The following is a 69299-nucleotide window of genomic DNA, read 5'->3' on the forward strand; positions in this document are numbered from 1 at the left end:
GAGAGGGGCTAGGGTGGAAGTGAAGTCAGGGTTTCCGGCTACTCGGGCCCTTGTCCTAGCTGGAGCTGGGGGAGGCTAGCATTCTCTGCCTTGGTTGGGTAGCTACCCCCACAGATGTGTGAAGGAGCCCCCTGGAGGCCAAAGAGGCCCGGGCTGCGGTCACCTGCCCGGGCCTCCCAGGCGGGATGCGGAGGAGAATGCAGAAGCAGCCACAGAACCCAGGTTTCCGGGTTCCCTGCATCCTTCTATCTGTCAGGGCTCTTTGCAGCAACTAGTGGGGGTGGTAGCGGGAGGGTGGCCAAAGGGTGGAGGAAGAGGCACAGAGGGTTGGGGTGACAGGGGAGGGTAGACAGTTAAGATGTGGCAGGAGAGCGGACTGGATTACGCAGCTCTCAGGTGCCGGGTTAGCAGCCTTCTAGGGCTCTGACAAGCCCAAGTTCCGAGACTGCGTTCTGGGCCACAAGGTGTTAAACTGTGGGTGGGAGTAAGGTCGGGAGTCCCTCCCTTCTTCCCTCCCTCATAGCGTCACCACCTAGGAGTCCACCGGGCTGGCGCGCAAGGAGTTAAGTCTGCCCGCAATCTGCAAGACTGGAGCCGGGGAGGGGGAGGAGGGGGAAAAGGAGGGGGTAGAGAAGGAGAAGGGGGAAGCAGACTGCGGGGAGACAGCGCCAGGAACCCCCTCCCCAGGGACCTGGCCCCAGGGCCCCCAGCCCCAAAAGAGGCCCTGCCCTCCCCGGGGTCGTGCTCTCTCCCCCCGCCCTGCCCCCGCCCTCCAGCTTTGTGTCCCCAGGAGGGTGGGCTGCAGGATTTCCAGCCAAGCCTTGGCTGCCTGCTCAGTTTTTCCAAACCCTCCAGTCGGGGAAGGCGGGAGCCCTGTCAGGATAAGAGTCCCTCCCCCACTGCCCCTGTCGGCCCCCTCTCCCAGCCTCCCTTTTCCTGCCCCCGCATCTTTTCCAAACTCCTTTCGCTGTCCGACCCTGGCCCCTGCGCCCCCTATCCCCACCTCTACTGGCTCCCAAGTTCCAAGTTCAGGTTGGAAGGGGCCAGCTGGGTCCCACAGTTCTGGAGAGGCGCTGGTAAAACCATACTCCGCAGGCCAACCCCGAGACCTGCGGGGCGCCGGCCGTACTCCCAGCCTGGCGCCCGCCCCATCCCAGAAAGTGGCCCCAGGGACACCAGGGAGGGTGGCCCCGGGGTCTCCCGCCCTGGAATGGAGCTGGTGCTGGGGGAGCCGGCAGAGCAGCGCGGCAGGCTCTGTGCTGCTGGTGCCAGGCCCTGGGGCAGGCTTCGAGGAGGGGCAAAGTGTTCCGAGGGCTGGCACGGTTCTGTCCAGCAGGTCTATTATGTAATAATCACCATCTATCAGGAAGCCAGGCAGCTGGAGTGAGTGGGGAAGCCAGGATGCCCAGATCCGCTCCTTTTCCAGGGCCCAGGAAGGTGTCTCCGTCAAGATGGGGGGCGTGGCAGCAGCCCAGAAGTGAAATGAAGTGGGGGTCGAGGGGCAAGTGAGGGTCGCTGGGCAGTCCGAAGGCGGCCCCACAAGCCCCGCCGCGAAGCTGACTGACAGTGCCCTGAGCCAATGATTGAAGTCACTGTGAGGCTCAACGTTAACCCTTTCTTGGGTCCTTGTTTGCTTTTGGGGATAGAGTCCCTTCCCAGGAACTGTTCTCTAGTCCTGAATCCCACCTGCACGAGGTCGGTGATGAGTACCAGCCGGAAGATCCTTTCGTCCTAGTCACCCCAGGTAGTAATCTCAGATAATCTGCAGCCCTAGCTCCTCCGACCCCCTACCCCCACCCCAAAAGTAAACTGTATTACAAAATGTGGTTGTGTGTGTACACTCTGTGGTTCCAGAAACAGGCCCACGTAACGCTGGCACACCCACACTGCACCACGAACAGGCTATACCCATGCCCGAACTTCCACCGACACTCGACACTCGCTGACACACCTGTGACACTCCTCGTGACACAGTGACACACAGATACGCGCCAACACACGGTGATTCCCCGAGTTCGCCAGTAGAGGGAGCCACTCCATTCCAGCAATGGGCCACCGGCCTCTCTCCTCTCCCCCTCGCTCACTCCAGCGGTCCACCCAGAACTCGTGGCTGCCCAGAGCTCGGGCTCCGCATCCCAACCTGGGGGAATGAGTCACAGCTCCACCCAGGGGAGTGCTCTACATGGCTGCTCCACAGGACATGCCGAATACACTTGGTTGTGTGCCACAATTAACAGACCTCTTGCAACACAGCCATCACTCACCCCTACAAACATTGTTTTCTGGACCTGCTATGAACTGGGCATCGTGCCAAAGGGATCATCACAAGCCCATGCGGTTTGTGTCATGTATGTAACGGGAAACTGACCCACATAACTGGGTGGACCCTTCCTTTCAACAAGCAATCCTGTTTGAGAAATGGCCTTCTTGTCTTGTGGCTCGTCTTATAGCAGGACCCTGGGGAGGGGAGAGGAGATTAAACCCTACTTCCACGGGTCAGGTACTATCCTAGGCTCTGAGATCTTTCACACCAGAGCTCAGCCTCTCTGGGCTTCAGTTTTCTTTTCCTTTAAGTGGGGGCAATACCTATCTCATAGGGTTGTGATGATTCAGTCCCTAACCCAGCTTGGTCTTGGCATAGCAGTTAATAGGCAATTGGGGAAGTTTTGTTGATTGGCTCAAAGCACGATCAAGAGATAGTGTGTATGAAAATGCTTTGTAAACTTCTATGTTAGGCACCCATAGAGGTTGTTATGTTATCTTCTTTCAGGGTTTCTCCCCCTTTTTCACCTGTGCCTCCCCAGACCTTGCCCAGTGCCCAGCTGCAGACACCATCAATCCATCAAGTGAGTATTTACTGAATCCCTACTATGAACCTAGCCCTTGAGTGCTGTGGGGAATATAGAGGCATAGGAGACATGGTTTGGGCCCTCAAGAATCTTTTGGGGCAACCAGACACACGCACAGGAGAATCAAGATAAAACATACAATTAGGTACTCAGTTGGGTGGAATAGATGTAGTAGATGTCAAAAGAGAGGGAGGTCAGTGAGAGCTAGAGCTATCTGGGGACCATCTGTGAGGAGGGGCAGGGGAGAGCTCAGAGGAACCAAATAGCATGAGCAAAGGGGCTTGCTAGTGCCCTTCAATGGTTGTTACTTGTTGGTATTAATCCTGGGTGGGTGGGGGTAGTGGGATACAGGGAAAGTGCCCTGGGATAAGGAGACCCAAACTCTAGTCCTGGGCTTACCACTTTCTAGCTGTGTAACCCTGAGGAAGTCCTTAACTAGTGCAAGCCTTTGTTTCCTCATCAGTGTCATGGGGCCATAACATCTTTCTCACAGGTTTGTGGCAAACACTGAAATAACATGTGAAATGCTTTTTAAAACACTTTATAATTTTTTTTCCATTGGATCTATTCTCCTATAGGGTCTTGTGTGTGTGTGTGTGTGTGTGTGTGTGTGTGTGTGTGGCACTTTGAGCTTAGGATAGAGTTCTTTTGGGAGAACAAAGGTTTTACTTCCACAAACATTTTCTTAGTATCCACTTTGCGCTGCTGAGGATTGAAGTGAAAAAGTTCAGTCTACATCCTCAGGGTCTACTAGGAAAGAGAGATGAATAAAGTGAATAAAGAGATGTTCAGTGCATAATGAATGTGGGTGGATACAATGAAGAGGGGACCCAGTAGAGAGAGAGAGAGAGAGAGGGAGGGAGAGAGAGTGTGTGAGTGAGTGTTGGGGGTTGGGGGGAGTCAACTCCCACTGCTTCCAATCAGCGTAGATAGGAGGGTACGTTTGTCAAACCTCTCCCCAGCCTGAGATGGTGTTAGCCCGTCTCCTCCCCAGTCCTCGGGAATGGGGTGGAGAGTGGCATAGAAGCCCCCTCCCCGCCCCCGGGCCAACCTGCCTCCCGCTAGCCGGCCGGGCGCCTTACCGAGTCAGACCACTGGGAGGCTGGGGGAGCCGGGTTGGGCGAGGAGGCGAGCGAGATGGGGGAGCTCTTATTTTGACAGGGGCCTCTCCGGGCTCTGGTATGAAGGCAGAAGGAGGCAGCCAGAGAGCCCCGATGCTTATTCAGGCTGGGGAGCGGAGCCGAGTGGAGGGGCGAGCGAGGCTCCGGCAGCGCAGGGGACCCCGGGGAGGCGGCGGCGAACGGCGGAGCCAGTGGCCGGACATGCCCCGGACTCGGGGCCGCTGCACCACCGCCGCTGCCCGGAGCCAGCCGGCCGGACGCCCGCACGCCTGGGTCCCCCGGCGCCGCGCCGCCCGGGGACTGCAACCCGGACCCTCGGCGTCCGACCAACAATAAGCGCCCAGACAGCCCCCTCCCCGCCCCGCGCCCACCGTCCCCGCGGGCCTCGGGAAAAGTGAAAGGAGGAGGCGAAGGAAGGAAGGAAGGAAGGAAGGGAGGAGGAGCAGGAGCCGGAGCCGTGAGGTTCGGGGCTGAGACCCCAGCCCTGAGCCCAAGGCCGGGCGGGTGTGCGCGCTCTCCCGCCGCTGCCCGGCGCCCAAGACCATGCTCCGCGGTTGGAAAGCAGGAACCCAGGCGCCCAGCGACCCCCGGAAACCCACTCCCGGGCCGGGCTGGTATTGAGATCAAGGCGTCCAGGATCAAAAGATCACCACCTGCCCGCCCTCCTCCTCACCTCCAACTGGCGAGCAGGAGGACCCCAATCCACCCACCGGCCCTGACCTGGTCATGGCGTCCAACTCCGGCCTGGCGTGAGGACCCCCGACCCGCGCGAGGTGAGGGGAGGGCTGGGGCCGAGGGCGAAAGTCATGCCAGGCCAGCAGAGGCGTGAGGAGGGAGATCCAGTTCGAATTGGGGAGGGGGAACACAATCTGATTGTCTCTGGCCCTCTGGCACGCACCCCCAGGCTGTTTAAGGGGTCGGGGACGCCCCCAGGATTAGTGGAGGCCACTCTTGGGCCCCCAATCAGGTTGGCAGCCCCAGCGCACAGAGGGGAGGGCTTAAGGGCAGCCAGGGGACCCTGCCACCCTAGCACAGAGAACAAGGCCGGCCTTGGGCCAGCTGGAGCAGCAACTCTGCCCTGGGGGCTTCTGGGAGATGTAGTCCCCCTCACAGGCTCACCAACCCCTTGGGTCTCAGCACCCCAGCACTCCTCTCCTGGCTTATAGGAGCTTCCATAAGGAGGTGCGTGGGGACTGGAGATTGCTGGGGGTCACCTCTGCCCCCAAGCACTGCCTAGGAGCAGCGGGGGCTGTGACTGGAGGAGTCTCCCCTGCCTAGGATTCTTAGTGATGTGGGCTTGGCAGGGGGTGGGGGGGTGGGGGGGCAGTCACACAGTTCCTTGGAGGTGTCTCTGCCTTGCTAAGCGGAGACAGCCCCTGCCTTGGTCTGGGGGAGCTCTTGGGGGAGGAATGTGAGGAAGAGAGGGGAGGCTTAGGGCTTCTTGCTTGGCTGGACTATGTCCTGTCCCAGGGCTGCTGGAATTTGGTTTCAGGGGACACCGAGGTCTACTCTCCCCTTCTCCCTCTTGGGAGCTGAGGAGAGTGTCCCTTACAGTCTGGGAGTCTGGAGGGTGTCCCTCTGGAGCAGTGAAGCCAGGATTGGCTTCTGTCTGTCCAGCTTCCTTCCTTCCGGGTTTTTCTGACACCCCCTCCTCCCTCCTCCTTCTGTCTGTCTGCTGCTTGGGGTGTGGGTCTGTGTCTGTGTCTGGGGGCCTCTGCTACAGGGAGGAAAAGTGTTGCTCTGGGAGAGGTGAGCTGGGCATGTGACTGAGCCCCGGGAAACGGGCTTGGAGGCCCCCTTGATCTTTGGCCTTGGTTTCCTATTTTACCTAGGAAAGCTGTCTTCGCACAGTATCTGCTGTAACCCTACTGATGCCTCTGGGCAGCTCGCTGAATGAGACCCGCAGGGTGGGTGGGCTTCCACTCGCCTTGCTCTCCTCCCTCCTCAGCCTCTCCAAGGTGCAGCTACTTTTTCTGGGCTGGGGCTGCCTGGCTTGTCTGCTGCCCCCCAGCACTAGCTTGGCTGCCTTCTCTGGGTCAGGACCATGATTTCATGGCCCCAGGGGAAGAGCATGTTCAGGCCCTGTCTTTCTGGTATCAGCTCTGAGGTGCCTGCTGATAGGAGCTTCAGGACAGGATGAGAATGGGAGAGAAAGGAAGGTAAGGGAATGGGGGGGGGCGGTTCTGGTATCAGGACGGAAGGTGCTGCCCTCCCTCAGCTGATCAGGCTCCGTGGCCTTGGAGAACCAGGCCTGGAAGCTCACCCTTCTGGCCACTTGCCTCTGGAGGCGTTCTGCTTACCTGTGTTGCTTCTGATTGGGGTGGGGCAGGGGTTAATGCTGGAAGGGGTGCTCCTGAAGGGGAGAATACCTATATAACCTTGGATCCAGTGTGACTCTTGTGCTCGGGGTAGCAGGGGCCTCACGCTAGAGATGGTTTCTGGAGGTCCGTATGGAGGCTCCAAGTCTCTAATTACTGAGGTTGAGGGTCCAGGTGGGAAGAGATTACAGAGTCCTGGAGAAGGATTAGTGTTGGTGGTCCACAATCGATCACAGCAGTGGTAATGTACGACCTAGTGAACTTGCTTATTGAGTCTGTGTTGGGCACCCGTGATTCCCCTTGGGTAGTGTCTGCCTCCCAACTTCTGGGTATTTCAGTTAAGCAGGAGCCCTGGGCCGTAGACTCAACTTCCATGAAGAGGCAGGGCAATAGCCTTCTGGGCAGAGGCCTAGTGGGTGGCAGTGTCGACTCAGCAAGGGCTGGAATGCCTGGCACCTGCTTTAGATTAAAGGAGATGCCTGCAAAGGGGGCTGCCTGCCTGTAGGGGGAGGGGCCGGGATGGAGCTGCGTGGAGCCCAGGAGTGGGGTGGAAGGAAAGGAGCAGGGTTGCAGGCAGCAGCAGCTCTGGCAGGAGTGGAGGGAGCCAGCAGTCCCCCAGCTCAGCAGCCCCTCCTCCAGGGAGTGCAAGACAGGAGCTGGGGGCCGCCACACTGCCTCTGGCGCCACCGGCTGAAGTTCTGTCCCAGCGCCCTGGGGGGGCAGCTGCGGGGAGCCAGGGTGTCTGAGTGTCCAGTCTGCCCAGGACTGGAGGAGGCCTGCGAGGAGGTAGGGGGCACTTTGGGGTTCCTTTTGGCCTGATGCCATGTTTACTCTTCTGGGGGCTCCTTGGTTGCTGGTAGTGAGGCACTCCAAGAGCCTGGGCACCCAGGGGTGACGGGGAAACGGCATCCTTTCCCTGTGCCAGGAACCCTGGGCACTGCTTGCTTGCTGACCTCGGGGGAGGGGGCAGAGGGGATGGCACCGTGGGAAAGTGGGCAGCCGTGGGAGCCAAGCGGGTACAGGCTGGGTGCCGCGGGCAGGGAGCCTCTGCCAGGCCTGCTCTCCCTGGGGTGGGGCTGGCTGTTCCAGGGACTGGCTCAACCTGTTGAGCACCTGGCTGCTCTAGCTTGGCATCTGTGCCCCTGCCTGCCAGCCCCACCAGCTGCCCACCTGTAAGCCACACTGTGGGGGCTGCCCCCAGGGATCTGGGGCGAGGACACTCTGACTGGCCAAGGGGCCAGGATGAAGCTGGTAGAGGCTCCTCCAGGGGTGCTAAGTTTCCCCAGGTCCCACCCTCTAACTACCAGAGCTTGGGCTGGAGCCAGTTGGAGGGCCAGGTAGCCAGAGGCTAGGAGCTGAGGGGCAAGGGGAAGAAAACTGCAGCACTAGAGGTGCCGCACGTCACTTGGATGGGTCTCCCTGAAGGCAGCCTGGAGTTAAGGCCTGGCATTTCCTCTGCTGGGTGCCAGGGCCAGGCCTCCAGAGCCCCACCCCCAGCCTGGCTTGACCTCCCCTCCCTGGGAGAGAGCTGCCGACTTTCCCTGGAGGTTGGGGGAGGGGCAGTAAGGGCATCCTGGTGCCCTGGGAGGAGAGGGGTGACTTCCTGGATGTGGGGGTCTGTTGTAGTGCCTCAGCCTCCCGAAGAGCTCCCCTCTCTGGGAACCCAGGTAGGAAGCTCTGGCTTCCCAGGGAGATGTCCCCCACCCTGCCCTGAGTGTGGGTGGTCCTGGGTCCCCTGGAAGGCCCTTGCTGTCCTCCCACACCCTCTGACCCCTAGCTTTAGGCCTGCCTTGGGGCTCTGCTAGCTGGCGGGGAAGGGGAGCCAGCTGCCACTCTGTAGGGGGGAAGGTGGCCACCACCACCCACCCACGGGTCGGGGAAGGGCCCAGGTAGGTTCCTTCGCCTTCTTTCTTCTCTAGTCAGTGGCTAAAGTGGAGGCCTCTCCTTCTCTGCCTCCTTTCCACCCCAGGCCCTCCCTGCTTGGCCCTGGGCCACCTGCCCCTCCTAACCTTGGTGTCTGGCCTAGTCCCCATGCCCAGGGGCTGGGATGCCCTCTGTCCAAGTCCCTCTTCCAATGGGCTGGTGGCCCTGCGCTGGCCTGTCTTCCCCCTCCCCTTCACTCTCCACCCTCCAGCCTCAACTGAGAATGGCCCTGAATCCAGCATTTCCAGCATTTCGAAACCAGGATTGTTTTGAAATCCCTGAGTACTTCTCCACCCCACTGCTCTGACTCCCCTCCTCCCCACTAGCCCAGAATTTAGTCCTCTAATCTGACTTCATGCTGTGCATTGCGTGTGTGTGTGTGTGTGTGTGTGTGAGTTTGTGTGCTAACACATGGCCATGTGCATACTACTCTGTGTGTGTGCTCATGTATCCCAGTGTGGGTCTGTCTTCTGTCTGTCAGTAGTTCTGTGTGACTGGCTGATGTCATTTGTGTTTCTCGAGCTCTCTTTGGCCTTCTCTGAGTATGGGAGCCTCTATGGGTCTTAAGGAGTCATTTTTGGGGAGTTTGGGTTATTTTAAAGAGGTCTCCTGGATGTGTGTCTTTGGGGGTTGTGTCTGTTTCTCTCTCAGGTACACGTCTGGGAGTATCTGAGGAGTATGTGTGCTCGGGATTGTGTCTCTGATGCACGTGCATGTGTGCGTATGTGCGCACACTCAGTGCGCTCCGCTTCTGTTGCCGCCTCTATCCTCCTCCCTCAGAACATGTCTGGGGTGCGTAGCCACAGGTCTCCCCATAGCTCCCTGGGACATGGAGTCCTCTGTCCTTTGATAGGGAGGTTTCTTGGAGCGAGGCCAAGGCTTCTGGCAGTTCTGTGGTCCTTGGAGAGAAATTGTGCAGTGGGGAGACTTTGGGATAAACTGTCCCCAAGGCTGGGCTCTCTTCCTCTGCCCTTCACGGACACCCGGCACCTTAAGGGATCCCAGTACTCCCAGTCCATCCTCTTCTTGTCCTAGTGATATCGTGGGGGCTGTCACAGGGCAGCCCAGTGCTCTCCAGAAAGGGCTGGGGAAAGGGAGTTAACCCTCTACCCTTGGGGTCACTTGCTTCATTGGGGACAAGAAACAGCCAGCCACATCAGACCTGGGAGCTTGGTGGCTAAAGTTCAGAAAAGTTGACTTTGCTAGCTAGGGGCAGACAGCAAAACAAGACAAGACACTTGTATTTCCAGCCTGAGCAGAAGACAGAGGGGCCTGGAACGCTGGGGCGGGGGGGTGGTGATGTGCCACCCCAGAAATATGAAGCATTGGATGCGAGGCCGGCTACCATTGTAGCCTTGACCCTGGGAAGTCCTTCTTGATGTCTGACCTTAATCGTGTTTTACAGGAGGGGGGTGGGGATTGCTAAGGGGAGCTTTCTTTCTTTTTTTGCCAAAGCAAGAGTTGTGTTAGTAGAGTTATGTCTGCATGCGATGCGGGCCCTTGGAATCCCTGATGCCTCGCTGTGACTCAGTTTCCCATCCTGGGATCTCAGGCTATAATTGAATACTTGAAGCACTTGTAGCAAATCAGTGAAGAAGAGGGTTGGGGCAGGGGCTGTTTGTCGGAGTCAAGGGCCTATGGAGACAGCAGCATGAGGTGGGCAGAGAGAAAAGTTGTCTGTTTATAAACCCCCTTCCCATGGCCTCTGGTCCCAGGACTCAGTGGGAGGAAGGGAGGGGTAGAGGCACAGGTTGGTACAGTGCTCAGTGACCCAGCAGGGGGAGGGCCTTGGCAAGGAATTTTCAGTTTGTTTCTCAATCTCTGTCTCTGAGACACGCACACACACACATCACTGCAGACACCTTCAGGAGATGAGCCCAGAAAAGTCACCCAGGTGGCGGCAGGGCGGGGCAGTACCAGATGGGGCCAAGTGGTACCGTGTTCTGGCAGACACCCTGTGCTTGCCCCCTAGAACTGGAAGTTGAGCCCAGCGGGACCTTCCCCAACTCCCCTGTCATGTGCCTGGGAGCACCACAGGCTGGAGAGGGTTAAGTCTGGTTGGCAGGGACACCCCCCCACCCAGTGCAGTGAGAGAGAGGGAGGGGTGGTTAGCAGCTTGCTCTAGTTGGCGTCTCTCCCAGAATTCTTCGGAAAAGAACTCCCCTTTGACCCCCAGTACAAACTGAGCCCAGCCACCAGCCTCCCTCCCGCCTGCCTGTGGGAGCTTCACCCAGCCCCCTCCTACTGAACTGCTAAGCCTGATTCTCTCACCCTAGGCCCTCCCAGCCAAGCCCGGTCCCCAGGGGCATCTTCAGGGGACAAGAGAGACCACATGGGGACACAGGACCCACACCATTCTTCTCCTTGACACAGGATAACCCCGGGGTGGCTGGGGCTGGAAGCTGGGGTCCTCAGGCCTCCCCATCCATCCCTCCACCCGGGTCCTCAGGCCAGGCCGTGGGAGTCCTCCCCCCTCTCCCTGTGGGCTGAGCTCTGAGGGAGCTCTAAGGCATCTCCAGCGCCTTCTCCTTTCCTGCTTGCAGGGGAGGGAGGGGGAGCTGTGCGGTGGGGCCGCTGGGTCAGGCCTGGCTCCCAGCCAATCCACAGAAGTCGTGGAGGGGGGGTGGTGTCCAAGTAGCTCAGGGACTTCCTGGAGCTGCAGGCCCGTCTGTGTGTACAAGCTTAGTGTGTGCGTGCTGGGGGTGGGGCTGGGGCTCTGGGAGGAGCAGGGGTAGAGATTGCTGGCCTGGGGCTTCTAGCTGTGACCCTCTCTCCACAGGGAGCCCCAGCCCAGATCACACCCTTGAGCCTGAGCCCGACACGCATTATCCTGAGGTGAGAGGTCTGTGTGCTTATGTGTGTCCTCACAGCCTCCTCGCTCAGCTCTGTCTGCCTCTGCCGTTGCCTCCTGCTTGGCTTTTTGTCTCGGGCGCCCTCCTCCTGGCTCTCTGCCCCCACTTCTCCTTTCATTCTCCTCCCCCCGGAGGAGAGGGTGCTGACTGCCTACAACCTGGAACCCGGTAGGGGATGGGGGCGGGGCTGGGGCAGGAAGGGTTAAAGCGCCACAGCTGCTGCTCCAGTGAAAGTCCCAGCCGGGGTGGGTGGTGGGGAGCCCCAGCCTGGTCACCCCTGGAGGGCAAGGTACGGTTTCCTTCCCGGGCATCCCAAGTTCTTGCTCCCCTTCGCCTGCTGGCTTTGGCCTCAGCTGGCTGAGTCAAAGCCAGGGTGGCTACCGGCCACAGTAATGTGGTTTCTGCCCTGGCCCCTAGACACACACACACACAGACACACACACACACACGCACACACAGAGGCACACACAGAGACACACACGCTTTCTCCCTACTGCCACCCCCACCCCCTCCCTCCCTCCCTCCCTCCCTGCCCCCCCTCCTTCCTTACTTAGCAACAACTCCCTGAATTCACAACAAACACGCCTGCCTGTAGGCTCCTGGTCTGACTAGGGAAAGCTGGAGAAAGCGGAGGACTGCGAGGAGGCCCTTCTCCTAGACTGTCCCCAGGAGGGAGGGGCTTCGAGTCCCCCCACCCTCCCTGCTGGAGGCCACCACCCCTCAGGGACACAGAGGAAGTGGTCCTGCTCCCAACTCAGGCAATGAAAAAAGTGGGGGGCAGTGCCAGGTGTGGCTGAGCAGGTGCGGGGTGGGGGGGGCAGGGCTGGGACTCCACTCGTCACTAGTGAGTCCCACTTGACCTTTGACCCCCACCTGCGGAGACTCTTCCTGCCTCTGGGCCTCTCAGCAGGGGCCTGTGCTGTTGTCATGGTAACTTGCCTTGCTCCTTCCCCAGACTCTTAGGGACCAGGATGGGTGACGATGTAACAGATTGCGGGTAGATGGGGCTGGGGTGGCCCAAGAACTCTGCTTTCAGAACCCCAGTGGGCCAGGCACCTGTGTTGAGGGGGTGGGGAGTGGTGGCCTCTCTTTGATCTCTTCCCTGGGCAGGAACTGTGGCCTCTAGCTAGGACCTGGTGTGCATTGGGGTTGGAGGGAGTATGGAATGAGGGGGTGAGGCACCAATTCTTTCATCATAGCACAGAGGGCTGCTACCAGGGTGAACATGTATTGTGAAATGGTTAATAGCCCAGCTGCTGGAGTGTCTGAGTTCAAATCCTGACTCTCCTAATTTTGGACTGTGTGCCTCAGGCAAATTACTCAACTTCCCTGGGCCTCAGTTTTCTTATCTGTAAAGTGGGGATAACAAGAGAACCTCGGCTTTCTTATCTGTAAAGTGGGGATAACAAGAGAACCTCGGTTTTCTTATCTGTAAAGTGGGGATAACAAGAGAACTTTCTTGTAGAGTACTAAATTAGAGGATTAAATTAAATAATGCATGTGAAGCCTTCAGGACAGCTTGATGTTACAGAGTAAATGCTCAATAAACGTTAGAGCTCCTCCTCGTTATTATTAGTCATAGCTCTTCACAGGAACTCATGGTCCACCCGGGGGCTTTAGCAGGGGAAGAATTGATGGGGGTGGGGAGAGTATGGACGGTGGGAAAGAGACAGCCTTTCCAACACTTCAGACTCCTAGATTCTAATACCCATCCAGACCCACCTTCTTGCTGCCTCAGTTTCCCCACTGAGGGGAAACTAACATCTTGGTTGCAAGTTTGCCGAATAGCCATGCGCCTGGAGAGGGGTCTGAGGTCTTAGGGCCTGTCTCCCTCCACATCTCCCAGCACTTCTCAGGGCTGAGCCCTCCCTCCCCCATGCTATTAGCTCAGATCAGCTTCAACACCCCTCCCACCATCCCATCCCCTGATGCTCTGTTCCTTCACCAGGCTGAACAGCCATTAAGACACTCTGTTCTTAAATGGCTTAGATGGCCGCCTCCTCTCTTTCCTGGCCTAAGGGGTCAGGGACCTTCTTTGGGGAGAAAAGTAGCAGTGTGGGGCTGTTATATGGATGGCAGCTGTTAGGCCTGCCTTGGGGCCCAGGGTCCACTGGATTCCCTGTACCCTGCCTGGGCATCTTCTCTGAGCGTGGCAGGGCAGTGCCCAGGCCTGTGATATGTATAGAAGCCCAGATGGGCATGCCTGGCACCTGCTGCACACAGATGGGCAGAAGCCCATCCTGAAGCCCAGAGGAGGGGTGGGGTCATACCAGCATCCAGAGGACACCCCCAGAATCCTTTCCTCTGCGGCGTGGGTGAGTGTGGGCAGGGCTGGGTAAAGTTCTGTTTCAACCCTGTGTTACCTGGGGCAGGCCAGGGGAGAATGCTGAGTGACTCTGGGTGAGCAAGGCTCCGAAGGGCCCCGGGATGAGAGTCAGATGATGGAGGGGGTAAGGCTTGGGAACTTCTGGGTGAGGAGCCCAGCACTGGGCAGCAGGGATGTTGTGCCCACAAAGAGGGACGCTCTGCAGATAAGTGGTTTGGTCTTCTGGGAAGTGCGTGTCCAAATCTCTGGAGAAAGTGGATTTAGATGTGGCAGAGTGCCTGGGATACCAGGGCTCTTGGGTACCTTCTCTGGCCTGGTACCAAGGTGGGTGGGCTGGAGCCCCTGGGTCTACTGACCACCTCCTTCTGGGAACAGAGGGAACACCTCCCTTCCATGGGCCTGGGAGTGAGGGCTCAGTGTTGGCCTGGGCCATGCCTCACTGCTGGGCTGGCCATGCCGCTTTTGCCCAGCCCCTGGGGCCTGTTCCTTGGGCAGGCTGGGGCTATTTTTGGGATCAGGCTGGGGCTCTGGGGCTGGTTTCAGATGTTCCAATGTGAACAGGAGAAAATGGGAACAGATGGCTGGAGGGTTCCAATCAGCAGGTCCTGCTGGGAGCAGGTTATTTTTAGGGCCTTGTTAACCCTTTGGGGGCTGTGGAGCCACCCTGAGAGGGACAGCCCTCTCTAGTTGAGAAGAGCACAGGTCTTCTCTCTGGACCTCTACTTTCAGAACTGCTTGTCCCAGTTGCTCTTCTTTTCCTCTCAGACCCTCCACTCTTTAAAGAGGCCCAGGGCAAGAAAGTAGGCTCCAGCTTCCTCCCAGCCCAGACCCTGCACGGAGACTGCCAAGGAGTAGGTCGGGGAGAGGGGTGGCTGGTGGAGGGGATGGGACTTGGGCCACTGTTGAAAGGAAACTCCCCTTTGCTTTTCTCCTGGGCTTTTGAGACAGCCCTGAGGCTAAGAGAGTGGATAACTGCTCTCTGGGTTCATGCTCTGGGTTTGAGTGTATGTCGATAAACCCAGTCATGCCCAGGGGAGTGCTAGCTGAGGGAGCTGGCCTCTGTGAGGACAGAGAAAAAGCCAAGTTTTTGTACTTGATACCACTGGGATGATGCCCCTGGGCCCCGATCCCTTGGATACTCAAGAGCAAATATCTCGAGAGTGCCCATCTTTACCAAATGCCCACGGATTTGGGTGCCATGTAGGGTGTAAAGAAGGGGACATCATGGCCAGAGGTGGTTTGTTGAGGGCCGAGTATGTCACAGGCATTCTGTTGGATGGTTTCACTATTAGTATCTCACTCGATGTATTGATCCTCATTTTGCAGATGAGGAAACTGAGGCTCAGAGGGCTGAAGGGATGGACAAGGTCCCGTCGCTCAGAAGGGGTGGGATGTGATTGGCATCCTTGTTGGCCTGACTGCAAACCCGGTTCCCATTCCACTGCATCACTCACACTGCCAGTGTCCCAGCCCCAGAGGGCGAGGCTGACAGGACTGGGCCTCCTCAGGGAGCAGGTCTATGCAATGAGTGTAGGAACGGAGGCCTGGGGTCAGGGGACCCTGCCTGTCACTGCTCTCACAATCCCTTAAGCCCTTCTTGCCTGAGGGTGCCAGGACTGACACCAGAAACCCCATTTGGCCTTCCTGTCTTCCCTGCGGGAGGATCACAGGCATACATCCTGTCTCATCAGCCCCCACCCCCACCCGTCCTGGCCCACATGCCCCTGCTTCCTGTAGGGTCACAGCAGTCTGGATGTCAATGTGGGCAGAGCCCGAGGGCCCTCCAGCTGCTGCTGGTGCCAAGAGTTTGGGCCAGGCCTGCGAGGTGAGGGCTGGGAGGATGCCTCTGATGCTGGCAGTACCTGGGGGAGAGAGCAGAGCGGGCAGGCGGGCTCTGGGTGAGGTCCCGCGCCCCATGGTGCACTGCCTGTGCCAGCAGTCTGCCCGCACTCGCAACTCCCACAATGGCCCCATTGTTCCCAGCCGCCAGGCAGTCAGGCAGTTTGGAGGAGGTTCCTGGGCCACCCCTAATCCCCCCCCCCCAAAAAAAGGGCCAGATTAACCCCTTGGAGGATAGAGGCCAGGTGAGGGCCCACAGGGAGCTACCCTGCCCACTCCTCCCTTCTGGGAATCCAGGCTTGGGACGCCACCTCCCAACACGTGTACCCAGCGACAGGGCATCTGGGGAGATCGGGGTTTCCCACAGGGTGGGGAGTAGCACCTAGCCCCTCTCCCACCCCCAGGGTGGTGTAGGTGCCAGGGGGCAGGAAGTGCCAGTGGGGTGGCAGGCGGAGACCAGATATATTTGGGCCGGTGGGGCTAATTCCAGCCACCGCTGCCTGCCCTGCTGGCTCCTGAGCTCCTTTCCTTCCTGTGAAACCAGAGCTGGGTTGGGCCTAGCTCAGGATTTCGGTGGATTTAAAGAGGCAGCACCACCCCTGCCAGCCTGGCTTCCTCTCCCCTTCCCGAGGTAGGGTCTGGGGCAGAGAGAGGACTGGAGAACTGCTTGCTCCTCCCTTGCCCCAGGCTAACCCCTAGCCCTTGCCCCTGCAGGGGTACCAGGCTTTTGGCACTCCCTTCTCCCAGAGCTTTGGGTGGGTGGGGTGGGCGGGGGTGGGCTGTGGTTTCCTGTGTTGGCTGTTTGTGCCTGGCCCAGAGTGCCCGCTGCCTGCCTGGGCTTCCTGCCCTGTCTTGTTTCCTTGTGCCCCCCTCCCCCTCCCCCTCCCCTCCCCCTCCCCCCGGGGAAGGCAGCAGCCAGAGATTGGGCAGTAGCATTTGGGGGCACCCTACTGCCAGGCCGTGACTGCTTCCCAAGGCCTGGCCACTTGGGCACTGGCTACGGGAGCCAAGTGAGGTGACCTCCGGCTTGTCTAGGCAATGCCACTTAGTCTGGTGGTTTCCAGAAGGGCAGAATCCCCACCAGAAGCACCCTGTTCCAAGACCCCAGACTGCAAGGTCTGGGGCCAGGAGTTTCCATGTCCCAGCAGGGTTAGGGTTGCCTTGACATCACCCTGGGGCTGCAGGTGGGGTAGGGCTGGAAACTCCCAGACAAAATGGTTGATTTGCATGGTCTCCTTTGGCAGGAGGTGGGCGGAAGTGGGGAGAGCTGCTAGGAACCAGGGTGAGGGGAAGGCCCCCCAAGCCTGGAAGTCCCCACACAGAGGGTCCCAGAGCAATACCTTGGTTCTTGAGCATATTTCCTGCTGGGCTCTGAATCCTTGACCTCCCCACCCGGCTGAGTCACCACCTCAGGAAGAGGAAGTGACCTGGGTGGTAGAGGAGAGCTTCTAGGGACCAAGGAGTCCTGACACCCAAGAGAAAGGGGACTTGGGACCTTGTTGTCTTGAGCGCTGCCTCTCCCTGAGTCAGTGGCTGAGGACCCCACCACTAACACTCCCAGCAGGTTCCTGTTCTTTCAGCTACCGCAGGGTCCTAGCAGCCCATTTCCTCTCTAGAGGTGTCTGCCCACTGCGTGTGGAAGCATGGACCCTCCAAGCGTGTTCTCACTGCCTCTTTGGATGGTTCTGAGCTGGGCAATAAGACTGGTGGGCTGGCTGGTGAACCAAGGAGAGGCTCCCAAGGTGGGGGCAGCTGGAAATAGGCAGGTTGCCCCGTCGAAGCCTTCCTGGTCTCCCTCCCCCAGCTGAGGTCAGGCACACTTTAACCCTTAGGTCACTGCCCCCCACCCTCCACCCCGCACCCCACGTTGCACGAGGAGGGCCATATCTCAGGCAGGCTTCGTCTCAGCAGCCTCCTGGGCTCCATTCTCATAGGTCTGCCCCTGGCCTCTTCACTCAGGTGACTGGCACCTGCTCCCTGTTTGTGAGCACATGTCACTGCTCCCCACACTACCCCCTAAGAGGCAACCACAGCGCTGTGTTCCCAGAGCTCCATCCCTGTCCTTTCACCCATCTCGGGGGCTCCTGGCCTGGTGCCAGGAAGCCCCTTCACTGTTTGTTTAAAAACTGCACCCACCAGGAATCAGTTTTCCTGCCTCCCATCCCCAAGGTTTTCCAGGTCTCTTCCGGGGACTGTGAGTGCTAGAGGAGGACGGGGATCTCTGGGATCTGGGGCAGACCCCTGAGGGGCAAAGGGGGGAGGTGTGAGATGGGAAAGTCCTGACTCATCTGTACTTGACTCAGCTCGTCCTGCTGCTGGGTGGGAGCGAGAGGGTGGAGTCCTAGAGGGGAGGGCAACTCCAAGATTCTTCTAGAGAGGAGGCTCGCCTGACGGGGTACCCTGGAGAGGACTAATTTTCTAACAGCCCCTTCCCAAATTATTAGATGTCCTGATATTTGAAGCTGTAAACAGAGGAAAGTGGGTGGCCTTTGCCCTGCCCCAACCCCGGGAGGCTGGGTCCGGTGACCTGCGGCGTGTGGGAAGCCCATCTGTCTGGTGCAGGCTCAGATGAGCTGTCATGACTTGAGGGGAGGACACTGCAGTGTAGAGGAAACACCAGGGGAATGGGGTCTTGGTGCTGCCATGTAACGGCCATGTGACCCAGGGGCCTGTCACTTCCTTTTCCCCGATCTCAGTTTCCTCACAGTGAAATGGGGATAATAATGCTGTCGTGGCAGATGATTGGCAGATGATTTGAGGATCAGCAAGGTGGTGAAGGTGGAAGCCTGGGACCCAGGTCAGCCCCATAGGCCTGCCCCTAAGCCCAGGTGCCCTCCAGCTCTCCCCACCTCAGTCCCCCCAACCCCCCCCCCCACCGCACCCGACCCCGCGTGATGCAGGAGATGGGGGCTGGCAGCAGGCTGCTTCCCAGCCAGGCCTTGGACTTTGGAATCTTCTCCTGAGGAGCCTCCCTCCCTAGAGACAGAGCTGGGGTGGGGAAGGCCAATGTGCCCTGGGGTTAAGTTAGGGTTAGACTCCCACAGGGTCACTGGTGTGCCCCCCACCCCCAGGTCCCAGCCCAGCCTCCGGCAGCTCGGCAGGGAATGTGGGCAGGGAATGTGGGCCGGTGTCTGACTGGGCCTGTCACCGGGACAAAGCTTCTGGCCCAAGACTCCTCCTCTCCCCCCACCCCTTTCTGGGATCTGCGCGGGGAGGGGGGGGACAGGGCTGGGGGCAGTCGTGTGAGGCTTCTGTGTTTGTGTAAGTCTGTTTGTTGGTGTATCTATGGCCCCGTGTGTGTGTTTCTTTGTGACTACCGGGCTCAACTTTCTATGGCTCCCTTGTGGCCGGGCCTCAGTCTTTTCATCTGTTCAGTGAGTCGATGCGCTCCCTCTCTGCCCTCTGGCCCCCTCTGGAAACATGCCCTAGGCTGCTTCTGTGCTCCTGCTTCGGCCAGCGCCTCCCTCGCCCTCCCGCACACCTCCGCGGGCCGGCGTGAGCGCGCCTCTAGTTTCCTGGGCTCCGTGCGTGTCTTTGTCTCCCCGTCCACGTGTGAGCTGCGAGGGTGTGTGAGTCAGAGTTTGGGTGCTGGTGGGTCCCAGCGCCCCTGCCTGGCGGCGCCTAGCGCTGGACCGAACCTCGGCCCCGCCGTGGCGCGCGCCAGGCCCCTCGCCGCACTTGGCCGTGGGTCTGTCCGGGCGGCGCGTGTGGGGCCGGGAGAGGCACGCTGCAGTCCTGCCCGTCGCCCGCTCCCCGGCTCGCTGGCTTGCTCGCTCGCTCGCTCGCTCGGCCTCTCCGCTCTGGCTCTGCCGAAGGGGGCGGGGTGGGGTGCTGGGGCGGGGGGAGGGGAGGCTCCTGCATTCTTGCGGTCGGGGAGGAATCTGAGCCAGCGTTACTGGTCTCCAGAAGAGCCCAGCTGCAGCCCCGGGGCCCCGCCAGGCCTCTCGCTGCCCGCCCGGGCCTGCTGGGATGGGCACGGGCTAGGCCTCGAGCTGGGGGCGGGGCATCGCCCCTACCCGCGGCCCCCTTCCCGCCTGGGCGCCCAGGGGCAGGGCTCAGAGCTGGGGGCGGGGCGCCAGGGGGTCCCCCGCCCCCCGGGTGAGGGGCGTGCCTGGGGGCGGGAGTCCCCCCCTAACCCCCTGGGGCCTGACAGACCTCGCGGCCGCCCCAAGTGGGCACTTTTGCAACCCATCCTTTTAGTGAATTCTGCCCCTGTGGCCCGGGGTGGGGGGGCCTTGCTAGAGACTGCAAGCTCCCTGAGGGTAAGGTGCGGGAGGAATGGGGATAGGAGCGGCCACTAGGATCCAGACCCCGACTAGTAATCCTTCCTTGCCATTCACACCCTACCCTACCCAGTTCCCTAGTCCCAGGGCTGTTGGGTCCTCCCGTCTCCCCTCCCCTTCTCACACCCCCTCCCCAAGTCACAAGTTTTCTCTTTGGGGCTTGTTGCTGCAGTCCCTGCTCCAGTACCGAGTACCTGGCTGGGCCCTGGGCACGCACAGGGGCCGTAGCCCCACTGTGTGTGGGAACCATGAGGATCCTGGCTAACAAGACAAGGTGTGTGGGTGTCGCGGAGGGCGGGATATGTGTGTGGAGTGAGGGGAAGGGAAGGGCCCAGTGGTGATGGGACTGAACTGTGCAGGCTTGGAGAGCGAGACCCCCTGAGTACCTGCCTTCCAGGCCACCGGCGGGCTAAAGGGGGGTCAGAATGGGAAGGCCTGCCCCGAGGCAGGAGCCCACAGCTTTAGTGCCTGGGCCCAGGGGACAGAGGGGAATGGCAACCAGCTAAGCCTGCTGTTCTAGTCCCTTCCAGCCCTTTCCTCTTAAAAACGGTTTGAGCAGACCCCTGCCCACCCCACTGTCGGGTCCGATGGCGCCCTCTGGCCTCAGTCTAGCTGGGGGTGGGAGCTGGAGGGAGGGGCGGTGCCTGCCTCCCTCCCCTTCTCCAGGAGAAGCCGGCAGACAGGGCCAGGCGGCAGCAGCAGGACAGCAGAGCTGAAATAAATCTGAGCTGGTGTGGAATGAGGGGGGATAAATATCCTCTCCCGTGATGTGATCTTTCCAGCGGCTATTAATAGGTCTCCGGGGAGGGGGAGGCGGTGGGGGGAGCGGGCTGGAGCTTAAAGGGCCCGCAGCCTAGGCTGCAGGAATCCTTGGCTTCAGTCTGCTTTGCACACCAGTCCCCTCCCCATTTTTTTTCCTGCTCCTGCCTGCCGGCCAGGCGTACTAGTACACCCCCTTGAGGCATTCCCCTCCTGCTCTGGGGAGCTGTCTGGACCAGTGGGTACCACTCTCTGGTGTGCTTTTCCCCACTTCCCCAGGGGAATGGGGCTGGGGCAGGAGCAGTGACCCTCAGGTCCTGTGCCCCTTCCATGCTGGTGTTGGGACACATGGCAGTTGAGGTTGGGGACCTTGGAAAGAGTCTGAAGACAGCAAACCCTTGACAAGAGGATGCTTAAGTGTTGGCCAGGTGCTAGTGGAGGGGGGTTGCCATGGAGGCTTGCAGTCTGTTGGATGCCGGGGGCTGGGGGTGGGTTGGATTCTGCCAATGTGAGGCCCTGGTTTTTGTTTGAATTGTGGGGATTGGAGGGTGGAGGGGGTTGCCCCATCTTCACTGCCCAAGGTGGAGAGGGGAATCAGCCCTTCTCTGAGGAGCCATGGAGGGGGGTAGGGGATAGCTGGTGGTCTTAAGATGCCACTCAGCCCCCACCTCCCCTACCACTAGGTGAGGCAGGATGGGGCGATTAAAATCCAGGCGTGCTACACCCCTAGCAGGATTAACTTTTCATGTCTCTTCCACCTTCTCCAGGTTACCCCACCCTAGGAGGAGAGAAGCTCCAGGGAGCCCGCCGCTGTCCCCCCGCGGCCACTGCCCCCCTGCCCCAGCCAAGCCAATGCACCCAGAAAATAAGTTGACCAATCATGGCAAGACAGGGAATGGCGGGGCCCAATCCCAGCACCAGAATGTGAACCAAGGACCCACCTGCAACCTGGGCTCGAAGGGCGTGGGGGCGGGGAACCATGGGGCCAAGGCCAACCAGATCTCACCTAGCAACTCAAGTCTGAAGAACCCCCAGGCAGGGGTGCCCCCTTTCAGCTCGCTCAAGGGCAAAGTGAAGAGGGAGCGGAGCGTGTCTGTGGACTCCGGAGAGCAGCGAGAGGCTGGGACACCGTCCCTGGATGCGGAGGCCAAAGGTATCCCATTTCCTGATCCCCAAGACCCCAGCATCTTCCACAGCCCTAGACTCACACTTGCTGGGAGACCATCTTTCTAGCCCCCTTGCCTAATCCTCAACCCCCACTCCTCTCCAGCATTTATGCCGGGGACACGTTTCTCTTACCCCCATTATACCCACCCATCTGGTCATTCTCTCAGGATTGGATGGAGATGTCTCATCCTTAGGTGCCACCCATGGAGGGGCCACACAGAGTGATGGGGCCTCTGGTCGGTCAGTCTCATGCCTCTCCTGCTTTCCCACCAGAGCCCCCAGAGCGGGAGAGGGAGGTGCTCTGGGGTGAGGAGCAGACCCTCACACTTCCCAGGAACCTCCTGGTATCCTGGCTGGTGGGAGCTATGGTGTAGGCACTGGGGCCTGGAAGAGTAGCAGCAGTTTCCCCCTCCCCCCCCAGCCCTAATTAGAACCAGTTGTGGTTGGGGATTATGCTGGGCTTGGTGCTGGGTGGGGGAGGGGAGGCAGGCAGCAGGGCTGTAGAGAGAAATCAGAAACAAATGGTGTGTGGTGGGGGCCAAGGGCTGGCAAAGTGCCCACCATGGCCGGGGCAGTGCCCCCTGGGGTGGGGCATCTGGGAGACGGGGCTTGGGAAGGATCCCGGGGCCTCTGGGTACTCACTCTGACCCCTGCCTGCCTGGGCAGAAGTGGCACCCCGGAGTAAGCGGCGTTGTGTGCTGGAGCGGAAGCAGCCATACAGTGGAGACGAATGGTGCTCAGGACCGGACAGCGAGGAGGATGACAAGCCCATTGGGGCCACCCACAGTGAGTACCCATCACTGCCACGATGCTGTGGCCCCTGGTGCCCCCAGAGGATAGCTGCCCTAAGGGAACTTCCCTCTCATCTAGGGCTTCAGAAGGCCCAGCCTGGGAAGAGGGAGCAAAGGGTCAGGAGCCCAGGCTCCTCCTCTCCCATCTCACATCTCTGACTCAGTCCCTCCCTGCACTGTGACAGCTCAGTTGCTGCCTTCCAGGTGCTCGGTGGCCCCCTCTCCCTGGGGACCAGGGTGGGGTAGGTTGAACCTCAGGTGGCCTCTCCTGGCCACATCTATACCTCCTCCCGTGAATTCCTGGCCTATGCTGCCACCTACTGGTTATTAGAGGGAGGGCGGTGAGGGTCCAGCATCACTGGGAGCTGGACAGCTGGCCCGGCTGCGCAAAGCTGTGCTAAGCCTGGGTGTGAGCTGACATTGCCTGTGTGTCTGGTGCCCTTCCCTACCCTCTAATTGACTCCTGGCAAGTGCCCGGAGCGCATCACCAGGACAAGGAGCGGGTGTGGGTGGACGCCCACCCCTCTCATTCTTGCATTGATCAGCATTTATTTGGGCCTGGCACTAGTGATGGGGGAGAAACGGACATACTCCTGCCCTTGGGAAGCCGATATACATTGATTTGATGCTTTCCCTCCAAGCTTATGTCTGTGTGTGGGGAGAAACAACTTAATGCGTAAGAAACTAACCAGAGAATGTTAAATTGTGAACTTGTCGAAAACCAGACTGTAGAAAGAAGGAAGAAAAAAATATGCAGGATACTTTTTGCTACTTTGTTTTATTTAATCCTTATAACAGCCTTGTGAGGTAGGTGTTACTATGATGCAGAGGAGGAAACAGACTCAGCAGATGTTTGTGGAAAGGGCAGATCATGTCTGTGGAGGTGGTGTATGGGATCAAATACTGAAGCCTCTGCAGCTGGCGGCACTTTAAAGGTCATCTGGTCCCAGCCACCCCCCACCCCCACCCCAGGGGACTCACTGGTGGTCCACAAGCCCCTGGCCAAACCCTTCAGTGATAGATGGGGGTGGTCACTGCTTCCCAGGGCAGACCCTCATCAATTCACTTTTATAACACTAGACTGTACCGTTGTAGAAACATGAAAACACAGAGAAATCAAAGAAGAAATTGTTAACACCCCATACCCGATACCAAGGCAAGCACTTACCGTTTTAGTTATATTGCCATTAGATTCTCGAAGGGTTCTTGATGGTAGGGCAGTATAATGTAGAGGTTAAGAGCACAGACTCTGCAATCAGACTGCCTGGGTTTATATCCTGGGTCTTCCACTTATTATCTGTGTAAATTTGGGAAAGGGCCTCAGTTTCCTCATCTATAAAAATAATCTTTTTCTCTTAGCGTTGTTGTGAGGAGTCAATGAGTTGAGACATGTAGCACACTTAGAACAGTGTTAGCTTTTTTTTTTTCTGGCTGCAGTGGGTCTTTGTTGCTGCACGTGGGCTTTCTCTAGTTGAGGTGAGCAGGGGGGGCTACTGTTCGCTGCAGTGCACGGGCTTCTCATTGTGGTGGCTTCTCTTCTTGCGGAGCATGGGCTCTAGGCTCATGGGCTTCAGTAGTTGTGGCTCGCGGGCTCTAGAGCACAGCAGGCTCAGTAGTTGTGGTGCACGGGCTCAGTTGCTCCGCGGCATGTGGGATCTTCCCGGACCAGGGCTCGAACCCGTGTCCCCTGCATTGGCAGGCAGATTCTTAACCACTGCACCACCAGGGAAGTCCCCAGTGTTTAGCTTTTATTGTTATCATTGTACTAGAAGTTATTTTATTGAAATAAAGCCTGCCTCTCTGCCCATGACTCATCCCCAGGAGTCCTAGTTTTGTGTGTTGAATGTGCACCTTCCTCTTCCCTGGGGCAGCCCTCACACATTGAAATCAGCTCTCAAGTTCCCCTCCCCCCCCCAAACTTCTGGCTTTGTTATTCTATGTAAAACTGGAGAGACAGGGTCCAGAGCAGGGCCCTTAACGAGGTAGGAGTGTTAGAGAAGATTTCTTCAAGAAGAGGAGCCTGCCAGTGGGCCTGCGGGAAGGTGGCTGCTGCCCCAGCTCAAGGGAGACAACTTGGGGCAGTAGGTGCTCTCACTTACTGTCTGCAGGCCAGGCACTTGATGGTGGCAAAGTTCCACCCACTCGCTAGACCTATGAATGACCAAGCGTAGATCTTTTGTAGGCGAGGACTTACAGTCAGGGCTGTGACCATGGAACAAAACCTCGCTCGGTGCCGAGGATGGCCAGTCTACCCTGGCAGTGAACCCAGTATGTCAGGCTTTTGTAACTCTCTGTTTTCTAAACAGTTTTTTAGTTTGTGACATGGTTGTGAACTTGCTGTAAAAATAGATTTCTTTGACCAGCCCCTCCCCCTCCTGCTGGGCTGGAGTTAGTGTTTCCGTTTTACAGATGAAGGAACTGAGGTTTAGAAGGAAGAAACATCTTGTTCATAGGTTGCAGAACAGTTAGTGGTAGGGCTAGAATGAAAACCATTCAGCGTTTGAATCATCAGCTGTACAAGCTCTTTGCCTTCTCCCCTCACCTGGCCAACGTGCATACACATGCACAGACCACGGCGAGGGGTCGGAGCAGGGCCACGCTCGGGGCTCTGCAGCCCCTGCCTGGTGCAGACCCTGGCTCTGCACTGCCTGGCTGTGTCACCTTGGGTGAGTAACGTCATCCCTCTGAGGCTGTCAAGTGGAGTATACGACAAGTGGAGTGTACGACAGCTTCCTCCCAGGGATGTGACGATTAGATGGAATCACATCCATAAGCATCCGTCAGGGTGCCAAGCATGCGGGAGCCTATTCATAACGGTCACATTTTCCCTCTCCCTCCTCTCCACATGGTCTGCACAATTTCCATCCTTTTCAAAGGTCTAGGGCAAGTATAGAAACTAGACTAGTGAAAATGCCCGATTGGGGCCCCAGATGACCCTGTGGACACGAGCTATGAAGCAGTGAGCCTCTCTGTCCCTGGGCATCTCTGGGATCGTACGGTAGCGGCAGGGGGGTGGGCGGCTGTCCCCCCACTGGATCTCCTCTCTAAATCTGGGCCTCTTTCCCTCTCCTCTCCTGTGCAGATTGTAATGTAGCAGACCCAGCCATGGCGGCCCCACAGCTGGGTCCTGGCCAAGCCGCCCAACTGCCCCTCAGTGAGAGCAGCGCACCAGGCCCCCCGCATGGGCCTCCGCCAGGCCTCCGGCCCGACGCCCCCGGGGGTGGAGGCGGGGGTGTCCCGGGAAAGCCTCCCTCACAGTTTGTGTATGTCTTCACCACCCACCTGGCCAACACGTAAGTGCCTCAGCCCTTGTTTGCCTAGCACCCCTCAGCCTGGGGTCCTGAGTGAGTGCCTGCAGGGGGCCAGGGTTGGCTTGGGTTGGGCTGGGTGAGGTTGAGGGCTCCTTCCTGCCCGCCTCTCTGAGCTGTCTGTGCCCGACCCTCCTGTGTAGGGCTGCGGAGGCAGTGCTGCAGGGCCGGGCCGACTCCATCCTCGCCTACCACCAGCAGAACGTGCCCCGTGCCAAGCTGGACCAGGTGAGTGTGTCACCTGGCCTGGGCGTGGTGCTCTGTGAGCAGCGGATTGGCCAGTGCATCCCCTTACCTGTCATGTGCTCTGCCTTTGTCCTCTTGCAGGCCCCCAAAGTGCCACCCACCCCAGAACCGCTACCCCTGAGCACGCCATCAACAGGCACCCCTCAGTCCCAGCCTCCTCCACTGCCGCCACCGCCACCCCCAGCCCCAGGCAGCGCCCCCCCTGCTCTGCCTTCCGAGGGGCCTCCTGAGGACACCAGTCAGGACCTGACACCCAACTCGGTGGGAGCTGCCAGCACGGGTGGTGGCACTGGGGGTACCCACCCTAATACCCCTACAGCTTCCACCGCCAACAACCCGCTGCCTCCTGGAGGAGAGCCCAGCAGCGCTCCCGGCCCTGCCCTGCTTGGGGAGGCCCCCACTGGCAATGGGCAGCGGAGCCTGGTGGGCTCAGAGGGCCTGTCCAAGGAGCAGCTGGAGCATCGGGAGCGCTCCCTCCAGACGCTGCGAGACATTGAACGGCTGCTGCTCCGCAGCGGGGAGACTGAGCCCTTCCTCAAGGGGCCCCCTGGAGGAGCGGGCGAGGGGGGACCACCAGCACAAGCCCCTCCCGCCCCCCAGCAGCCACCCACGGCCCCGACCAGCGGGCTGAAGAAGTACGAGGAGCCCTTGCAGTCCATGATTTCGCAGACACAGAGCCTCGGGGGCCCCCCGCTGGAGCATGAAGTGCCTGGGCACCCCCCGGGTGGGGACATGGGGCAGCAGATGAACATGATGATGCAGAGGCTGGGCCAGGACAGCTTGACACCTGAGCAGGTGGCCTGGCGCAAGCTGCAGGAAGAGTACTACGAGGAGAAACGGCGGAAGGAGGAGCAGATCGGGCTGCATGGGGGCCGCCCACTGCAGGACATGATGGGCATGGGGGGCATGATGGTGAGGGGACCACCGCCTCCCTACCACAGCAAGCCTGGCGATCAGTGGCCCCCCGGGATGGGAGCCCAGCTGCGGGGGCCCATGGATGTCCAAGATCCCATGCAGCTCCGGGGTGGACCACCCTTCCCCGGTCCCCGTTTCCCAGGCAACCAGATGCAACGGGTGTCTGGGTTTGGGGGCATACAGGGTATGCCCATGGAGGTGCCCATGAATGCCATGCAGAGGCCTGTGAGGCCGGGTATGGGCTGGACTGAAGACTTGCCCCCTATGGGGGGGCCTGGCAATTTTGCCCAGAACGCGGTGCCCTACCCAGGCGGGCAGGGTGAAGCCGAGCGATTTATGACCCCTCGGGTTCGTGAGGAGCTGCTGCGACACCAGCTGCTGGAGAAGCGGTCGATGGGCATGCAGCGCCCCCTGGGCATGGCCGGCAGCGGCATGGGGCAGGGCATGGAGGTGGAACGGATGATGCAGGCGCACCGGCAGATGGATCCGGCCATGTTTCCCGGGCAGATAGCTGGCGGCGAGGGCCTGGCGGGCACTCCCATGGGCATGGAGTTTGGTGGAGGTCGGGGCCTCCTGAGTCCCCCCATGGGGCAGTCTGGGCTGAGGGAGGTGGACCCACCCATGGGGCCAGGCAACCTCAACATGAACATGAATGTGAACATGAACATGAACATGAACCTGAATGTGCAGATGACTCCACAGCAGCAGATGCTGATGTCGCAGAAGATGCGGGGCCCCGGGGACATGATGGGGCCGCAGGGCCTCAGTCCCGAGGAGATGGCCCGGGTGCGGGCCCAGAGCGGCAGCGGCATGATGGGCGGCCCGCAGAAGATGCTGATGCCCTCGCAGTTTCCCAGCCAGGGCCAGCAGGGGTTCTCTGGGGGCCAGGGACCCTACCAAGCCATGCCCCAGGAAATGGGCAATACTCAAGACATGTTCAGCCCCGACCAGAGCTCAATGCCCATGGCCAACGTGGGTACCACCCGGCTCAGCCACATGCCCCTGCCTCCTGCGTCCAATCCTCCCGGCTCTGTGCATTCAGCCCCAAACCGGGGGCTGGGCAGACGGCCTTCAGACCTCACCATCAGTATTAATCAGATGGGCTCACCGGGCATGGGGCATCTGAAGTCGCCCACCCTTAGCCAGGTACACTCACCCATGGTCACCTCGCCCTCCGCCAACCTCAAGTCACCCCAGACTCCCTCACAGATGGTGCCCTTGCCTTCGGCCAACCCGCCAGGACCTCTCAAGTCACCCCAGGTCCTCAGCTCCTCTCTCAGCGTCCGTTCGCCCACCGGCTCGCCCAGCAGGCTTAAGTCTCCCTCCATGGCGGTGCCTTCTCCAGGCTGGGTCGCCTCGCCCAAGACAGCCATGCCCAGCCCCGGAGTCCCCCAGAACAAGCAGCCGCCTCTGAACATGAACTCTTCCAGCACCCTGGGCAACGTGGAACAGAGTGAGTCAACGGGGCCGGGCAAGTGGGCCCTGGCCTCTGGCGCAGGGAGCCTCCCCGGTGGGGATGTTCTTGCTGGGCCAGGGGAGTGAGTTAAGGCATCTGTGCCAGGGCCCAGGGGTAGACGGCTCTGCTCGAGGGGCAGACGCTGGCATCTGTGTGTGCGCTTTCACAGGGAGCACCACGTTCATCTCCCAGGCATGTCAAGGGGGTCATATTTGGGATCTCCCCACTGCCTGGGGCCATGAGGCTGCAGGAACTTCTTGGAGACAGGTGGGCTGTAGTGACAGTGGGGGCCTGTGTTGAGTGGGACATCTGTGCCTGGAGGGGTCAGGTGGAGATTTGGGAGCTGACCTCTTCCTAAGCCCCCGGTGTGAGCAGCCAAATTCATCTTCCCCTCCCCAGTCACCCCCTGCTCTTTCTGTCTCCCCGCTTCTGTAGGTGCCCTCCCGCCTAGCGGCCCCCGGAGCAGCTCCTCAGCGCCTCCCGCCAACCCTCCCAGCGGCCTCATGAACCCCAGCCTGCCATTCACTTCCTCCCCAGACCCCACGCCTTCCCAGAACCCCCTGTCACTGATGATGTCCCAGATGTCCAAGTACGCCATGCCCAGCTCCACCCCACTCTACCACAATGCCATCAAGACCATCGCCACCTCAGAGGACGAGCTGCTGCCCGACCGGCCCCTGCTCCCCCCGCCACCACCACCGCAGGGCTCTGGGCCAGGTGCGGGGCCCGGGAGGGGCCACGGGGAGAAGAGCTGATGCAGGCACTGGGAGTGGGAAGAGTTGCCACGGCCAGCGGCTGCCCCTGCGGTCCTGCTGGCTTTTTTGTGCTTCCAAAGAGCCCTGGGCGTCGGGGCGGGGGGCGGGGGGTGTCCCAGGACACAGTTCCCATTTGTTGTCGCTCAGTGAAGCCAAGCCCAGAAAGCTGGAGTGGTCTTTCCACCTACTGATGTGTCCCTGGCCGGCTGGGCCAGAGCTTGGGCCTCTTGGCTTCTCACATAAGTGCCTGGAGTCCCTTCCCTCACAGCTAGGGCAGGCCAACGGTGAAAGCCCTCAGCCCTGGTACCAGCCTGGCTGGGGAGTGGGGAAGGACTGAGTTCTGCACCCTCCCCCAGCTGGGTGCACACGGTTCCTGACCCCCGTTTCTCTTTCCCTGCAGGGATCAGCAATAACCAGCCCACCCAGATGCACCTGAACTCAGCCGCTGCCCAGAGCCCCATGGGCATGAACCTGCCAGGCCAGCAGCCCCTGTCCCATGACCCCCCGCCTCCCATGTTGCCCTCCCCCACCCCTCTGGGCTCCAACATTCCACTGCACCCCAATGCACAGGGGGCAGGAGGGCCCCCTCAGAACTCGACGATGATGGCTCCAGGGGGCCCAGACTCCCTGAATGCCCCCTGCGGCCCTGTGCCCAGCTCCTCCCAGATGCTGCCCTTCCCCCCTCGGCTGCAGCAGCCCCACGGTGCCATGGCCCCTAGTGGGGGCGGGGGCGGGGGACCCGGCCTGCAGCAGCACTACCCTTCAGGCATGGCCCTGCCCCCAGAGGACCTGCCCAGCCAGCCGCCAGGCCCCCTGCCCCCCCAGCAGCACCTGATGGGCAAAAGCATGGCCGGCCGCATGGGCGACGCATACCCCCCGGGCGTGCTCCCCGGGGTGGCGTCAGTGCTGAACGACCCTGAGCTGAGCGAGGTGATCCGGCCCACCCCGACGGGGATCCCCGAGTTCGACTTGTCCAGGATCATCCCCTCGGAGAAGCCAAGCAGCACCCTCCAGTACTTCCCCAAGAGCGAGAACCAGCCCCCCAAGGCCCAGCCCCCCAATCTGCATCTCATGAACCTGCAGAACATGATGGCGGAGCAGACCCCCTCCCGGCCCCCCAACCTCCCGGGCCAGCAGGGCGTCCAGCGGGGGCTCAACATGTCCATGTGCCACCCCGGACAGATGTCCTTGCTGGGCAGGACAGGTGTGCCCTCACAGCAGGGCATGGTGCCCCATGGCCTGCACCAGGGGGTCATGGCCCCTCCACAAGGCCTCATGACCCAGCAGAATTTCATGCTGATGAAGCAGCGGGGAGTGGGCGGTGAGGTCTACAGCCAGCCCCCCCACATGCTCCCCCCGCAGGGCTCTCTCATGGGCCCCCCGCCCCAGCAGAACCTCATGGTGTCCCACCCGCTGCGGCAGCGCAGTGTGTCTCTGGACAGCCAGATGGGCTACCTCCCGGCGCCGGGCGGCATGGCCAACCTGCCCTTCTAGCAGTCCCCGTGGGGGGCTGGAGCTGGGGCGATACTGCAAATAGGATAACCTTAAGAAAGTTTCTTCCCCTTCGGTGTTGGGATGGCCTGGGTCAAGGGGTGGGGTGGAGGGGGTGGGAGGGGGCTTGTGTGGGGAGTGGCATTTGTGGAAACCAGATGTGCTGGCAGCTTAGGGGGAAGTGGCAGAGTGGGGTGGGGGATTTGGGATGGGGGTTGGTCCCATTTCGGCCGCCAGGACTGCCCCCCGCCAGTCCTACGGAGCCTCGATTTTCCCTCTTTCTCTGCGTCCGATTTTCCCTCTTTCTCTGCTTCTGCCCTCTTCAGCTTTGCTTTCAGAGCCCTGTATCTAATCCTTGGCAGGGAGTGGAAGGAGAGGAGAGGCCTCTCCCTCTCCCTCCTCTTCCTGCTGCTGTCTCCTCCGGGAGCTTCACTTTCCTCCTCTTGGTTTCTCTGCCCCCACCCCCCCGTTTTTCCTTCTGTCTTCTCCTGCCTCAGTTCCTCTCCCTGATGATGTGTCTGACCCCCTCTCCCACCCCAACCTGCAGGCGGCTGGCCAGGTGGGCAGGCGCCAGCCGTAGCTGTAAATAGAGCGCTGCGCTTTTGTGCCGGTTTGTGTGTGTGCTGTATTTCTGTGTTTTGATAGAAGTCACACAAAAAAAGGATAAAAGAAACCCTTCCCCCCTTTTTCAAATGATTGCCCCTTCCATTCCCCTGGACCCAGGGGCACGCAGTCTGACACACCTGCCCGCTGTGGCAGTGTCTCTGGGTCAATAAAGGATACCATTCCGGTCCCGTCCCCCAGTGGTGAAATGACGTAGCTACACCCACACCTAAACTGAGGTCAGACCACCTAGGCATCCACCTGGTGAGCCCCAGCAGGGCTGAGACCCCCCAGGGCGGCAGCCTGTCTGCTGCTGAGTGATTCAGGAGAACGCGTGCATGTGCATGTGTGTTTGCCCCACAGAGGTGACACGGGGCCCTGGCTTCCTAGCTGTGGATGTCTGGTGTCCCCTGCTGCTACATCTTAGCCAGAACTTGAAGTCCTTGGTCCCCAGTCCGGGATGAAGGCAAGGAGGATGAGGCGGAGACTGTGTGGCCCCCTCGTGTGGAGCCGTGGAGGGGTGGCCTGGGGAGCCGAATGGTCCTTTGCCCGCTGCAGTGGCTCTGGGCCAGGTAGCCCCCAGGGCCATGACTCTTCCAGAGGCTACCACTTACTTCTTATCACCAAAGGAGGAAAGGAAAAGGGTTTGGCCGAGTCCGTCTGTCTCCCTCCAGCCTCCACCCGCTGAGGATGGAATAGAGAGAGTGTTGGATTCCGAGCAGGAGGGCGTCTTCCCGCTTCTCTCTGCCTGGCCGATCGCTGGCAAGGTCCCTCTGCCCAGAGCTCAGGGCTCTGTGCCCACCCAGGCGCAGCCACTGCCTTCCCCTCAGCCCCCGGCTCTTTCCCATACGAGCTCCCCACCCGCCTCTGGTCAGAGCTGAAGCCATACACGATTGGGTGTTTTGCCCCCCTCAGCCCCAGGAGTAAAACACTTCTCCTTTTCTCACTTCCTTTCCTGCCTTGTGAGGTGGCAGGGCAGCTACCTGGCTGAGGCCTTTTGTACCCCACCTCCAGGGCCAAGGGCCATTTCTAGACAAGGTGTCTTCTGCCGTGGCCCCGTCCCCAGCCTTCCTGACCTGAGGGCCTGGTCTCCCATTGGCAGCTGTGATACAAAGGGAATTTGTCCCCAGTTCTCCCAGTCTGGTGCTGTCCTCAGTACCCCGGTCAGCCAGGTCAAGTGCTTCCTCCGGGGCTGGCTGCGAGCTCCTGCCTCCCCCAGCCCCTCCCAGGGGCCAGGGCCTGGTCCCCCGTGTTCAGGGGCCACCTGTCCTCAGTCCCGCCAGACATGTTCCCACCCTGTCTCAACCCGGGCCTCGTGCCCTTGAGTCCCCCACCCATGACCCAATACTCCCAAACCGACTCTTAAGTGTTTCCTGCGCAGAGGAGAGACGGGTCAGACTGAAAAGGGCCCCGATGCCCTCCCCCTCCCCCGCTCCTCCCACCTCTGCCACCAGACTAGCTTTCCAAGGTGAATTCCACAGGCCAGCTACTTCCCTCCATCCATGGCCACACCCCCAGCCATTTTGTACCATTATATAAATATATATATAAATATAAATATATAAATACAATATGTGAAGACATCTTCTTGGTTTTTATTTTGAAACAATTTTTAGGCTTGTTCCGGGGGTCTCTGTGCTGCCTGTACTGTATTGACCTGTTTTATAGGTGCCTTTTTATTAAAAAGAGAAAATTAAAAATCCAGTTTCTTGCTGTCTTGCTTCTGTGTCTGGCTCCTCCGCTGCCCAGCTTACTATTGGGTGCTGGGACGAAAAAGGGGCCCCAGGGATTCCCTGGTGTTCCACGGTGAAGACCTAGTCCCCTGGGTCACAGCTCTGATCTCCCCTGCGGGGGCCTCTTAGGGACCTGGGCTGACTGGCTTGAGTGGGCCTGGGCAACTGATGTGCGCCCTCAGCAGCTGCAGGGGTCCCTGGTGTCCCATTCTAGGCAGACCAGAGGCTGGGGAGGAGGCAGGGAGAGCCCTCCCCGGGCAGGGGGCAGGCAGGCGCGGAGCAGCTTCCTCTGGTTCCATCTGAGTAGTATCCTCTCGGGGCAGGGCCCAGCTTCCTGGAGCCCGGGGACTTCCCTGCCTAGGCCTGCTTGTCACACTGCCCAGCCCAAGGGGATGCCTCGCGGCTCTTGCTGCGGCCCAGAGAGATGGCCTGGCCTGCAGGCAGGGGGCTGGATGAGATGACCCCCAGGGACCCCTTAGGTCTCTTTCCTCGGGAGGTCTCCATCTCTGCTCCGCGGTCAGATTCTCTCTGTGGCTCCAGGAGTTTCTCCTGGCTGTGTAGTTTGCGGGGAGAGGGGAAGGGAAGAACGCATCTGTCCCCTTCCGCATCGGTGCCCAGACCCACCAGGGCCCTGGACCCTGCTGTCCTTGGCCTGCCCTGGGAGCTTTCCACCCTGGGCAGAGAAGACAGCTGGCTTTGGTTAATACTTGTTCATCCTTGGAGCTGGGGAAGGAGAATCTTTCCTTTCCTTGGTTGGGCTCCTCTCTGCTGACCTTAGTCCTTCTCTAGGATGCTAGCTGGTCTCTGAGGGCACCTGGAGTCTGCCTCAGGCTGCAGACCTCCCAGGGCCCAGTGACATGGGGCTGGCCCGGCGCCATTTTGGTCAGAGCCAGGGGCAGCCACCTGGACCGGGTCATCCTGAGCTTCCTGCTTGGTCAAGATGCTGCAGGGCTGGTGACCTGAAAGAATGTCTGTGCTTAGTAGGCACTGAGACATGTTAAGGCCCTGCTCTGCTGCCAGCTGGCCTTTCCTCAGCCTTAACCTCCATCCATGCCCTGGTGCTCAGCTGCTTGTTACTTTTGGCAGGTGAGGTGGGAGGAGAGGTGGGTGGTTGTGGAGGTCGGTGGTCCATAAGATGATGGAGTACGTTCTGGAAGGGGAATGACTTTCCCTATCGACGGGGGCAGAAGGAAAATTTCTTTCTTGAGCTTTGGATGGTTAGGATGAGAGAAGGTAAGTGTGGTCCTCTCAGCCCAAAGTGATGCAGACGAGCACAGGTATCCTTTGCTTTGCCCTTGGGCTGCTTTCCCCTCCCTGGACCCCAGCCTAGACCCGGGGCTGGGAGAAGAGCTGGCGGGGTTGTCCTGGAAAGAGGGGTTGGTTCCTCCAGCTGCCCCATATGAGGACACTGGCCAAGGCGAGCTCTTAGGATCCCAGATCCTGTTGGAAGGAGTTCGAGCATCACTGCCTGCCCCAAGGAAAGCAGAAACAAGGGGGTGGGGGGTGGCTAGGACCTAGAAGGTGGTGAGGGAGGTGGCATTCTCTGACTCCGAGAGGCTGCTCTTGCGCCAACTAGGGAAGAACTGGCAAAGAGAGGCAGGGCCGGCACAGCCCAGCTTGGTCAGAAGCCGCGACAGGTCACTGCGGAACTTCACGCCGGCAAACGTGTAGAGCATGGGATTGAGGCAGCAGTGGGCCAGGCCCAGGAACTCACTCATGGTGATGGCCACGGAGAGATAGCCATTGAACTCACAGCTACTGCCCAGGGCCTTCAGCCTCGTCAGGGTGTCCAGGAAGATAACAACGTGGTAGGGTGACCAGCAGAGAAAGAAGACACTTGTCACAAGGATGGCCACCCTGACCGCCTTCTGCCGCTGAGGACGCCGCTGGGCCTGGCACAGCCTGTGCACCACCCCGACATAGCACCAGGTCATCACCAGCATCGGCAGCAGGAATCCTCCGATGTGATAGAGAAAGCGGGAGGTGAACCAGGCGTTGGTTTCGGCCTGGTTCTCCTGGGGGAAGGTGCAGTGTGGCAGAGAGTCGTTGTAATGGGGTTGACTGACCTTGGCGAAAAGGATCTCTGGCAAGGCAAAGAAGACGCCCGCCAGCCAGATGGTTGCACAGGTGATGTGGATGGAGAGGAGGCGGCGGTGGCGGTAGGTGTGGACGGCATGGACGATGGCCAGGTAGCGGTCCACAGCGATGCAGGCCAGGAGCAGGCTGCTGCAGTAGAAGTTGATCTTGTGCAGAGAAATCACGGTTTTGCAGAGGAAGCTGCCCAGGACCCAGCCCACGGAGCCTTCGGCCACAGCAAAGGGCAGGATGAAGACCAGCAGGAGGTCGGCCACCGCCAGGTGGAACAGGAAGGTCTCGGTTGAGCTGCGCGTTTGCCGGTGCCGCTCCAGGATGACCAGCACCAGGATGTTGCCCATCATACCCAGGAGGAAGATGAGGCCATAGGCCACAGGCACGAACACGGCCTTGAAGGAGGTCAGCAGGGGCCCCTCAGCTGTGGAGCAGAGGTGATTTTCCATTGTGTGGGTCTCCGTACTGTCATTGTAGCTGCCTAATTCCTTGTACTGCAAGGGCAAGGAGACAGGAGGGTGGGAACTGAGAACCAGTCTTTCCTCTCAGAGAGGGACCCAGACCCCCTGGTAGAGTAATCCTATCCCCCCAGGCTAACTGCTTTTGTCCCTGCACTCCCAGTCTGCCCACGGACCAAATCCCAGTTTCCCTTTGTGTTCCTCAAACAAATCCCGTTGTCTTTTCCAACTTCAGTTTTCGTCTGTAAACATCCCTCACTGGGTAGTGACAAAGATGAAAGGAGATATATGGTGTGGATGTGCTTCATAAACTCTGAAGGGCTGGGCACCTGTAAGTCGTTTCTCATTTGCGAGGCCTCAGGTGTGGAAGGATGCAGCTGCAGGGGCTGGAATCAGGGCTTCCATTTGGGGGAATGGATCTGGTTAGGACAAAGAGCCATCTCTTCCGATTCTGAACAGAACAGAGGGCACTCAGACCTAGGATCCTGCTGAAGGGGTGGATGCTGGTATGGCCTGCTGGCTTGCTCTCAGTCTGTCCCCTCGTTCCTTCATTATATCTGAAATTGTAGTAAGAGCCTCTTTTTTGTTTAATCGGCACAGCAAGCCCAAGGCATGTGATACTCCGGTTTCACCCATGTCTCGCCAGAGATCGGGTCTGCTTGAACCCACGCTGATGTAACTCCCACCACGACACAGCACTGCCTGGCTGCCCTGCCTGCTACTCCCTGTCACCAGCAAACGCCTCACTCTGCTCCCTTCTCCGCGAGGGGAGGGGGAGGGGGGGGGGGGGAGGGGGAGGCTTCCAAGTGAAGGGGATGTGCCCACTCTGTCTCCGGAAGCTCACTCCTCCCTTGCCTCTCTCTCCCTCCCCCAGCCCTCCCCACCCCAGCACTCAGGTTGTTTACCCAGCTAACCGCAAAGGAAGGCAGGGTGCCTGTTTTCATACCTTTCACTCACAGCTGCCCCCCTGCACCTGCTCCTCACCTCCCAGCTCTGTTCTTCCCACCCCCTCCCCTAACCATACACCTCTCCACAGCATTTCAAGACCAATTATAACCAGCTTATGTGGCTTCAAAAAGGCACTTCTGGAAACGATGAGCCCCAGGGAGAGAGAGGATGGGAGAGGGTACCGGGCACCCAGGCTCAGGGTGGTCCCACCCTGCCCTCCTTCCTGGAGAGCGAGGGTCCCACACAAGCAGGGGGTGGTTGTACTGTTACCCAGGGCCCCAGCTGTGGGTCATACACTTCTTCTCCATGGTGGGAAGACCCATTCCCCAACCTGGGCCTTTCCTTCCGGTTCCTGAGAGAAGCGGGTGGGAGGATACATTAGTGCCGTGGCAGAGTCATAGGCTGGCCCAACCCCAGCATCCCTCTGCCATAGCCCAAGTGTAGCCCTTCTTCACCCTAATGCTCAGGACTACTGTCTCCCCATGGGTCCCGTTCTCACTGACTTCTCCACTCTTATCCACCTCCTGCACAGAGGACAGGATGAGTTTTTCAACCCACGAATACCATCACATCAGTGTCCTGCTTAAAATCTTTTACTGGTTCCCTGTTACCTCTAAGCAGTGGTTTTCTTTTCTTTTTGTCTTTATCTTTTTTTTTTCAGTTTCATAGAATTAAAAAAAAATTGTCGCAGTAGAGTTGATTTAAAATGTTGTGTTAGTCATATTTAAAAGCAAAGCCAGTTATAAGGAAAAGTCATGTTTGGGATCAAGTTCGTCAATAGAAGATTGGAGGAAGCCAACCTCAGGGCATTCACACAGCAGAATACAATGCAGTGCTCAAAAAGAAGTGAGGTTTACCTGCGTGTTCTCTTAGGAAGAGATGTTTCCCATACATTACTAAATTTCAGAACTAATTGTGAGGCCTCCCATACAGCGTAAGTCCATGGACTTTCTTTGCAGGTTTTACTGGGGTTGGGGGGGGGGCGGTGGGAAGGGAGGGAGCCTCTGGTCCTCCCGTCTTTAAACCAGACACCCTTGTCTCATGTGGTGTTTCACACATATGCTTTTGTTTATGAAAATGGTTCTGCTTTCACTGGAAGACCATGGACTTGCAGGGTGAGGTCTAAACTCCTCTACTGGGCCTTTACATGTTTGCAAACTGTATATTCCCCTGACCTTTCAAACCTTCTCTTCCACTTTATCGCTTTATCCCTCTCCTTCAGGTTCATCGTTCTCCTGGCTGCCTGCCCCCGTCACACTGATACAATCCTGTCTCTAAAACTCTTCCTTTCGCCCAGCAGTCCTTTCTTCCCAAGTCTGCCTATTGCTATGCTTCCTTCAAGGCCCCACTCAATCCCACCTTCCTATGTCCTTCCTAACTCTTCTGCTTGGAATTACATTCTCTCTTCTTCCATCACGTGTGCCTTTATTACCTCACTCAGGGTTGGGATGTCGGTGGCCTCATTGGATGGTGAGCTCCCGGGGGAGCTTACAAGGCCATGTGTTTTACACATGCCAGACATGATGCAGATGTGTGCTGCACCGCTTGGAGAGCAGTTTCCCAGATAAGGCCAGGGGACCTCGTATTCTGGGACTCTGGGGAAGTTCCTCCCTGTGCCTCAGCAGACTCAGACACTCCTTCCCACCCTTCTTCAGTTTTTGCCTCTTCCCAATGCTCTTGACAGCCTAGAGCCTATCTTGGGTTCTCTAACCATATTGGGAGTTATTTCCAACATCGTCATTGAATACAACCATTTGATTCATCCTGGAATTCAGCAGGAGTTAAACGGGAAGGCAGTGAGATGAGCTGTTTTCATGCAGAGCAAAGCAATTGAGACAGAAGGAGAAGAGATGCAGGGTTTGGTGTAGTCAGCGGGGCTGGACTCCATCTACCTTGTGGTGGGAGCCTGGCCCTCCCACTGCCCAGCAGAGGGCTTAGGTGCAGCCAGCCTGTCTGGTCCAGAACCACTCAAGTCCTGCCCTCTAGAGCATTCCTGTTGATTGGTTTGCTGCTCATCTAAAGTCAACACAGTGAGACAAGTCCCTAGGAGCCCAGAGCCCCCGTCTCCTGAGAACCCAGGTTTCGAGGAGGGTTGGGAGTGGGGGACTGTCTTTCCCTTCTTGCCAAGAGGTCATGGTTCGGCAGAGCGCTCAGGCAGAGAGGAGAAGACAGAGGAAGCTGGTGTGAGGAGGGCTGAGAGATGGCGCTGCCTCTCAGCAGGAGGTGTCAAACAGACATCCTGGGGCCTCAGGAGTGGCACGTGTTAAAGCCACTTCCCACGGCCAGGGGATCCCGCACACCCGCCCTTCCTCAGATCATGGAGGTAGGTCATGGAGCAAGATCAGCTCTGGCCCAGTGGGAAGTTAGGAATCAGGAATCCTGAATGCTGCGGGGAGTGGGCGCGGAAGGGAGCCCCCCAAGACTCACACCCAGAGGGAGCTCAGGTGGGCCATCTGGCCGAGCACTCACTCATCCTTCGCTGGGAGAAGCTGCAGGAAGCCACGGCCCTCAGGCACACACACACTCTGATGGCAGCATGACCCCGTATAGACTCAGACATGTGACTGCTGGGGCCACGACAGCATGCGGCATAAGCGGGTACCCAGTGGACAGTAGCCTAACAGAGGCCAGGGACCCAGGCCTCAAAGAAGGCAAGAAAACACGATGACTGGGGTGAAGCTGTGCAGAGGGCAGGAGTGGGGACTAGAACATTCTGTGTCCTGGTATTGAGGTGCCAGGAGAAGGGAGGATGGAGGGAGAGATCAAAGTGCTTGGAATTACAAAGATTACTCTTCCTACCCCCACTCCACCCCTCTGCCCCTCCCTTCTTTCCTTCCTCAGGAGCCTCTGTAGGACCCAGGCCCCTCCCTGGATAATTAAGTCCTCCAAGCCCCATCTGACTTCAAATAATGAGGCTGCCTCACTGCCCTGCAGTGGCCGGTGTGAAGCTCAGCAAACGTTTGCAGATGGGGCTCTGTGTCAGCAGGTGGGTAGCGGGTGTCTAGGACCTTCCTCAGGGGTCTGTCCTGGATCCTCTCCTCTTTTTCACTCTCAACCCTGTCTTGGGTGATACGGCTGCGGGAGGCTTTCAGACAGTGCAGAGTTCTCTACAACCTGGAACTACAGGCCCAAACTGACCAGATGGAATTGGTAAAGAAAAATTTAGAGACCTAGATGGGGTTTAAAACTTCAACTCTTCAGGGACAGGTTGGAGAAGACCTGACTTAACAACTGTTTATGAGAAAAAGACCTGAGAGCTTGTTGACTGCAATCTTCAGATGAGTCAACAGGGTGGCGTGGCTGCCAGCAGGGCTTTGTTGCCTTATCTAGGTGAACAGAAACCTGTAGGTGGGCACCTGACACCAACCCAGTTTGTTTGGGCTGGACAAGGGTGACCAGTTCTTAAGGGGTCTGGAAATCCCCACCCTGGGGGGAAGTTTCCAGGTCCCGGGCTGTGGTGTCCAGGAAAGAGAAGACTTGAGTCCAGGAGAGCTGGCCCCTTCAAGGACTGGAAAGAGCTCCCATGGCGAGAAGGCAGGATGGGCTTATTGTGTGAGGTCCTAGTGGGTAGAGCAGGAGAAATGGGCAGAGGTTGGGATTGGGGGTGTTTCAGTCAAAGGAGAAAGAACCTTCTAACAGGCAGAACTGTCGAACCATAGGTTGGGGCCCTTGGGAGGAAGAGGAATGTTTGAGGCCAAGTGTGTGGGAAGGGATTCCTGCTCTGGAAAGGAAGCTGGGCCCTGCACTCAGATGCCCCTTGCTCACAGCTCCTAGATGCTCCGAGTCTCTGGCTGTCATGCCCTGCCCTGCGCTGTTCTGGTTCTCAGTGTCACCTTCATCTAGCTCAGCACCTGGGTGGGAGCCGTTGCTTCTCCAGCCTGTCTGTCCTGCACTGAGCGAATGGCCCAGCCTGACTTGCTTCTCAGCCCTCAGGAGGGAGGCAGGGCTGCTGAGTGCTTGGCTCATCCAGGCCCAACTCTAGGGCTCCAGGGGCCTGAGTCATACTCGCTGCAAGAGGCGTCTACACACAGACGCGGTTCATCACTCTGGCTATAGGGGACACACACAGGCTCCGTCTCCTTTTATGTCTCTGGCTGGATATTCCTAACCCAGAGACAGGAGTCGTGAGTAGGACCAGCCAGGGTGTCTCTCATTCCAGCTTTCTGTGGCTTGAGGGGTGCGGGGGTCTGGAAGAAGGAGGCTGGGCTGAGGGGTGAGGGCGGAGGACTTTATCCCTTCCCCACTCTTCCTTTAGAGGGCCCACACCCCCTAAAGACCATCTGAGACTCTGGCTGGCCATTTGTCACATCTCCCCCCTCTCCCCGCCCCCACCCCTCAGGAGCGAGCCCGCCAGGCTCCTCTTCCATCTCCAACCCAAGTGTTTTGGCCATTAGGATCATGGCACTACTCTGGGTGTGGTTCTGGGGGGAGACTTTAAGCTACCCCTACCTCTGCACTGAGTCTTTAGGTTTCAAGGGGTCCCCCTTGGCACCCCAGATCAATTTGCACTTTGGGGACAGAGCCACGCAGTCCGAGGGACAGGTAGACAGGTCTCTTAGGTGTGTTCGGTAACCTCCTGAAGACATCTCCCGGGTCAGTACTGATTTGAAATATTTTGTCCCATCGTTCCTGAAAGAATACACATTCTTGTGTCCTGATTCTCAGTCGCAAATTCATGGTCACTTTTTCTGCCATTGTGCCAGAGGAGTGGTTCAGCCACAGTCTGTGTCCTCACTGAAGGCAAGAATTCCTGATGGAGACTGTGGTCTCTGTGCCTGAGCCCAGACTTGCCCCAACACTGACCCCTCCCCAGGCTAGCCCTGGGTCTCTCCCTCATCTCTGACCCTTCCAATCACCCCCAGTTGGGGCTTCTTCCACTGGGGTTCCTCTGGGACTTTTGACCTGGTTTGGGAGGGGGTGAGCCTCCCTTCCCCCAAGGTAAACCCCAGAAACAGCCTGAGCTGGTTTTGGTTCCTCTTCTTCACACCTCCTTGATGAAATGGGACAGTGCATATGAATGGCCTTCCTGTCCTGTGATGCGCTGAAGTCATAGTCTGTGGGGGGTCATCCCTGGGGAAGGGTCAGGGGAAGCCAGGCCCTGGGGCCGGACCACCTTCACCCTGCTCTATAGCAGCTTCTCCTCCTGGCTGGTGTACCGGGTGGGGCTGGAGGTGCAGTTTATGACCGACCGCTGTAGGTACCCCAGGTCCTAGGTCTGTCAAGAGGAGGCGGCATGCTTTCAGATCCAGGTTCCTATGGACAGAGGCTTTTCTAGGTCTGCCTAGATCTGCCTTCCCAGCAGGATGGGTCCCTGGAGTGCCCACCCCAGGGACCTGGCTCCTAGTTTCTGGTACTTAGCCTTCTAGAGTTTTTCTGTTTGGATCCACCGTTCATGGGAATTAGCAACCTATCTCAAGAAAATGGACATTTTGAACAGTTGATCTTAGAATGCAAGAGGAGGGAGGGAAGATAGGATGCCCAACACTTGGTTTATGGCCAAGAGCCCCCAGTTCTTAACCCAGCATTGGAGTCTAGAACCCAGTGTTCTAGGACACTGAACTGATACTTGGTTTGGACCAGAAGAGGGAGAGGAATAGGAAGCAAAATAATAGAACTGAGACTAACTCCAGAGAGAAATGGGGAGTTGAGACACTCAGCGGAGCAGCACAAATCAGTACATACTTATTGAGAAGCTACCGCATACAAGACTCTTCTGCCGCCCTGCCACGCCAGGGCCCCTGTGCTGGGAGATACCGTCAGGGAGACTGTCAAAACTGCTCGAGGTCCTGCTGTGAGTGGCGGGGCGGGTGGAGAGAGAGGGTCTGGACTTCTGAGGGGGCAACAGCCCTGGAGAGAGAGTGTATGGGAGGTGAGTGCAGGTGGGATGAGGTGCTGGGGGCTGGCTTGAAGAAAGGTCCAGGGCCCGGATGGTCCTAGGACTCCTGGCTCCTGGCCCGACCCTGATGGAGGGGGTTCAGGCCTGCAGGGATGCCTGGACTGAGACCACTCATTTGAGGCATGACATGAAGTGAGTCACCGCTCCCTCTCCCCGGGCTGCAGGTTTTCTTTGGTATGTGGGACATGCCCGGCTGTACCCCTGCCGCCACCTGTCTCTAGTAGGTCATGCAGTGGAGTGAGGCGTGCAGTTAGGGGAACTCTTGAGGTTTCTCAGAAGCCAGAACCGGCCAGGTCTCGAGTTGGTTACTGTGATATCCAACTGGGTCAGCGCTCGTGGTCAGCTTGAAGCTTCGGGCAGAGGAAGACGCCCGGTAACCTAGTCAGGTGAGGCCAGGGGCCAGGGCGGGGGGCCAGGGTGGGAGCACATTGCCTTGTCAGGGTTGTGGGGTTTTAGTCTGATTGGACTCAGGGCCAGCTTTATGGGCGTGAGACCGGTACCGTCACGCAGGGCCCAGCACTTAGAAGAGCCCCGGGGTTGGTTTGGCGCTCTGCTGTCTCTATCTTGACATTTTTAACAGAGGCCCTGCATGTTCATTTTGCATTGGGTCCCACAAATTAAGCAGCAGGTCTGATTAGACTGATGGTTCTGGCTCTGCTTTTATCGGAGGGTCGGATCTGAGAAGACAGACTTTGGGTACTTATCCCTTCCCCCACCTCCCCATGCTCTGCTTACGCTTCCAAGTCTTGGGATCTGGGCAAGCGAGAGGCAGACTTTTCCAAGCAAGTCTGGGAACACAGCTGGTGGAGTTACAGTATAGACTCCAGCCAGGGGAGCTAGAGGGAGTCGGAGACCATCTCAGGGTGAGTTTAGGGCCAGGAGAGCTGGCAGGTATAGGAGGAAAAGTTTGGACCTTTAGAAAAGGATCCAGCCCAGAATTTAGCTCAGAGAGAAGTTCTTTTCCTAGCAGTGCCCTTGGTCATGGGGGAAAGGGAGTGAAGACTACAAGGAAGTTTCCCTAAGGTCCTTACAAGCAGCCCTCTGCTGCCCTCACACAGGAGCCTTGGGTCTCTGGTTGAGCTGCTCCTTACATACGCCTTCTGGGGACCCAGTAACAGCCAAGCTCTGCTTCACGGGACAGTCTTGGGTGGGTGGCAGACAGTGACGCTGGGGACTATTTTCTTAGCCCACCGAAAAATACCTAATCTCTAGAGAGCCCAGTCCTCTGAGGGAGGCCACAATGTGCTCAGAGACACTTCCAGGATTAACACCGAGTTCTTCCACTAACTTGATGCCAGCTTGGCACCCCCTACTTCCTGACCCCAGCCCACTGGGGTCCTCTCCCCTGCTGACCATCTCCTTGGGTTTAGCACATGATCATTGTCTACGAGCTTCTGGTGAGTAATTTTTTTTTCTTCTTGGCTAGCCCAAGAAGTGCCAAGAACAGGCTCTCACCTTCTCTATCCAAGAGAGAATGTCGTGCCCCGATGACAGAATTGTAGAGCAAGAGATGAATAAACATACACTGATTGGTCAACTAGCAATGCCAGCCTCCTGATATTAAGAAAACCTCCAAAGTACTTTCCCATCTACCCCGTATTCCAGCCGTATGAGATGAGGAGAGGACCCCCTACTGAAGAATGGAGAGGCAAAGTGACTTGTTCTAGGTCCTAGAGCATGTCAGGGAGGATGCAGGACCTGAACCCATACTTCCAATCCCCTCTAAATAAAGGATGTCTATTTAAGGCAGCAGCTCTATTTTCCACGGAATGAGAAATCAAACCTTAAAAGGCAGGCGCCGATGGGCCTGTCTAGATTCTGCTGATCCGCAGTGGGAGAGGACTGCATGTCTTTCCCCTCTTCCTTGGGCCCCGGGCGCAGGATATTTAGAATTCCTGGGCGACCATAAGCTACCTGTCCCTACTCACCAGGTCCTCCAGGTTGTAGTTCATGAGGTCCATGTCCAGGGTTAGGGGGTAGTTCATGGTTGTAGCCGTATGTCACCAGACTGGCCACTGCCTGATGTTGAGAGTTTCTCCGCCTGCTGACTATAGAGAGGTGGCAGCCGTCAGCTGCAAATTTAAACAAATGAACTGTGTGCTGTCTCCTGGGGCTGCGTAGGACCCAAGGCCTGTCTCACAACTCATCATTTTTTTTTTTTTTTCCACTGGGTCTTTTGTGTTTTTTTTGAAGAAAGAGGGAAAATCCCCACAGCATCAGTGCTAGTCAAGCATTTCAGCTTCTTTCCCAGCAATAGTTGTCTCAGTTGGGGCTTGTAACTGGTTTAAAGGCTGCCGCTCGCTTCTCCTCCCTGTAACTCCACCAGCCTCCCAACAGGGAGTTGTGCCTTGTAATGAAAACCACCACGTTGGTCGGGGGCCCCTGAGGGAAACTCCACATAGAAGGGGAGCAGGAGGTGAGCTCTTCCAGGCCCTCTCCTCCAAGCTGCCTCCAAACCCTCATCTGTCTCTCCACTAGGGCAACCCAGCCCCCAGTGTGCCCAGGGCTGAAAGTCCCTTGTCCTGGGAAAGCCCTCAGTCCGAGGCAGACTGGGATACCCTACTTGCATTATCCTTTTGCCCAGGCAGGGGCAAAACCCCTTCCCTTTCTAGCTCAAGTTCAGAAGAGATAGGTTAGAAGTTTTCAAAGGGAGCAACACTAAAACATTGCTGGAAGACAAAAACAAAATTACCCAAATCACCAAGCACAAAAATATAGTCACAGAAGAGTCATCTTCTGGCTCAAAAATAATGATGTTCTAGCTATAAATTAACTCGGTTGGCACATAAATGGTTAACGTCATAGACTACCCAGCTAGAGTAGATTTTTACATGGGAGGACCCTGAGGCCCAGAGAGGCAGAGTGACGTCCTCAGGACCCACGGCTAGCCAGTGGCAGAGCCAGGACTGAACCCAGGCTTCCTGACTCCATATTCAGTGTTTCCCCTATCCCACCAGGCTGCTACTCTTACAGGCTCAACGGAACCCTTTTCCTTTCCCTCACCTCTGCCCTGTCTGTGGACCCCTACCTTTAAGAAGCTCAATGTAGACACTGATCGACTTCCCCTCCAAGTCTCATCTTCGTGCTTTTCCTTCCAGGAGAGGTCCACAATGATACAAAAACAGCGAGTGCACACACAGAGGCGCCCACACATGATGGGCTCTTTCCCTGCCCCACCTCATCCTCCCCTGCCTGCCAAATGATCACTGGCTGGGATTCTCCCCTTTCTAGTGCCCTCCTTCTCCTTCCCCTCCATGTTCATCTTCCCCTTTTCTCTCCCCCACTTCACCCCAACAGGTACATCTTTCTTGGGTTTCCACAGCTTGAGGAGTTTTCAGCCTGTATTTGTACTGTTGAGGTCTTTCTTTCCTCCATCTCCATTCACTGCCTTTAGCAACAGCTTTCAAGGAGGAAGAATTTCAGGAAAAGGGGCCAGAGGTCCTTTCTGCACTTCCAGTCCGGAAACCTGCGGAGGAAGCTGCCCCGGTGTTTCCTGTGTAATCCCCATTCTTCCAGCCCCACCCACCCCAACATCCCTGCCCTTCCAATCGACTGATATACTCAATTTAGCTTTTGCTACTCTAAGGACATTGATCAGGAAAGAATACAGTACAGAGAATCACGTAGGAATTGGAAGGGAATTTGAAAGAGCAACCATTCTTTCCTCATTCCCCCCTTCCCCTACCCCCAGCAAATTCAAGATTCCTGTCACTACGTCCTCATCAGATGGTCACCCAGTATTAGTCAAACATCACCAAGGGTGAGAAATTTGTTTCTTTCAAGAGGTCGTGTTTTAATGCAGTTTGATTTAATCAACCCATTCTTTGACCTCTGGGTGATTTCTGATTAACGGTCTAGATATAATCTGACTAGGACAAAATATAGGAAGATAAGATTTTCCTTGTTCAAGGTTCCATACTTATATAACTGTAATTAAAATGGTCTTTCCTGTGGGCTCCCATTCCCCTTGACAACATGCTTAACAAATTTCATTTTGATGGTTTGAGTCCATCATCTCAGCTTCTAAGGGGAAACTTTTGAAATCCTGATTCAGTCCTCTGTTGCTGTGATACCAACTTAGATAAGCCTGCTATCCTTGGGTCTATCCAAGTCTTGATGGAAAATATTGACAGAACAACGCTAAAAACAGAACCCTACTTCATGCCATTAGAAACCTACTTTTCTCAAAGGTCAGAGAAGACTTCATGGAAGAAGGAGGACATGAGCTGGACATTGACGGTTTGGATAGAGTGACCTGATATGCCTGGAGGGGAAGGTGCAAGGTAGGGGGCGTGGGAGATGATGAAGACTGCATGAAAAGGTGTGTGGAAAGAATTACTCAAGATGTGACGGGTATGGTTATGGTGTTGTTGATGATGATGATGATGTGGGGCGTGGGCAGCAGCAAGAAGATGGAGGAGGTTGGAGTGTACACTGGACAAGGTAGGAATTGCTCTCGTGGCCTTCTCCTCTCTTACTCTTCCTGTGGGTGTCCATTCACCTTGATGTGTGGCAGGTCCAGAAGAGGGGTTTGGGAGGAGGCGCAGGACTGCTCCTCAGGTGCAGCAGAGGCTGTGGTTGCAGCTATGATGCTGGGGGCAGCAAGGCATCTGTTGGCTTCTCAGTGGCTGACCTGGGTTTTATGGAGAAGAGAAACCTGTGATGTCACCTGAACTCCTCTCTAGTCCCTTAACTTCCTGGTGCTTCTTGCATCGTGGGCCCATTCAGATGCCCCTTCCTGTCTCTCCAGATGCTGGGACATACTGCAGGTTCCCAGGGCCCACTTGTCCCAGCCACGGACCTTTGATGGTCAACTGGGTTTGCCCTAAATGGGTAAATACCACCCGACTATGAGTTCTAATGTTGCCTTAGAAGATTCAGAGAGTAACTGCCTCTGGTAGAAAAGATTATCTTAAGATCTTCAAAGCCATAAAGCCAGACTAGCCCCGCAGAATAGAGAGGGAAATGCCTAGCCTGTGACCCCTTGACTTTAAGGATGAGATGGCAGGGGTTCCACCTGTGTGTGAGGGGGACATTTCCAGAGAAGGCAGCCCAGATTTTATTTCAGCTTGTTTATATTTCTTCCGTGTGGGATCCCAGTCCCCACCCCATGGGCAGCCTACCCGAGGCAGAGCTGTTTGAGAACATCAAAAGCCTGACCACTGGTGGTTCTGACGAGGGTAGATTTATGTCTGCCTTAGGCAAGATGGTGGCTTAGTATCAGCCAGGTGGATGTTTCTCAGTAATTTTGCTTCACAGTTCATGCGTTAATTAAGTTTCTCTTTATTTCAGATACTAGATACAGTCACTTGTCTTGGAGTTCATTTCCTAACATTCCACAGAAAAGTTAAGTTGTTCTGCAGAGTGTTTGGGGTGCAGGGAAAGGGCTGGGGTTTCCCCCCTATTCTCTCACTACCCTGAGATGTTCACTCTCTCTGACCTGGACAGAGATCTTGTTCTCTTCTTTCTCTGGGTCTTCCCCAGCTGTTCAGAACAGCGCTCTACAGGTCCCCACCTAGCGAGTCAGCCCAAGGAAGTGTTGGGTATCTTTCTAGGATAAGAGAATAACAACATTCGTATAGCATTTACCCATCTACAAAGTTGCACAATTTTTATATTTCATTTTTCTTAATCTTTGTACTTAATTTCACATTTAACTCTATTTAATCCTCAAAACTCGTTATGCAGGAGGTATTGGCATCACCCATGGCCAAACTTGCAGGGGGTGGGGCTGGAGGATGAGGAAACAGAGGCTCAGTTCCTCCCTCATGAGTACAGGGAGAGTGATGGCAGGGTCAGGGTCTGAAGCCAAACCCGGGGGTCTCTCTACCAGACCACGTGACCTTCTCTCAGAGATTCAGTTTCGCAAAGGACGGGCACTTACCTGGCTATCTGAGGGGAAAACTCTGCCTAAACCCTTTATGAGCTTTTTATCCGACACTTACTATGTGCCGTGAACTGCTAAGCTCTTCACACACATCACTTCCTATGGTCCTCTGACCAGTCTTTATGTGCTAGGTATTTTTATCACGTTATCACACGTGTGGAAACTGAGCTTCAGGCAGTAGTGGGAAGTAGCTGTAAGTGTTAACAGCTCTCTCAGTCACCAGTGACCCAAAAGCACAATAAAAATGAACACAGGAAGTGGGGTGGTAAAGGTTCTCAGTGTTGGAGCCAGCACCCACGCAGAGCTCCTCTCTCATTAGGTAACAGGTAGGAGTCCTGCGGGGAGGAAATGAGCTGCAGGTGCATCAAGGTTGCCTCAAGGTTCTAGGGGCCATGAGCGTGTCTGGGAACCTCCGGCCTGGGGCGGGTTGTGTGGTCAGGATTAGAGAGTGAGTGAGGTTCCTGGATCCGGTGCTTGAATGCTGAGTACGGCTGAGCCCCAGCCAGAGGGGTGACGGGAAGATCGAGGGAGGTGGGATTCAGGCTCTGCCCTGGGAGGACTTTGTCCAGCAGAGAAGGCAGAACAGACCCATGTGCCCAAGTCTGCACACTCATATACACATGTAACTTGAGAACATTTTCAAAGCAACATACACGCATGTATTTGAACCCAGTGCGGGCCGAGTCCGGCAGTGTGGAAGACACACAGGGTAGGAAGGATATACCCAGCGTTCCTTTACACATAATCCTGTGCGTGAATGTACCGTATAAACAGTGGAAAGTAAGCCAGGTTTTATAGCAAAAGGCCTGGACTGGAGGCCCAGCATTTCTATTTTTCAACAAGGCTGCTTTTAGACAAGACCTGCCTAGATATTCCGAGACACATCAAACACAGAATGCCAAACAGGGCATCCTTAGGAAAGCGGTTCTCAAATGTTATGCCTCAGAATCACCTGGAGGGCTTGTTAAACAGATGACTGGGCCCTCCCTCAGGTTTTCTGATTCCCAAGGTCTGGGGTGGGACCTGAGAATTTGAACTCCTAACAAGTGACCAGGTGATGGTGATATTGCTGGCCTTGCAACCACACTTTGAGAACCACTGCCCTGGGCTGCACAGCACTGGTACGCGGAGAGCACTGACGCTGACCCAGCCCAAGCCAGCCAGCAAACTCTCAGCCTCTCCACACAAACCCTGCCACAGCTGAGGCTTCTCTACAGCAACTCACCTCACACAACCGGCACCACAACCCACAGCTGCTTTCCCTCAGAACACGGGCTTCCCTGGGCCCCAAGCTGACCCAGCTGAAATTCAGATCATGGCTTCCATCTCTGGCCCTTCTCTTGTCCATCTCGGCCTCCATGATAATTGGTGAAGCTTAAGTTCTGCTGGCTAACCTTCAGCACACCGTGTAACCCAGTCACTTTGACCATGGCCCATAGTATGAAATAGGTCTTACATCACAGCCTCGTTGGCATGTGTACACACACACACACACACACGTTCCCCAAATAATACATATTCTTTACTTATTCTTAGTATGTGTGACGTACTCATATTTTCTACCCTTCCTTTCTTCCTCCCCTGCTCCCTCTGGGTCTCTGCCTCTGTCTCTGCCTTTGTCCCTGTCTGTCTGTCTCTCTTTCTTTTTTTCTTCAGTGGAAGTCACTCCACTGAATTGCTTTCGTGGATCCACAAGTAAGTCCAATCCCTGGGTATATAAATTACAAATAAAACTTCTCTGAGCCTTAGCTTCCTAATCTGTACACTTGTAAAATGCCTGCACTGCCAATGCTGCTACTGTTTGCCTTGAATAACGTCATGTATGTAAAAGTCTTTTTTTCCAAATAGAAATACTCCAATAGGTACAGAGTGCTATTAAACACACACACATACACAAACCCACACCCATACACACCACACTTTTAAAAGGGGCTTGGAAAGGAAGGAAGTTCAGACAGGACTCTGAGGGAAGGGAACAGGGAATGACTGAGCCCCAGCAGAGGTCTGCAGGTGGTACAAGCATATCTTGGGGAGAGGATGGTGGGCAGTTTTTCTGGACTGGAGCAGAGGAAGATGTGGGACAAGGACAAGAGGCTGGGAAGGTGGATTCTGAGAGGCACAGAGAGCCTCTCTGGGCATTTGGATCACAGATGGGGCAACTGGGAAACGCGATAGATCCTTTAGCAACAGAACTTCACAATGAAGATAGAATTAAAGGAAGTTTGTTCATTTCAACTTCAAAAAAAACACTTATTAATTGCCTACTCCATGCCAGGGTGTAGCAGTGAACAAGACAGACTAGTCTTGCAGATGTCTCTGGTGAGGATGGGCAATGGGTCCTCATATAACTTAATTATTCCTTAAGCCTCCATTACATTCCAAGCACTGAACCAGATGCTGGGAAAAATAATAAGAAACAATCCTACACATGACTCCCACCCTATCATAGCTTACACTCTGGAGAGGAGGTAGGCAGTAAACCAATCAACTATCTGCTTAGCAGTAATGATAACTTATAAAAATCTGTAAGTTCTCTGAAGAAAAGGAACAGGATTCCCAGAGAGAAAACAATAATGTGAACTCAATCTCCACAAACTAATAACCACAATCATAATACTCCCAGATTAATTTACAGTTTATAAAGTTCTTTCCCATGCTTTGTCTCAGCAGGACCTCATCTCAAGCCTGTGGAAAAAGCCAGCCAGGAGTTCTTCACCTCTTTTTTTTTTTTTTTGATGTTCTGCTCTTTTCAATCATTTTATTCCTTATCTTTTTCTTTTATAAATTTATTTATTTTACCTATTTATTTTTCTTATTTATTTTTGCCTGCGTTGGGTCTTCGTTGCTGAGCGCAGGCTTTAGCTGCAGCGAGTGGGGGCTACTCTTTGTTGCCGTGAGCGGGCTTCTCATTGTGGTGGCTTCTCTTGTTGCAGAGCATGGGCTCTAGGTGCGCAGGCTTCAGTAGTTGCGGCACGTGGGCTCAGTAGTTGTGGCTCGCAGGCTCAGTAGTTGTGGCACAGGGGCTTAGTTGCTCTGTGGCATGTGGGATCTTCCCGGACCAGGGCTCGAACCCGTGTCCCCTGCATTGGCAGGCAGATTCTTAACACTGCGCCACCAGGGAAGCCCCTCTTCACCTCTTTTATTTGTGAGAAAACCAAGCCTCAGCCGATCTCATGAGTTGCATGAGTCTTTCCAGTAGAAAAGGAAGTTCAGCCAGTTCTTCTGACTCCGGACCCAGTGCTCTGCCCTCCAAGGAGGAAGAGATGAACTGGCCCCCAGTGGGGCAGTTAGCTTGCTTGTTCTAGAGCAGATGTAAACTGGCAAAATGTTCATCTCCAGGTGTAAAGAACAAATTTATGATTACCAAGGGGGGCGGGTGGGTGGGATGAATTGGGAGATTGGGATTGACATATATACACTATTGATACTAATGAGAACCTACTGTACAGCACAGGGAACTCTACTCAATGCTCTGTGGTGACCTAAATGGGAAGGAAATCTAAAAAAGAGGGGATATATGTATACATATATCTGATTCACTTTGCTGCACAGCAGAAACTAACACAACATTGTAAAGCGACTATACTCCAATAAAAATTTTAAAAAAAGTTTATCTCCCCTACGTCCACGGCCTCAGAGCCTCTACGTGAGGCTAGAGAGAAGAACTGTGGTTGGCGAGGAGGTGGGTTAGGGGCCTGGCCTTGGATGACTCAGAGTGGGGCGGGCAGGACAGAGCAAACTTGAAGGGCAAAGGCAGGAAATGCGAAGCAGGACTGTGAGATGGCATTGTCAAATCATCTGCACCATCTCCATCTCTGTCTCCGTCTCCGGCAGTGAAAGTGAGCCGGGCCCAGGGCGGAGGTGAAGGGCCAACGAAACTCACTACCGCGTTCACCTCCGTGACTGGGGACCCAGTGAGGCAGGCCCACCTGCTGTATCAGCACCTTGATCACAGAACTCATCAGAGCGAGGTTTCCAAATGACTCGGCCCTGCTGCCCCAGGAAGGAAGCCTTCTGGGCTGCTGCGTGGGGGTCGCTGGTTGTGGGCCAGGCACTTGAAAGAGAGTAAACGATGACACAGCAGTGGGGGACAGGGCTGCTGACACTGTGGTTCCAGCTCTGGAGAGGAGGCCGGGAGAGGCTGAGGTAGAGCAGCCACCTGGCCTTACCCACCAAAAGGCGATGCTGGGGAAACCCCATAATGGCTCCCTGTAAGCAAGGAAACAAGCGCCAGATTCTGTAACTTGGCAGTTTTGGTCCCTGTAATCTGGCCCAAATGTACCGTTTTTCAGGAATAACTACTTATAGAATGGCCACTCTCTATTTCTAAACCTCTGTCCTCCTGCTTCCCCTCAGGTGCATCGTCCTCCAACCACCCAGATCCCTATAGTTTCCCCGCTTCCTCTTCCCACCCCTTCCTGCCTTTACCTTTTGCTTACAGTATTTCCTGAAATCTCAGCAGCCCTTCCCCCATATCTCCGCTGGACCAAAACTTGAATATCCTCAAGGCCCATCTCAGTGCCCCTCCTCCACAAAGGTTCTCCTAAATCAGAGTAATTTTTTCCTCCCTTGAACTCGATCTAGCGCTTTACCTACATTTCTTACCTTTCATCTGGCATTGTAGTTATTTATGTACTATATACTCTCCTATTAGGCTATGAGAGCCTTTGGTGACCAAGTCCTTGATGATTCATTTCCCCCCTCTCCCTGAGAGCTTTGTACCTAGTAGGTGCTCAGTAATTGTCTTTGACTGACTCACTGAATGAAGGAATGAAGAGGGAATGGGAGAGGGGCCAGTGGAGGAGAGGTAGGAAGTCTGGGTAGGGCCCAGGGGAGGTTGGCTTGCCCTGAGGCTTTCTGTGGGCTGAGCCTGCAGAGCTTAACCTGGGAATGCCAGCAAGGTCAGGAGAAAGAACTCCGGCTTTTGAATCTCAGTCATCAGTAGGCGTATGACCTTGGGAAAGCCTCTGTCTTCTTCCTCATGTGTAAGTGATCTAATACCTATCTCAAAAGTTTATTGTGAGGACAGATATGTGATCAATACAGGAAAACCCCCAATACCCAGTAGTGTTCGATAAATTTGCTGACCAGTTAGCCAAGTGAGAGGGGTTGGTTTTAGCTGCTTGTTTTAGGTGGGGTGGGTGGGTGCGGCATTTGCCCTACTCCTCTTTGTAGCAGAGACATCTGCACACTGATCCTGCTAGATTATAACCCAGCACAGTGCCAAGCACACCGCATGGAGTCAGCAGTCCACAGAGGTTTGATGAATGACGGATGAACACTGCATGATAACTGAGTCAATAGCCTCTGGAATCTAAAATCCTCCTGGGGCTTCCCTGGTGGCGCAGTGGTTAAGAATCCACCCGCCAATGCAGGGGACACGAGTTCGAGCCCTGGTCTGGGAATATCCCACATGCCGCGGAGCAGCTAAGCCCGTGTACCACAACTACTGAGCCTGTGCTCTCCAGCCTGCAAGCCACAACTACTGAGCCCACGTGCCACAACTACTGAAGCCAGCGTGCCTAGAGCCCGTGCTCTGCAACAAGAGAAGCCGCAGCAATGAGAAGCCCGCGCACCACAACGAAGAGTAGCCCCTGCTCGACGCAACTAGAGAAAAGCTCGCATGCAGCAACGAAGACCCAACGCAGCCAAAAATAAATAAATAAAATAAATAAATTTTAAAACTAACTAAATAAAATCCTCCTTCTGGAAACTAAAGGAGCATAAGCTGTGGCTGTTACTGTTGTTCTGCTTCAGGCAGAGGAATTCTTATCCTCCGGGTGGTTGATCCAGCCCTGTGATCCTCCAGGGCCCCTGGCTAGATGCCGAGGAGAGGCCGTAGAGGCAGAGGTGGGAGAGAGGCTCAGCTTGTGCGCGAGGGCAATCACCCTTGCTCGACAGCGGACCCAGAAACGCAACGGCGCTTTTTTGTCCTTGTCAGGCCTGGGGTGGGGAAGAGAAAGCCACAAGGCACTGAGCCTTACAAATCAGCCCAGTGCCCAGATAATGGACCCTGGCCAAGGCTGCATAGCTGTGGAACTCACTGTCCTGGAGATTGGCCCGGGAGGCCGAGCCCTGGTCAGCAGCAAAGAGACGGCTCCTTGCGCTGGGCAGTGGGCAAAGAGGGTGGCTGGGGAGGTGCCTGGGGAGAGGGTAGAATGAGCCCAAACTGGCCTTGACAACTTCCATTGCACTCATTTCCTCCTGTGAGATGAGCAGAGTTTGGAACACATCATAGAAGGTTCTCGGACCAGGGGCACAGAAGGCTGATGAGGGGCTCCTTTCCATAATCTGAGGCTAGTGCACCGGGATGTGTCATGTGTGGATGCACCCTGGAGAGAAACCGGCCTCACTGATGTCTAGAGGTTGCTGAGCTGCAGGAATTCGCAGTCAGAGGACCATTGTGGAACCGCGCAACCCAGACTGGGGCTGGAACCCAATTGCACCTCAGCTGTGACTCGAACCCAGCCAAATCTCAGACTGGGAGTTGAACCCACTGTCTTTCTTTCTTTCTTTTTTTTTTTTTATGGTACGCGGGTCTCTCACTGTTGCGGCCCCTCCCGCTGCGGAGCACAGGCTCCGGACGCGCAGGCTCAGCGGCCATGGCTCACGGGCCCAGCCGCTCCGCGGCATGTGGGATCCTCCCGGACCGGGGCGCGAGCCCGTGTCCCCTGCATCGGCAGGCGGACTCTCAACCACTGCGCCACCAGGGAAGCCCGAACCCACTGTCTTTTAATTGAAATCACACACCTGGTCTCGGACTTAATGAAACTCAGGTTCTTTACGTCTCAGCGCAGCAGGAATTCAGCGAGAAGCAAAGTGATAGGTAAGAAGCAGATTTATTGAAAGAGAGACACACTCCATAGACAGAGCATGTGCCATCTCAGAAGGTGAGAGGCCTTTTAGACACACATGCCTTAGGCATAACGTGGTGTGTCTCAGAAGGTGAGAGTGGCCCTGAAATAGGGGGTGGTTAGCTTTAATGGGCTGGGTAATTTCACAGGCTAACGAGTGGGAGGATTATTCCAATTATTTTGAGAAGGGGTGGGGATTTCCAGGAATTGGGCTACTGCCCACTTTTTGGCCTTTTATGGTCAGCCTCGGAGCTGTCATGGCACCTCTGGGTGTGTCACTTAGCATATGCTAATGTGTTACAATGAGCATATGTATAATGACACTCAAGGTGTACTGGGAGTCGAATCTTCCGCCATCTTGGGCCTAATCAGTTCTCACCAGTTTTTGTCGTATCCTCAACAGCTAGCCATTCTTTTTTTTTTTTTTGCGGTGCGCGGGCCTCTCACTGTTGTGGCCCCTCCCATTGCAGAGCACGGGCTCCGGACGCGCGGGCTCAGCAGCCGTGGCTCACGGGCCCAGCCGCTCCGCGGCATGTGGGATCTTTCTAGACCGGGGCACAAACCCCTGTCCCCTGCGTCGGCAGGCGGACTCTCAACCACTGCGCCACCAGGGAAGCCCCTAGCCATTCTTTTAAACGTTGTGCCCTGTCCCCTTCCCTCCTGTCTCACTTGGGAGGCTACAGTCTCTCCCCAGTTTTTTTTCTCTGGGTGGACTGAATCTGTGTGGATCCCGCTTTCAGAGGGCCCATCGACTCTTTCCCCCCCCAACGCTGGGGGTCTCTGAGGGGAGGTTTTAGAGCCCTGCTGGAGACAGGGAGAAGGGAAGAGGGTGTCCTCACCCAGCCACCCCAAAACTGGCTGAGGACTTTGGGAGTGTGTCCCTGGGGCCATATCCTCAGGGGCAGAGGAGCTCTCCAGGTCTCTCTCCAGCCCCCCCACAACTGTGTTTAGGGGAAGCCCCCTGGAGCCTGGCAGGGGGAAGAAGTGGAGATTTGTTGCTTTGTGAAACCTCTCCTTACGGACCAGACTGTTTTTTTCTAAAGAGGCTTCTTCTAGACTTATTATTTTTTTTCAATCTAATTACACAGTATAAGAACATGTTATTTTTATAAATGATTTACAGAAAAAGCCCTTTGGTAGAGACCATCAATGTGCTCCTGCTTCTCCCCACGGATAACCACAGTGGCAAGGTCAGTGTCCTCTCCAGACCTATTCCCGGCACCGTCAAAAAGGTAAGGTATTGCTTTGCTTCACTTTTCTGTAAAGGATGTCATGTTGTTCCTACTTCAGTACTGTAAGTCAAAGTCTTGTTTTAGAGGCACTATTACATGTAATTGGAAAATAGCAGGAAAAATCCGTCATAATGTTACAGTGAGAACTAATGCAAATTTTGTGCACCATCTTTTTTCTTACACACAAATTGCAAATTTGTAATCATAGTATCCATGTGATTTTGTAGCCTGCCTTTTCATTGAGCATGCTCTCATAAACATTGTTTGGAGGCTTTTTTTTTTTTTTCCCACCACTCCGCGTGGCTTGTCAGATCTTAGTTCCCTGACCGGGGGTTGAACCTGGGCTCACTGCAGTGAAAGCACCGACTCTTAACCACTGGACTGCCAGGGAATTCCCTGTTTGGAGGTTTTTAGCATGAAATGTGAATGCTTAAAATTGTTCTTTTCCTGACTCTTACTGTTTCCAAAATGATAAAAGAATAGCCAGAGCTATTAGTTAAATGTATTCACAATTATTGTCAAGAATGTACTATATGCCAGGTTTTGTTCTAGGCTCCAAGGATGTAGCAGTGAGCAAAAGAGACAAAGATCCCTGTCCTCCAGTCTACATAGAGCTTACTTTCTAAAGGTAAAATACAGATAATAGGCAAAATAAATTAGAAAATTAGATAGCGTATTAGATAAATATGTATATGAGAAGGGCATATGTGCTATTAAAAATGGTGAAGCAGGAAAGGAGGACAGGGAGGGCTGAAGCTGTCGGGAAATACCTAACATTTAGAAGGTGACTTTTGGGTGAAGATTTGAAGGTTACAGGAGTAAGCCAAGAGCATGACTTGGGGTAAAAATGTTCCAAGCCTCAGTTAGCAAGCACAAAGATTCTGAAGTGTGGGAACGTGCAAGGAGGCCAGTCTGACTGCAGCAAAGCGAGCAAAGTGCTGTGTAAAGAAGATGACAGCAGAGATGGTGGGACCAGATTATGTAAGGCCTCAGAGGTCCTGTAAGGACTTTGGCTTTTACTGTAAAGCAGGAAGTACTGGAGGCAGAAGAGTGTCATAATATGACATTGGTTAAAGTAGGCTCACTTTGGATGCTGCATTAAGAATAGACTCGAGGGGGGACTTCCCTAGCGGCACAGTGGTTAAGAATCCGCCTGTCAATGCAGGGGACACGGGTTCGATCCCTAGCCTGGGAAGATCCCACACGCTGCGGAGCAGCTAAGTCCATGCGCCACAACTACTGAAGCCCATGCACTCTAGGGCCCGCGTGCCGCGACTACTGATCCTGCATGCCATAACTACCGAAGCCCGCGCACCTAGAGCCGGTGCTCCGCAACAAGAGAAGCCACCGCAGTGAGAAGCCCGCGCACCACAACAAAGAGTAACCCCCACTCACTGCAACTAGAGAAGAGCCCGCACGCAACAACGAAGACCCAACACAGCCAAAGGGAAAAAAAAAAAAGTTCAAACATCAAAATAAATAACATTAAAAAAAAAAAAGAATAGACTCAAGGGGAATAAAAATGGAAGCAGGGAAACCAAGAAGCTATTTCATTAGTCCAGGTAAGAGATGACGGTGACATCTCTGAGATGACGGAGAGCCTCAGCCTCTCTGACCCTTCCCCTCCCCCTTCTCCTGGTCAGGAAGCCCGTGGTTGGATGTGATTCCTGACTTCCTAAAGCTTAGGTCTTAAGGTGGTCCTATGGAGTGGTTCTGTGTGGCCATCAGCAAGTTGCTTCCCTTCCCAGCCTCAGTTTCCTCTTCAGTAAAACAAGGGGATTAGGTCAGGACAGTGGTTCCCAGGCTGGCTGTGTACCTGATTCACCCATCTCAGGATTGTTTAGAGACTGTAGTGCCCACAACAGACCTATTGAATCAGACTCTTCAGGGGTGAGGCCCAGGCAGGTGTGGGGTACTTCCAACATACCCCTGATTAGGACGCCCTGGGTGAGATGATCTTGAAGGCCTCTTCTCAGTTGTGTGTGCTGTGGTTCTGGGGCCTCTCTCATCTTGGTCTGTGCTTCTCTGATGTCTCTCAGGGCCCAGAGCAAGGTGCAACTCTGAGTAGAGGGCAGGGAACTTTTTTTTTTTTTAACATTTATTTATTGGGCTGTGCCAGGTCTTAGTTGCAGCACGTGGGATCTTCCTTGCAGCATGCGGGATCTTATTTGCAGCATGTGGGATCTAGTTCCCTGACCAGGGATTGAACCTGGGCCCCCTGCACTGGGAGCACAGTCTTAGCCACTGGACCATCAGAGAAGTCCTTGAGGGCAGGCAACTTGAGTTCTCATTGCAGCCAGACCAGTAACTCAGCTCTAACAGGTTGCTTCCTCTCTCTGGACCTCAGTTTCCCCATCAGCAAGGAGAGTTTATGGGGGTGGGGTAGAGTTGCCCTAGATTCATTCACCCAGCAAGTGTTCACTGAGCACCTACTTGACTCTTTGCCAAGCTCTACGATTCACTGGGTCTGGGTCTAAATCACACAGAAAGGTAGTATCATGGCGGGTGAGGGTGGGAGGAGGGCTGCTGCCAGGCAAATTGTCCCAATTGCCTAGACTTCCAGGCATGGATGCCATAGGTTCCCTTTTAGCAGGGTGAAGGTCCCCTCTTCCTAAACCCTCTTCCTGGCCCTGGCAGCTCCAGCTGGTCCCCACAGCGACAAGCAAGCCTGCTGGGCTCAGGAAGGGAGAGTATGCAGAACTGGTCAAATAAAAATCATTAGCTTTTCTAGATAATCTCAGTAACAAGCTCTAAAATATTAAACTAAACAATCCCACTTAAAATAGCATAACTACAACCTAGTAAGATCAACGTGTGGGCCCCAGCACCATAGCAGCATCACCTGAGAGCTTGCTAGAAATCCAGAATCCTAGCCTCTGCCGGGGGCCTGCTGACTCAGACTCTGCTTTTTAAGAAGATTCCCAGGTGATGGTATGCACGTCAAAGTTTGAGAAGCACTAAACTAAAAATAAAATCGCCTCAGAAAACCCCTTGATGAGAAATGTGTGTGAGACCAGCATGAGGACAAGCACATGAATTCCCTGAGAGACAGCACATAGCATGCCATGTTCCTGGATGGGGCGACTCAGTGGTGTGAAGATGTCTATTCTTATGAGCGCAGAATGTGTAAAAGTGATTTGTGAAGTTCATCTGAAAGAATGGCCAAGAATAGCTTTTTTTATTTTTTAAGTAAATAAAAATAATGAGATGGGATTTGCCCTATCAGGGAGAAATGGGAATAAGTAAGAATTCAGGTTCTGGAGGAAGTAGACCTGGGTTTGAATGTGACTCCACCACTTCCTGGACATGTCACTGTTGTAGAATGAATTGTGGTTCCCCCACCATTCACATGTGGAAGCTTTAACCCCCAAATGTGACTGTACTTGGAAAGAGATCTGTCTCTCTCTCTTTGACTGAGAACAAAGGAAAGGTCATGAGAGAACACAGCAAGAAGGAGGTCATCAGCAAGCTAGGGAGAGCCCTCACCAGAAACCAGAAACCAAGCCCTGCCAGAACCTTGATCTTGAACTTTCCAGCCTCCAGAACTGTGAGAAAATAAATTTCTGTTGCTTAGGCCACACAGTCTGCAGTATTTTGTTGCGGCAGCCTGAATGGACAAATATAGTCACCTTGGGAAATATTCCTAATGTCTAGTAGCCTCAGTTTCCTCATCCAGGAGAGTGGGAACAAGAATACCATTTATAGCATCATTTTGAGTATTAAATGGAATAATACTCAATAATAAATGGATTTAAAGCACTTAGCACAATGCTTAGCCCTTAACTAACTTAAATAAATAAAAAGTACAATGATAACAACTGTGCCACTGGGGCAAAAATTCAGAGAAAGACCGTTGGAACCGAGTAGACAACACAAAAACATACTTCAGCATTTATATAAGCTCCAGGAGAGAGGAGAGGGACTGTATTTTTATTCACCATTGTTTCATTCCCCCCATGCAGCACGAGTATGGCACATAGTAGATGCTTTCAAATATTTGTTGACTGCCTGAATTAGAATTTAATATTATACATGCTAAAGGAAGACTCATAAATCATTGGTGACAGAAAAGACTGTTCTTTGAATGATGCTGGGAAAATTGCTGATTTGGAATAAAATAGATTTTATCATTAAATTTTGTAAAGGGGATTTCAAACCATGACCCACTGTAAGAAATATGTGAGACATCTCAGCCCAGTAAATACACTCAAATATAAATTCATAATTAAAGCAAAAGATCATAAAACAGTATTTATCCTTATTATGTCAGATGGACTCTGATCTAATCTATTCTACTCCATTCCACTCCTATCTTATCCTATGAGAAAGGAAATTCTTGTCCCTACCCAGTAGACTGATCTCACAATACTAATGGTAGCGATCAGCAGTTTGAAAAGTACTACCTTATAAAAGTAATTTCCAATTTGAAAAAGAAAAAGAAATTATAGATAAATAATATGAAGTCTTGAAGTGAGAAAGGACTTGAGATTAAAAAACAATGGGAAAAAGCTCGCAGAGGCAAATGTCAACAGGTTTGACTATTTAAATATTTATTTATTTATTTGGCTGTGTCGGGTCTTAGCTGCGGCACCTGGGATCTTTTGTTGCGACGTGTGAGCTCTCCATTGGGTGCTTGGGCTTCTCTCTAGTTGTGGTGCATGGGCTCCAGAGTGCGTGGACTTAGTTGCCCCATGGCATGTGGGATGTTAGTTCCCTGACCAGGAATCAAACCCGGGTCCCCTGCATTGGAAGGTGGATTCCAAACACTGGACCACCAGGGAAGTCCCGGTTTGACTGTTTAAGCCTTTGAAGCATCTGTTGGAGGGATTGCGTGTGGAAGAGGCAGCCGTGACTGAAACAGGACGTGGCCATGACGCGAGGGGAAGAGGCCATTCATCCCTGACACTTCTTTCTTCCTCACACTCACCTGCCTCTAAGCATCAGCAAGAACTGAGGATGCAGCCTTCATCTGTGCCCTTTTCTCCCTCCTATAGCCCCAACTTAGTCCAGCCACCATTATCTCGCACCTGAACTGCCGCCACCACCTCCTAACTGGTCTCCCCACTTCCATGCTGCACCCCACCATCCTATCTCCTCACAGCAGCGAGAGTGAGATATTTAAAGTATAAATTAAATCACTCCCTTCTTAACACTCTTCACGTACGTACAATCCAAACTCCTGGATGTGGCCTCAAAGCTCGATGGAGCCTGGCCCCTGCCCACCTCCACCTCATCCTCAGATGCTCCCATGCTCCTTTTTCCCTGGCCTTCTTTCAGTTCCATCTGAACACAACACTCTTCCCTCAACTCTCTGCTCCCCTGGCTTCTTCTCATCCCTCATAACTCAGCCTCGGTTACCTTCACACAAACCAAAGTAGGCCCTCCCTCAGCGATTTTTTCCCCAAATGTGTAAATATTTGCTATTTATTTGCTCCTTCTTTATTGTCCAACTCCCCTTATAGTCTAAGTTCCTTGAGGGCACAGACCACTCAGTCTTCTTGACTGCATCATCCTCGACACCCAGCACAGGGTCTGGCCTATAGTAAGTGCTCAATAAATATTCACTGAATGGAGTACATGCTAAGACCAGAGCAAGAGGGGCTCCAACTTTGGGCCTGTGCTTTAGAGGGCCCTGCTCTGGCCCTCCCGTAGTTCTGCCCTTCCCTATAGGGAGGAGAGAAAATGTGCCCACTGGGTGGTTTCTCCCCACAAATACATATAATACCTGGGATCCTAGAATTCCTTTCCCATCTCCCTTCAGCCCTCTTCCAGAGCCTGCGTGGGCCCCTTTCCTGGGCCCATCAACCCAAGGACAGGTTGGGTTGCTTATGTGTGCATCCCTAGGCCTGAAAGGTGGCCAAAAGTGACTGAAATTTCAGTGTGTAGTGGAACTTGGAGGTGTTGGTTGAGGTAGCCACAGGCATGCCCCCAAGGCCCTGTGCGGGATGGGCTGGAGGTGTAGGGTTAAAAGAGGGAGATGCCAGCTCTGCCTGCACCCCGACATTCTGGAGAGAAACTCTAAGGAGTCCAGGAATTCTAAATTAGAGCTAGGCCTTCCTGGTTGTTCTGAAGGTATATTTGTCAAGGTAGGAGGATAGACTATATATATATTTTTTAAAATTTCTTTTATTGAAGTACAGTTGATTTACAATGCTCTGTTTATTACTGCTGTACAGCAAAGTGATTCAGTTATACATATATATTCTTTTCCATATGGTTTATCACAGGATATTGACTATAGTTCCCTGTGCTATACAGTAGGACCTTGTTGTTTATTCATTCTGTATATAATACTTTGCATCTACTAATCCCAAACTCTCAATCCATACCTCCCCTACCCCCCCACCCCTTGACAATCACAAGTTTGTTCTCTATGCCTGTGAGTCTTTCTGTTGTGTAGATAAGTTCATTTGTGTCATATTTTAGATTCTACATATAAGTGATATCATATGGTACTCGTCTTTTTCTTTCTGACTTCCTTCACTTAGTATGATAATCTCTAGGTCCAGAAAATAGACTATATTTTATCTAATAATCTCTTAGCTGGACTTATAACTTTTATTTATTTATTTTTCTTTTCAAATTATTCCTATGAGAATTTTATTTTTTAAAATTGCAGTATAGTTAATTTACAATGTTGTGTTAGTTTCAAGTGTACAGCAAAGTGATTCAGTTATATATATATATATATATTTATATATTCTTTTTCAGATTCTTTTCCATTATAGGTTATTACAAGATAGAGTATAGTTCCCTGTGTTGACTTATAACTTTTAAATATTAGATACATGGTCTATGGGTGTCCATCTGCACTTTTGCCCTGGGCCTGGCTGGGTCAGGGACAGGCCTGGCTGAATGCACGGACAGCGACTTCCTAGGGCTGAGCTCTCCTTGCCATGGATAGGGAGTGGGGACACACACAGACTCTGAGAGTTGGAGCTCCCATGGAAACTTGGCCCTAAAATCTCTGAAGCCTTGATAGGAAAGGTGGGGGGGAAATGAAAATCTGTCATTTCAAAGCTAATGTTAGTCCATTTTCATTCTAGGGAAACCGCTTAAGAGGACTTTTACTTATGCAAATGTAGAGCAAAGCTACTCTTTTGAAAAGGAGATGCCTGTGGCCCAATGGCCCAGGAGCATCACTTCTGGTCAAAACAATGGCAGTAAGCCTTTGCTGTAGCCAGAAAGGCATCTCTTCAGATTCTGTTTCCAAAAAAAAAGAAAAAAATTGTATAAAATATACTTTATACAGTAATATTAAATGAACGATCATCATGTGTCAGATACTGTGATAAGCACTTTACATGATTATCTCATTCAGTCTTCATAATACCCAATATTATCATCTTCATTCTATAAATAGGGAAGCTGAGGCTCATAGAAGTTGTACAATTAGCAAGCAGCAAAGCTGGGATTTGAACCTTCATCTGACTCTAGAGATGGCACCACCTCTGTCAACCTCTGGAAATATTAATGATCCTCTAATGTGGAACGCCCAGACTAGAAGGGCATCCTCAAGACTGACTCAGACTGGAGCAGAACGGGAGAAGCCATCACTTTGTGTGAAGTGTGTGCCAATCAGAGTCATCTTTTCAGTTCTGACTGATGGCAGTCAGACCTGCCATCAGTTCTGACTTCTGAACTGTTTCTTGACCAAAGAGGGAGAGGGAGGAACCCCTTTACAACAAGGGCACAAAGATACAGCAGGCAGGAAGGAGCCAAGGCCCTTTCTCCCTCTGGGCCAGGCCAGGAAGAGTTGAGCTCCACCCAGGTGATCAGGCCACGTTCAGAAGGGTGATGTTGAGAATGGCCTCAAGTGATGCTGAGTTAGCTAGAGTGTCTCACAGAAACTTAGGGCCCACTAGACAGGGGCCTGTGGCCAGAGTGAATTGCTGGGGTGAGCCACTTTGGAGAGCCAGAGGAAATCTGAAAACAGCTCCCACTAGCAGCCTGGAGCCACAGCCTGTACAGGGCTGCCCCCTTGATGCAGACTGGGGGCTGGACACCGTATTGGAGACCTGTGGGTCCAACATGGAAGGATGTCCTTGTCCTTGGCTGTGGAGGCCTGTAGGACTCAAGAGAACTTTTGCTTGTAGATTAAGCTTTTTTTAATTTAAACTTTTCAAACCACATGGTTAGCAGAGTGCAAATGCTGCCTGCCTCCTATCCAATCCCCTTGCACTGTCTGGGAATACAGGTGAGGGTTTGAGCAAAGAAAGTGTAAGAACTCCATCCTCTCCCACCCCTCTTCCAGGAAGGGAGCCCTGCCTATTTGCTGCAGCTCAGTGGTTACACTTTTTTCGATGCTTCTTAACATTATATGTAAGCTGTTTGTTCATATTTAGCTTGTGGTTGACCTAAACAGCCAGATCTTTTTCATACAAACTGCTGTCAGGCCAGTTTTTCCCAGCCTGTGCTTCTAGTATTTGTGCAACTGATCAAAAAAAAAAGAAAAAGCAAAATGTAAATGCAGGACATTTCACTTTTAATTTTGTTTGAATCTGGTCTGCTGAAATAATGTAAATATTTTATTCTGTCACCGTTTATAGTAATCCCTTGGCAGCTTTGTGTCATTTGCAAAACTGATGAGCACTAATTACTTTGTAGTTAATGAAAATTAACTACAAACACTTCATTAGTAATTAATGAAAATGCAAAATAGGACAAAACAGAATCTTGTGGCAAAGCATGACAATGGGGGTTCCCAAAGTGTGGTCTGCGAACCCTGAGACCCTTTCAGAGGGTCTATGAGATCAAAACTATTTTCATAAAAATGCTAAAATGTCTTTATCCCTCTCATTCTATTGTGAACAGACTGTGGAATTTTTCAGAGGCTACATGACATATGATACTGCAATAGACTATGCAGAAGTAGTTATGAGAATTCAGCTGTTCTCTATGAGCCAGACATTACAGAGGTTTGCAAAACTGTAGAACGAAACCACTCTTTTCTCACTATTTTTTTCCTTTTTGGAAGATATAGTCATTTTTAATAAAATGGTTATATAATATAAAATAGAGAAACAACAAGAACCTATAGGGAATTATATTCAATATTTTGTAATAACCTATAATGGAAAAGAATCTGAAAAAGAATAAATATATACATATATATAACTGCATCACTTAACTGTACACCTGAAACTAACACAACATTGTAAATCAACTATACTTCAATAAAAAAAAAATCTAAAAAAATTTTTAAAAACTTTACATAACATACAACAGGTTTATTTTATTTTAAAAGCAGTTAAAACATTTAACATGTTTTATTAATTTTAATTTCTAATACAATAATATTGTATTAACAGATATAATCCACATAAACAAAAGTTCTGAGGGTCCTCAATAATTTTTTTAAAAATTAATTAATTTATTTATTTTTGGCTGTGTTGGGTCTTTGTTGCTGTGCCCGGGCTTTCTCTAGTTGCGGCGAGCAGGGGCTACTCTTCGTTGCCGTGCACGGGCTTCTCATTGCAGTGGTTTCTCTTGTCGTGGAGCATAGGCTCTAGGCGCGCTGGCTTCAGCAGTTGTGGTGCACGGGCTCAGTAGTTGTGGCTCGCGGGGTCTGGAGTGCAAGCTCAGTTGTGGCACATGGGCTTCGTTGCTCCGCGGCATGTGGAATCTTCCCCGACCAGGGGTCGAACCCGTGTTCCCTGCATTGGCAGGTGGATTCTTAACCACTGTGCCACCAGGGAAGCTCCCCCCACCCCCACCCCCAATAATTTTAACTGTAAAGATCCTGAGACTACAAAGTTCAAAACCACAGTGGTAGAGATATTCCTCTAGGCTGATAGCTAGCCCTTACTCTATGAGTTGTCACAATAATGTGAAGATTCTCAGAATTTCTCTAGCACTTTTCTTCTAAGACAGAGGCAGTATAGTCAGGCAGGCACTGGAGATTAAAGAGACTGGAGCTCTAATACTGGTTCTGTCACTAACCAGCTGTATGAGCCTGGGTAAAACCCTTCACTTCTCTAGAGAACAGTTTCCACATCTGTAAAATTAGGAGCTGTATGGGATTGACCTCTAGGGTCAATTTTTTAAAAATTAAAGCACTTTTACCAACCTCTTTGTGGGAGGGAGGAAGGGGCAGGTAGGTATTTGTTCTTCATTTTACAACAAATACCTACAACCGGGAAGTTAAGGTCCAAAGATGTTAAAGAGAAAGACACGTCCTAAGCTGGTATCAGATTCAGGATTGAAGCCGGGGTCCTTGTCTTCTGGGCTAAGACTTGATCCACTAAATTGGTAATATTAAGAATAATAGTATTTGCATGTATATAGCATTAAAAAATAAATTCTTTTTTTTTTTTTTTTTGCGGTATGCGGGCCTCTCACTGTTGTGGCCTCTCCCATTGTGGAGCACAGGCTCCGGACGCGCAGGCTCAGCGGCCATGGCTCACGGGGCCAGCCACTCCGCGGCATGTGGGATCTTCCCGGACCGGGGCACGAACCCGTGTCCCCCGCATCGGCAGGCGGACCCCCAACCACTGCGCCACCAGGGAAGCCCCTAAATTCATATTTTGAAGCAACTCCAAATTTCAAAAAGTTGGACAGAGGGAAAGAAGAACTTTATAATTTTCATGACTATGGGAGCCAGCCTCAGTCATGACCCCCAATAATCCTTACCTCCTGGTATTTGCGGCCTTGGGTAGTCTCCACCCACATTCAATAGTGCTGACCTGTGCGACCCACAGGATATTGGTCAGTAAGTTGAAGTATAGGGTATGACTTTGAGACTATGTCATAAAAGACAATGCAGCTTCCACCTTGCTCTTTCTTAGATTGCTCTAGGGAAAGCCCACCACAATGTTTTGAGGACACGTGTGTCCCTGTGGAGGGTCACATGTGATGAGGAACTGAGTCTTCCTGCCAACAAGCAGCACCAACTTGCATTCATGTGGAATGCAAAGGAGGTCAGAGGTCTTTGCAGACTAGACTATGACAGAGGTTGGAGAGTTGGTAGAGCCCTTGGGTAGAGCAGTGAAGGTGTACTGCTGGCCCTGCCAACTAAAAGAAAACTGCATCAGGTGATCTCTTCTAAAAGGTATAGAGTAAAAAGTTCTATAGCCAAATCAATAGCAAACGAAGTGCCACGGGCTATGTTGATTTGCTTTAGCAAAGAAATCATACGTGGAACAGCAGATGTGATTGAGTCACAAAGTTTGGATCATCCATTGTCATTCTCCAAGTTCCATCGGTCTTCGGACAGACAAATAGATGATTTGAGTGGGGAATATGGTAGGAATAACTACCTCTGTACCTCTCAAGACCATGTTGGTGGTACTAATCTCTTCAATCCTTCCAGAAATGCGATACGTTTTTGGTTTCCTATTTCAGTAAGTGCACACAGTTGTAGTGACTGCCATGTGGCCTTTTCTATAATGAGAACCTTTCCTCCCTGGGTCAGGGAAATGTCTAACGGTTGCTGAATATATCTACCCAGACACCTATCTAAGCTGCAATATATATCCATCTATGTGTTCTGGGACTGAGGAAATAATAATGGGATGGGTTCCGGGAACCACTGGGCATGCCGTGAGATAGAGCCAAGCCAAAACTCCGAAGATCATCTGACTTCCCTAAGCCCCTGCTTTGACAGTGGACCACAGTGACATTTTGAGTCTCCAGGGATTAGCATCAGTTCAGAGCCAATATTCCATAATCCCCTAAAAATCTGGTTATCTCCTCTTCCTAATGCACAGTCGCCCTGGTAAATGGCTGCAGGTCCCTTCAGGGGAAAGGGTTGGCAGAAGATTTACAGTATGACTTTTTGGCAATAGAGCAGGTTCCTTCCTCAAGTGGTCCCAGTCTTCCCTTCATTCCAGCGAGTCAGGGTTTATGAACTGGCTCCAATTTAAGAACTGGTTGAAGGGCTCTTGCTCTATTGTCAGAAGTCAGACTTCTATTCACTACAACTAGAACTTTCCCACTCACACAAACCAAGTAAGACTTCAGTAGGCTGCCTGTCCATTTCTGTCCCAGGCACACTCTGATCAGTTAGCTGGTGCCAAAGCTCTGTCATCCGAACCACTATGGTGCCTGCTTTGGCTCTGCTGCCCATTAAAGTAACTACACTAACTTGTCTTGGATACTAAATGCCTCCACTTTGCTCCTGACACCTGATATCCCATCATTTCCATTGCATTAATTCAGGGAGCCCGTTTTGATAACTGCATTTCCACCACCATGCCCTGCCTTTAGAGAATAGCCGCTGTAGAGCTCTTCAAGGATGCTGGTGCTCTTCTCACCAATGCATGTCTCAAAATCCTGGTGAAGGAAGTGTCCTCTGGATCCTACCAAGGAATAGTGTTCATTGGTTTTACATTTTAAATCTACTCTAGTATTCTGAATACCTTCCTCTTCTGTATTAGAAGTTCCGACATCTCAGCTTCATTCAGTGCAAGCCCTTTTTGGGTTTAATCAAACTGTTAGAGCCATTCCCAGCCAACACGAGCAAATACATTAAATCCAGAATCTCTGCTTAGTGCACCCATGTTAACACATTCAGCCCAGTCCACAATTATATTCCTTCCATCCTGATCCAACACCTTTGGGATCCATCCTCATGCATATTCTCTGGGTTTCCGTCAACATACATTGGCATTGGAGGGGGTCTTGATGAAAGGTAAAGAGTATTGTTTGTACTATTGTTATAACTTTCAGTAAGGGTGAAATTATGTCAAAACAAAAAAGCGAAACAATATATAAACTGACAAACTTTCAATATTCTTTTGATGTGTATGGTGCTTCCTCATGGGTCACACTAGCCCCTGCTATCACTCCAATCAGGTCACAGATCTAATAGAGGTGGGTGGGGTTAGGTTCTTAGGAGGATGAGCAGTCCCCTGCGAGGCAAATACTTCAGGGGAGATCATTACAGGTTCTTCAGGTAAGGGAAGAGTAACTTCATTTTTATTGCTGAAGGAGGGTCAGCAGAATTTAGAGTTTAAGGACTTCAGTTTCATCAGAATCTGTCCATATGTCCCTATCCTAGGATTCAGGGTCTCACTCCTTCCCAATCAATGTCTTATGTTAACATGAGACCCTGCTTGGTTATGAATTCAATTTGTATTGAAATTCAGTTCCCTGCAAGTAAAAATTGAGGGTTTGGTTATCAGAAATCTTGACCCTGAGGCTACAAGAGATAAAAGTTTCTTCTAGGGCAGTCAGAGAAGTTTTTTTGGTCCCTTTCCCA

At 54.2% G+C, this 69299-nt stretch overlaps 2 protein-coding genes across 7 annotated transcripts; one reads left to right on the plus strand and one right to left on the minus strand.

The window, feature by feature from the left end:
- The first annotated feature begins 3756 nt into the window (after positions 1-3756).
- On the plus strand, positions 3757-32706 carry BCL9L (BCL9 like). Of its 6 annotated transcripts, none has more exons than XM_027082113.1 (10): positions 3757-4743; positions 10991-11046; positions 19684-19785; positions 21038-21423; positions 22104-22223; positions 25311-25521; positions 25680-25764; positions 25864-28150; positions 28589-28870; positions 29309-32706. In XM_027082113.1, exons 3-10 carry the CDS (start codon positions 19760-19762, stop codon positions 30400-30402), a joined length of 4491 nt encoding a protein of 1496 aa, XP_026937914.1. In that variant the 5' UTR covers positions 3757-4743; positions 10991-11046; positions 19684-19759; the 3' UTR covers positions 30403-32706. The 6 variants fall into 6 exon arrangements, with proteins under 6 accessions (XP_026937914.1, XP_026937915.1, XP_026937917.1 ...); XM_027082112.1 differs by lacking the exon at positions 3757-4743 and adding an exon at positions 5322-7074; XM_027082114.1 differs by lacking the exon at positions 10991-11046.
- CXCR5 (C-X-C motif chemokine receptor 5) lies at positions 32578-44156 on the minus strand. Its single transcript, XM_027082118.1, has 2 exons — positions 44054-44156; positions 32578-35317 (listed from the first exon to the last, which is right to left on the minus strand). Exons 1-2 carry the CDS (start codon positions 44108-44110, stop codon positions 34250-34252), a joined length of 1125 nt encoding a protein of 374 aa, XP_026937919.1. The 5' UTR covers positions 44111-44156; the 3' UTR covers positions 32578-34249.
- Positions 44157-69299: the final 25143 nt, after the last annotated feature.

The sequence above is a fragment of the Aethalodelphis obliquidens genome, unplaced genomic scaffold, assembly GCF_003676395.1.
Source record: "Aethalodelphis obliquidens isolate GAN/ISIS:26980383/991018 unplaced genomic scaffold, ASM367639v1 scaffold46, whole genome shotgun sequence".
In the NCBI taxonomy this organism is placed as follows: Eukaryota; Metazoa; Chordata; class Mammalia; order Artiodactyla; family Delphinidae; genus Aethalodelphis; species Aethalodelphis obliquidens.

Excerpts from the sequence above, each read along its gene's own strand:
- BCL9L (XM_027082112.1), top strand. The coding sequence starts at position 6,808 with ATGGAGCTGCGTGGAGCCCAGGAGTGGGGTGGAAGGAAAGGAGCAGGG. Across the intron at positions 11,047-19,683 it reads CCGACACGCATTATCCTGAG|TCCCTGCTCCAGTACCGAGT; the intron begins GTGAGAGGTCTG and ends TTGTTGCTGCAG. Across the intron at positions 28,151-28,588 it reads CCTGGGCAACGTGGAACAGA|GTGCCCTCCCGCCTAGCGGC; the intron begins GTGAGTCAACGG and ends CCGCTTCTGTAG.
- CXCR5 (XM_027082118.1), bottom strand. The coding sequence starts at position 44,110 with ATGAACTACCCCCTAACCCTGGACATGGACCTCATGAACTACAACCTG. Across the intron at positions 35,318-44,053 it reads ACTACAACCTGGAGGACCTG|TACAAGGAATTAGGCAGCTA; the intron begins GTGAGTAGGGAC and ends TTGCCCTTGCAG.